The sequence below is a fragment of the Oryzias latipes genome, chromosome 6 (assembly GCF_053564925.1).
Source record: "Oryzias latipes strain Hd-rR chromosome 6, Olatipes_Hd-rR_3.1".
Lineage (NCBI taxonomy): Eukaryota > Metazoa > Chordata > Actinopteri > Beloniformes > Adrianichthyidae > Oryzias > Oryzias latipes.
Window position 1 is genome coordinate 22,566,296 of NC_136242.1, and position 61,590 is coordinate 22,627,885.

The window sequence follows — 61,590 nt, forward strand, 5'->3', positions numbered from 1 at the left end:
ATATTGAGTGGCAAAGAATGTGTAAAACAAAATGAAAAACTGATAAAAGATAAGAAACTTGACTTACAATGACAGAAAAACATGTAAAGTTGTGAGAAAACAAGTTCATCAATCTGTAATCACTCCATAAGTTTGTGCTTGATCAAAAATTGGACTGCCTTTTTAAAAACCACTGTCACTTTACAGAAAAGCATCACTACTCTTGTCTTTGCATGTGAGTGACATTAAGTTCATTTGCAGCGCTAAATTTGAGTGGATTAGGGTGAATGCAGCAACAAACATTCCCTTTTTAACAGTTTTGTGGAATACGTTTTAGGTTTCTGGGAAACCATCCTAGTGAGCTGGAAACAATGAATGTGCTCAGCAGCACATTCGTGTGCAGGTGACCCGATGCTGGACACTTCATGATTGATTAGTCGCCTCAGGCTATCCGTCTTTAAACTTCCTGGTTTTTAAGTCTTACTTCCTGCAAGACCACTGCTTTTTTTGATTTAATTACTTCACCAGAATGAGGCCATGATTCAAAGTAGGGAATTCCAACCAGTGAAGGAGACTAGAGACAGTTTTCCAGGTAACCTGACTTGGGAGTGAGGTCAGCAAGAGGGGGCTCAGGAAGCTAATATTGCACATCAAGTTAGGGCTTTGATTTGATGACAAGTCAGCTGCCTTCTCTGGTTTTCAGTGTTCATAATAAATGAACCTATATGCAACCAGGCTTTACCTTTGCAATTAATATAACCAACCAGTGTAAACACTACACCGGCTGTCTTTCTGTCCGACACAATTTAAATACACATTTGACTAATTACTGAGGACCTCTTCGACCAAAGGTCTCTAGGGTGACCAGATGTCTCTGTTTTCTGGTGATCAAGACCCAACCAACCAGCGATAGAAGTCACAGGAAATGTTTCTAGCTTTTTCATTTTCTACCACATAAATAAGCTAAAACATAAAAATATACAAATGTTTTTGAACGAAAAACAATTTTTTTTAAGTCTTAAAGTCCAAATGATCATACCAAGAAATTTAAAAGTGTGTAAAATACAGAGCACTCAATTTAAACAAAATTACAAAACGGTGGGTATAAAAGCAAGTACTGTTCATTTTCATGTGTATGATTCTGAATAAGAAGTCAACGTTTTGCCAGTTTTATAAATGGAAACATACATAGTAATACAATACTAATGTAATGGAATATGGTACTTGAACAGTAAATTCATGTATTAAGATAAATTGACAAAATCCTTTCCGTTAAACACAGATATTTATTTAAAGAGAATACAAATACAAATATATATATATATATATATATATATATATATATATATATATATATATATATATATATATATATATATATATATATATATATATATATATATATATATATATATATATATATATATATAACAGTTTCCATCTTTCTATCAATATGTAAAAAAACAATTTGGAATCCTAACATATTTTATTTCTACAAAAGGACATTATTCAGGTAAATATTGTTTCAGCTTCTATCTTTTAATTGATAATCTTTTCTGTTTTACCACTTTGACCTGGGAAAAATTAAAGAAACACCTCAAAGTCTTTCTCAATTTTAGAAGGAGTTATTCTGTTATTATACTGGGAAAATACTGGACCACATTATTTTACACGTTTTTTCATATGACTGCCACAGATGTTCCCGTCTTAGACAAAAGAAATAAAAAAATGAGAACCAAGTTCAGATTTTCTCCATAAAATTAAATTCAAATAGAAATATCTCAAAAACTTTGTGATTTTGTTTTTTGTTGGTTCTAAATGTTTGTCGAAGAGATGCTTTAGCTGAGATAATATTGTGTTTCTCTAAATAACAGAGTGCTGCTGGAGGTGTACAATTGTCAAGACACTTAACGATTTGGATAACCGTGTATGTTGATTATAACGATTTTTTGGTGTTTGTCCCATTATTGGTGAGAATAATAAGTGACTAATTATCAAAACATGACAAGGATCAGTCTACTTCATCCCAAAATACTCATGTTGTTATTTTCTCCTCTACATTTAAATGCTCAATTTGTGTGCCCTTAAATAACCCGGTTAGCTTACTAATTGAGTTTCTTCCTTTAACGGCCATATGGTATTGGTTTAAGTAGAACTACTTCAATGTAATGAGCTATCCCAAGAGGAAAAAATAAAACCTTTTAGATTTATAACCGTCTCCAAACTGAATGTGAGAGCTGACCCTGTGATTTGAAAGGTTAAAAATTTACTGCACAAGCTAGCACAAACTCAGCTAATGACTATTACTGCAGACGAAACACAGATAAAGGGTTTCCATTTCCACATTTTATCACCACTAACTCTTTTTTTCTGATCCTTTTGTTAAATATGTTCTTCCTTTCTTTTATTGGCTATTTCTGGTGTTATGGGTGTCGATGTTACAACATCTTAAATGCATGAAAATGAATCCAAAAGTTCCATTTCAAGACAATATTAATAAAAAATCAATTCATAATTAAACAAAAAAGTTAAGTTCAAGTTAAGTAAAGTTTAATATGTCGCAGTTGCAGGGCTGAGGCTTGGTCCCAACGTGTATTTTCCACGGTTTTTTCCACACTGTGCTCCCATTTGTGCTCATTCAATGAGGCGTTGGGAGATTATCACTGCATGACACAATTTGGTGTTACCAGTCTGTGACAGTGTTGGAAAGGGAGGTATGCTAGCATAGATCAATGGGCAGATTGGCACCAGCGAGAGAAATTCCACACTTGAAATGCAAGGCTGAAACTTTTATCTGTCCCATACCCGGTCACACACATAAAAAGACCCACGGGCTACGAGTTGTTTCCTGTTTCAGCACCAACACCCTGCAGGTTAATGAGCAGCACAGTTGACTGAAACTCTGCCACCTTTCATACCACTTTTCTGGCTTGTCCCGGTGGCTGTTTTCACCCCACAGTGAGTCATTGTAGCAGTCAGTCCTCATTTCCTCTCTGGTGAAGGTTTGGGCTGCCAGACTGCCGAACGCTGCTGCTTGACACAGCAGTCATTATGGCCTAATGGAGGTGTTTTAATGGCCAAGCCTGCCCCTATTCAGCTGGTCAGGTGCCAAGCAAGTCTCTCTTTTCTGTCAGACTTTTATTACAAATGCCTTTTTTCAGGCACACACACAACACACACATACCTGTAATTGCAGATTGCTGTCACTTCTCCAAGAAACTGACGTTTTTCAACTCTCAATTTCTAAGCCCAGCACATTATATGGCTCCATTTTAACCCCCCCCCCCTCCCAAAAAAAAAGTGGCCCTCAATACATTATGACTCCAAAGTGCCATAAATTGTTGCCGTTTAGTCAAAATTAGTCTCTAAAATGTTGTTTTTACAGTGTAGGTGAGTGAGTCTATAAATAACCTGGTCACACATTGATTTGAAGATGCAAGGACTGAACAGTAATCACATTACAATGGTGCATTACTGCTCCCAATTACTCTCGATTATTAAGAACAATTTAATAGAGTGATTAGTGGCTTCCAGTGATGCAGCAAACAGCAGACGTTCACACCGAGTGTCCCCGAAGTGAGACTGCGTATTGAAAACACACCTGAGCTAGACTTTTGGGATATGGAAGTCACGCTTCACCGGCATGCACATTATCATCAGTGCTATCCCCTGGGACCAAATGAAGGTCATGTAACTGCATTCTATTGTCATAATGAATTGGTGTAGAAATACAAACTAATAATAGCCTGATGAAAAGGGACTTCAACCAGGCTGTTTGAAGATAAAAAAAAAGGAATGATGCTGGCTTGCATCACTTGTTTGACATTATTGACTAGCCTCTGTCCTCTCACTGTGAGGAATTACCCGCTGGATAATAAAAAAAGAATATTTACAGTCAATTTTGAATGAAATTAGAACTTGGCAGAAAAGAAAGGAATCTGTGTATATGTTTCCCGTTAGAAGAACGTGGGAAGGAAGGTCATCAAGTTATCTTTCTCTTATTCATTGTGATCGAATGAGTACAATTACAAACAAAACAGGATGCAGAAAGGACTGAAAATGATTTATTTAGATAATGCAGAGAAGTGTCACATTCAGTGACAATGAAGGCTACTAAATCTGTGAAAACGCTGTTCACTTTTAGAAAACATAATGCATGCAATTAAGGTGTCAAAAGTTATTTGGCTTGTTTTCAAATTTCTTTCTCTCTCAGATTAGTACTTAATGTTTACTCGTTGGAACTGAGCAGACAACAATTTACTTAAGCATATCAAATTCCTACTATTTTGTGTCCATCAAAGAGTCTAAGTTTATGATTTTGGGGCCGCCTAAGGGAACAAGTTCCTTGTTTGGGGATCTATGATGTTTGATAAGCTGTGAGAACTTTGCAGTTCATTCAGTCCAGCAGGGCCACATGCATTGCTGTCTCTATATCTACAGTCCCATCCCCTCTTGGGCTTTCTTTATCGAGCCATGCCCCTCCCACTTTAAATTGCCTGTAAGTGTAGATAAGAATCAAATGGTTCCGGAATGGGGATTATAAGTAATGGAGACTGTGATTGTGGAGTATTTCGGACCAGTCTTCTTGAAAAAACTGTACTATTTCATCAAGAATTTTTGGGTTTACCCAATACAACCACACTTCTGTAGTTTAACTGCAATTTCTTCAGATATGAACATGACCTAAAGCGAACACTTAGAGAGCACAAACAAAGCTTCTAATTTTGTGGACTGGTGCAAAAGTTTTGTAATGCACCAAAAGGATCCTACATATTTTATGTGCATGGATCTATAAAAAAAGTCAAGATATGTAACAAAAAGGCAGGTCATTATGAATTCTTTGCAATGGGAGTCTTGGGTCATTAAATGTGGTTCAAGCTGAAATTTGTGTATCCTCCCTTGTTGTTTTAATGAAAAATAAAAGACGGAGGCTTTAGAGAAAACCTCCTGCTTCCACCTCAGCTGAGGAACAGCTGATGGAGGGAGGAGGTCTTCCCAATGAGTGAACACAGAAAACAGCTGCGCCGTGTCACTGAATCGCACACAAAGACGCGTGTCAAAGGTAACATAATGGATGGGGAAGAAAGGCTGTTAGATGTGTTTTGTTAAGAGACTTACAGTTAATTTGAGGCTGCATGTCTGCCTCCTTTTTCTCAGGGTCCAATTTATTCTCTATCCATCTATGTCTCGCTTAGCGTCTCCTCCTTTTCCTAAGATGCACTATTTGCTAATCAGATGAGTTCCCTTTAGTGTTTATTTCACCGAAGAGGAATGTGAAGACCTATCAAGATCTCAGGCAGACGCCAGCTCAGTTTCTAAAGACTGTAAAATATAGATGCATTTTTACACAGATTATCGCATCCAAACTTGGAGGAAAGTAAAACTTGTTTTATCCCTTAACATGATAGTAAAAAAGCAGTTTCAAATTTTTGAAGATCGTCTGACTTGTCAACAGCTCTTTCAATTATTGATATTTACATTCAGTGGTTTTTGTAAAAAGGTATTTTTTACAACAAAGTATGAGACAGCAATGTTCTGGAAATAACATATTTTGGCATTGACCTGACCTTTTTTCTGCTCATTTCTTAGTCACAACTGCCCTTTCGGGTGGATAGGCGCTGTCTGCAGGCAAAAACATGACATTGACAATTATAGGATCATAGGGCAGAAATGTTTGTCTACATCTTTTTCTATGGGCATGGTGCGGGGAAATAATTTTGTATAGAGAACACTCAATCAACTTGTGAGAGTAATGGTGTAGTAAGGGTGTAGTAAGTGAGGCTCAGGATTAGCGCAATGTGCAAGGGGCCCATCAGCGTTGTTCAAGTGATAAGTGTGTGCCCATTTGGCGCGCTATGCTTGGAGCTTGACTTTTACAAATCAGGAAATTAGACAGTTTGGTTTGTGTGGACATCCTAAGGGCACGTAGATATTGCCTGCACACCCCGTGAGTGTGGGATTTGCATGTGGTCAGTAAGAGGCCAGTACTTGCTCCTTATTGACAATTAGAACATTGTACAAGAGCATCTTATACATCATAAGTGCGCATAATTTCCATTATCCTTACAAATGCTTCATGATACACTTACCACACGCATGGCAATTGTGCATTCCATTTTCATGATGTCCCTTAAGATGACTGCGGAAGCCTCAAGGAAACTCCAAAGAACACATTTGCTCAGCTTCTTCTTTAGGAAGACTTTGTTGACAAGCTAAAATAGCTGAAAAAAATCAAGCAGAGTTCCATTTTGTTTCTTGTAACCTTTGAAAGATGTTGGGATTCCATACTTTGTCCACTTTTTACCATCCAAATGATCACACATTCCAAATATTTATGCTTTTGCACTCAGGCTTGCTGCGGCTGGCAAACTGTAAAACCACAAAGCGACATGTTTTCGTTGGATATAAATAAACAATCCACGCTCCAGCACTTTCTTTCACTAATAACTTCAGAAACAAAACAAATAAATTGCAGAAAAGGACAAAAACAAACTCATTTTGTTGGTGTTTTGACCTTATTTTGCTCCCTGCTTGTGTCTTTTTGTTGTGGTTTTCGCAGTAACAGGCTGGCGTCTTCAGTGTTTACCTTTGGCAGTGTGGTTTGTAGTATTTTGAAATGTGCTGTTTGAAGTGAAGCATGCTTGTGTGAATGCAGTTAATTGGGCCTAATATTTATTATTTATACTAGACTGTGTTGTTTGCAGCTTCAATTGTTTGTCTTGCATTTAGAGAACTGTGGATTGTGTTTTGTATTGAGCCAGTGTATGTGCGCTCTCATTTGTCTGTGTGGATGTGAGGAAACAAATCTTTTTACATAATCACTTACATTATGTGTATAAACCCCACATGGATTATATCATATCATGAATTTCATCATATTTAAGTCCTAAAATAAAGATGTTAACTAATTTGTTTAATGTTTGCTCATTTATCTTTATTATGTCCACCCACCTTACTAAAAGTAGGTAAGAGTTAACAGATCAGTCAGTGTTTACATAATTCATCTGCCATGTTTTCCCCACTCAAAAGCCTCAATTACTGACTGACGGACTTATCTCTGACTTTGATTTTGCATAACTCGACTTAAAATTCTGTTCACCTTAAATGAGACATAATTTTAAAATAGACCATTTATTGCCAATATCCCTTATAATCCAGTACACCATAGTGCAGAAAGTAAAATGACAAACATTCAACTTCTGTTGATCATTTGATGTTTTATTTTGGCAGTCTGTCACTTTGGAATTTTCCAGGAATTTTGTAACGCACTTTTTGGGATATTGATACACTGGTTGAGATCTAATTAATACTTCTTTTTCCTGATAATTGCTAGGTAACAACAAACTACAGGTTTGAAGCCCATTGAGATGACTGTTGTTGTAATATTGGGCTATATAAATAAGATTTAACAATCTTTAACAAATAGCTTTGCTCCAGTTACTTTAGAACCACCAACCGAACCACCAGCTTTAGAGCCGGGTGGTTCATGTTATCGTCTTTTGTAAATCAGTTCAGTTCTTGCGCTACGCTTGTTGGCATGTGTGTGGGTGGGTGTGCGCGTGTGTCTTAAGCAGAGCAGCCCCTTTTGGGTGACCAGGCCTGATGACTGTTCCATTGTCAAAGATCTTGATGATGGAAATTACTTGCAGATTGCTCTGCATTCTGGAGCCGAACACACACTTGACTTGACTGACTGGGCACAAGTTCATTTCCCCAGTGAATACCACAGGACCTATAAGAAAAGCTGTTTCCTGCTGTAAACAACTGAGTTCTGGAAGCTGAATAAAGATGGCAGACTTTGAATAAAATCCTCCTCTTTTTTATTATCAGAGATGATGTTTTGACAAGACTCATTTTTAATTTTAACATCTTTGTTTCTTTTCCACAGAGGAAAAAAAGGTCTGGAATATAAACTACATCCTGATTAAGTGATATACAGGTTTGGAGCATATAAAAAGAACAGAACCCCACCAAAAAACTGAGGTTTACATTGCTACATCTAAATATCTGTTCCCTCATCTTCCTATCTTCTTTAAGTTGTTTAGCATTGTGAAATTTGCATACTTACCAACCAAATAAAATGTTTTAAAAACTCACAATTGCATTCTATTGAATTAAGATGACAGTAGATCAGAATGAAAATAGAATAGAATTCAATGCTGATTACAAGATTTTTCTTTTCTTCTGTCTTTCTATGACGGCCTTCATTGCCGTATTCTCTCAGGTCTTTCTGGAGGTGCAGTCAAAGGGAAGAAAACAAGGCACCGGTGCATGTAGATGCTTTGCAAGGAAGCTTTGGCAATAACACTTTGATTTTTACACTGTGAGCTTAAAGATGAATTTTAAGCATAAGTGTCATCACACCCAAAAACAGTTCAAATGTGCTTGCTCAGCTCAGGTGTAAATCACATTTAAACATGTGGATCAAAAAGTTAATGAAGTTTAAAACAGTTTTAGAAAGACAAAACACAGGATTTATGTTATTTCAAATATGGTATGGTTGCTTATGTCTAAAATATAAAGTAATACTTCAACCTAAATAAATACCCTGACATATACAGACATGTTTTCATTGAACATAGTTATATGTATATTTTGGTTGAACAAACATTAGCATTTTCCATGCTATGGGAAATTCCATTATAGATCACCGGAAAAGGAAAGGCATAAAAGATCGATCCCTTTAGATTAATTAATCGATTTTATCGACCCAGCCCTACTAAATATTTAGGCATCATCATTGCAGGGTCTCAGAAAGACTGTCTTACAGTCAACTATGAGACAACTTAGAGCCAACAATCAACCAATAAAGCATGTTTTCGGACTGTGGGAAGAAGCCACAGAGCCCACGCTTAAGGAAAGCATGCACACAATTCTACACAGAGATGATTTGAACCTGGACTTCTTGCTGTAAAGTAACACTGCTAACCACCACACCACCATGTAGCCCAATTATGTCATTTAAAAAAAAATGTATGACCCAAAATGATTTCTATTTTTCCACAATATCGGGTTCTATGACCGATGGATGCTTCTGCTAAGTTATGACATTTTGCACTCACAAAATGTTTAATGTTACTCCCACTGGAATGGGCAGGCCTAAACTCTACTTTTCAATTTTTTTCGTCAGTGATGCTCAGTATTAAAGTTTTTGCTGTTGTGAGTTATCCTGAGGAAGTGCACACCCTGATACTTAACCTCCCTTTTCCCCACCAGAGAGGGTGGATATTGTTGTAACCTATAAACTTATAACCTAATCCTTTTAGGCAACATGGATCTAGCTGAGAATATGTTGGGACAGCAGGCAACAGGTTAATTATATCCAGGATGTTAGGATGAGCACCAATCATCTTTATTTGTTGTTATGCAAGTTGGGAAAACTGTAGACTATCTCCACATTTCTGTAAAATGTGACTTGAGCACATGCTTGGCTCCAAGAACCTCTTTAGGAAATGTGCTCTTTTATCTCTGTGTACTTTTGCTTCAATTTCCAGCTGCTTCTTTGTTCTTCTTGTGTCCAAGACATGTGGTTAGTTCAGGGTCCCACCCTGGAGGTTCTGCTGTCTGCTGTTTCTGCTCAGCAGCACTCCAGGAATCCCTGAGCATCATATCAGGTTTACAGGGATGATCCCTGCAGGGTTTGAATGAACGTGCCTGCTTACACATGAAAAACAAAAACAAAAAAACTTCACAATTATGGGATTATCACTGGGGCGTAGTGCACATTTTTAAGAGCAAAATCATGAGTCACTTCAGTAGAAAATAAGACACATCTTCACATTGTGAGTCATACATGCAGAAATCTGTGAAAGTGAGCTATCTGAGTGGAGTTTTTATGAATAAATATGTATAAAAGATCATTTAAAGCCTGAAATTATTAATAAATTAGCATGCTGGATCTTTTGTCATTAAGTTAAAAACATGTATGTCAATTTTTTTTTCAATCAATTCATGCGAACATTTTTTAATTTTCAAAGAAATTTTGGCACAGAGGAAGATGATGAGAGTATTCCGCCCTTCCCGTAAAAGCATCACAAGTGGGAGTTTGTCATCCGTCCTCAACTTCCATAGAAAAAAGAAAAACACACACGCAAACACATACAAGACACACCCACACATATCAACACCCTCAGTGGATCAGGAGTTCGCCTTGCGCTTGATTGAACACCGAGAGGGCTGGAAATGTTTGGGAAGTTTTTTTTCTCTAATTCTGCGGGTGCGCGCACAACACCGCTCATTCTGCGGTCGGATCTGAGCTGCGCATGAGTTTGATTCTTAGTTTTATTTTTTTTAAACTTTTTTTTTTTATTCTTTAGTTGAATTTTTCTAAGAGAGACGCTTCAGAGCTGCACTCGTGAAGAGAAGACGATCCAGCAGGTGTGATGAAACGCGCAATGAGCGCACAAATTTACTTCTTTGATCCGCCTTTTTGCCTTTAGCTTTCTGTAACTCGACTCAAAGCGTTAGATAAAACGACGCCTGATTTAAAGCTGTAATAGGGATTTTTGTGTGATTTGGGATGCTCATATTTTCACGAGGCATCGAGAGTTTATTGATAAACAGCTCATTTTCAAACGTAAATTAATATATTAATATCAGTAGATTTCCTCTTAAAATATTATAGTCTGTTATTATGCACCTCTTTTTGCCCCCCCCCCCCCCCCCCACTTGTTTTAGGCTTAATGTTGAATACAGTTCTATACTACCATGAGTTAATAGATATTTGGACTTATTTAAACGTATGTATCTTTTGCTGGATCTGTTTATTTGACAATAGAAAAAAATCTTGCATTCACATTCTGTTCCAGAAAGTTTAACAGGTAGAGAATGTTTCTGGAAAGAAGATGGAATTTTGAGGTGTGTGCGGTATAGATGTATTTATTCATTTCTGTCTTTACATACCCTGGCTCTGAGTTATTCTGTGACTACTGAACTTTTCAAAGTTTTTTTGTTACTTTTTCTGAGCTGTGGGTTGTTGGGTTTGTTGTGTATGAGTCAGAGAAACTGAGCAGAGGGAAAGACTTCTGATGAGCTCTGGTTTTGTCTGGCTGTTCTTCAGGGTTTGTGTTGACTGAGAATAAGTTTTTTTTTTATGTCACAAGAAGTCAACTTAGAAAATCTTGACTGATCTTTTTGTTTCAGACACCATCCCACCAATATTTTATAGAGAAGATGGTATAAAGACTGCCATCACTTTTATCACTGCTGCCAATTTCTGAGCACTGTAGAGAACTGATATCACTTCTCAGCAGGAATGAATTAGTTTCTAAATGGTGTCATTGTGTGCCAAAAAAGCGTCCAGTGTGAGGTGGTTCTTTCCTGCTCTGTGTCTAATGTCTGAACTAATCTAATGTTATCCATTTAAAACAAAATCAGAGCACTGGCGCTTTGCCTTGTTTTAAATGGCTTACAGCTCCACTCCTGCCCTCTGCAGCTCCTCGTGCGGTTTGTGTCAAGAATCTTTCCTGCGTCAAAAACCCAAAAGCTCAAGTGGTGCTTTTCTAAAACCTAACCGGTTTCAAATGAGGAGTGCTATCAAAACAATCCTCAGCCATGCTGGGCTCCTGCTTTGCCTAATATGGACCCTTTTCCACAATTCTTTTGTGCAGACATGCATGAAAGCCTGCTACCTTTACTGCAGTGATGTTCAAATGTTTGAAAAGTATACAATAACAGCTAGGTGCCAATGACTTGCAGGCAGACATCCTGGCTGGGTTTATCTATTCTGGAACTTTGTGGTCCTTAATACTTCCTCTGTAAAAATCTTACTGCGGCTTTTGTGTACATAAACAGAATAAATGCACTGCGTTGTTTGAGAAAACAAAACAAAAACATGGATTAGATAGGAGTCACGTCCTTAAGAAGAGCTGTTGCATGGCATACATGAGTGTACCAGAGCTCATCTGTATCCTCAGGCTACAGGAGGACAAGTGAGACCGCTTACATCCATCAGTCACTGTTTAATGCCCTATTGCTCCCATCTGCCGGCCTCTGGCTAGTATTAACTTACATGGACACAAATGTTCATACACATTCAGAGCAGCGTACTGGTCTCACCCCAGCAGCAGGATGCGTAGACACTTGTTTTTCATTCGATTCTCCAATAGCCCGTCAGCATGTTTTTCTGTAGCACTGTTTATTCTCTGCTTTTTGTTTTGTTTCCATTTTTGCTATTAAAGAGTCTGAGCACCAATCAAGTATCACGCCAACTTTTTCCCATAATTCTTTCGGCTCTTGTGTGTCAGTTGTCCTAAACTGGCACAGACCCAGTGAATTTAATAAACACGGTTTCAATCCCAACATTATGCGTGAAACTAGTGTTAAATAAAGGAAAGACTATCCATCTTTTCTGTATTTGGTTTCCACACCAGCAGGCTTTTGTGATATTTAGTTACAACTGTTTTTTAAGCAAAAGCAGATCAGAGATGTGCAGAAGATAGACAGGCTGAGCCTCAGGGATGGAATTTCATCCAGATGCACACTTGAATAACAGAAGGATTTCCAATGGAATGTCCTGTAAACTGGGCATTGTCTTCCTCTGATCTTATGCACGTTGATTTCCAGCAATTTTCCGCCATAACGTTGACGTAAGTATGAGAAAGCCAATACCACATTTGATGATTTATTGTATTTATTAGACAGCAGATGGTTTGAAGAAATACAGTCTTTCCTTGAGGAAAAAGTAATTCCTTAGAGGTGCTACATACCTCTAACTAGAATGTTTGGCCCACTATGATGCATTTTTTCCACAGAAGACGTCAATCTGATGCACATCTACATTTCCACATCTCCTTTTTTTTAAATCTTTGGGTGAATGGATCTAGCATGTAAGGAAAGATTTTGCTTGTTTATTTAGTGCTTGAATCAACATGTAATTTTCAAAAGATGTATACACACTGTGCCAAGAGATGCTATTTTTTACTTAAATAAGGTTCAACTCTAAGATGAGTCCCTGCTCGTGGCCTTGATGTTTACTTTATGACTTGGCTAAGCAAATGAGAGAAAATAATATCGACTCATGGAGGGAAAGTTGCCAAAAGCTTTCTGTCTAATTGCATGTGGGAGTATTTGATCTGTGTTCCAGAAATAACCTTATTCAGCCACAACGATCCCATGTTTCATATTCCGTCAAAGTTCATTTCCAGCATATGGTTATGCAGAGGCATCCCAGAGTGGTCCTAACACTGTTTTGACAGGTCTGACATAAATCCTGCACCCATCAGATTAAATCTGTGAATAGCATTTGGACACATGGGCTTATGCTGCTATTTTAGACTTTCTCTGAAGTCACTTATTGTTGAACATAACAGAAACGTCCCTTTCTTTTAAGCACACGCTAAAATAAAGTAAATAATGAGCGGTTGTGGTGCTACCTTGTTCCAACAAAGCTATGTTTGATTTTATAGCTACAATTTGTGACTAAAGTTTATGCCAAAAGCCCAACTTCCCAATTTAATGCCTTTTGCAGGCAGGCATGCACGCATAGGCTCAGTGGCCGTCTTGCATTTTTCGCAATGAGACATGAACTCACACAGACTCACAGGGGAATTACATGCTTGCCTAAACGCAAGACCAAAAAAAAAAGAAGATTGACTATTGCCAAGAAAAACAGCTAATGTCATGAGAGCTCGAAACAATTACCTGTGTTGTTGTGCCAGGTCAGTGCCTGTGGTCAGGGGATAAAGACAAATAGCCATATTAATGCACTCTGTCCTGTGGAGATGGGGGTGCTGATAATAGCTTACTCCACGGGGCAGCTGGGTGTTGCTAAATGCCTCATTAGGGGTGGTCTTTGCAAAAATGCCCACAGTGAAACATTTTTTTAACCATCTGCTCATTTCTTAAGACCAGGGCAGCTTTTGCCGGACTTCAGTCAGCCAAACTTTATAAAACATCCAGTAAATAAGGCATCTTAACCACCAGCAGGAAATGCAGTTACAATTGTTTTTGGAAAGTTGCAAATTCATAAAATACATTTATTAATGAATTACAATTTTAAGATTAGAAGAGTTTGTGTGTGTGTGTGTATGTGTATATATATATATGTGTATATATATATATATATATATACACATATATATATATATATATATATATACACATATATATATATATGTGTATATATATATATATATATATATATATATATATATATATATATATGTGTATATATATATATACACACTGTACGTACATACTGGAGAAAGCATGGAAAGTGAAGGTGACATTGGTGCTGTAGTAATTGGAGCACTTGTGGCAGTAACCCCAAAAGTTGGAGGAGTGGCTAAAGCAGATCCCTGGAAAGACCTCGGACATGTCAGTCCACTAAAGCGCAGTGCTGAGAACAGCTAAGATACTGCTCCTACCCCTCAAGCTCCCAGGGGTTTGCGCAGGTGTGTGTGTGTATGTGTGTGTATCTATATCTATATCTATATATATCTCTATATAGATATAGACATAGACATAGACATAGACATATATATATATATATATATATATATATATATATATATATATATATATATATATGAAGTTTGTTATACTTAAAAGAATCCTGTGTTTTGGCAGGTAATCAGCAGGCAGCAGCACTTTGTTTAAATCTGTCACCATCACTGTCAGAATTGTTTCCCATCACCCCCTGCACCAATTGAAGGCCTATATGCCAAAGATAACAGGGACTCAAGCTGCCAGGAAATAAGGGTGTTAGCTTAACCCTCATGGCAAAAGTGCTGTTTGTTGTCTTTCTCATCTCACTTCTTTTCTCTGTCATTTCTGCATTCTATTGTTTCTGTCCCTGCAGCAGTCATACTTATGGAGGCTTTCTGATGCAAGTCTTCTACTTTACTCCTTATTTATGGGGCATGCTTAGACGAGGTGAGACGTCTGTAAGATGTGGGCACTCAAACTGTGAGAATAGACGCAATATTTAATTGTCCTTTTTCTCACTTGGTAAAATTTTGTCTGTGCTCTCCAGAAGACACTATTGGAAGCATCAGCTCTGCAGCAGCGGTACGACTGTCACATTGCAAACACGGATTAGGTCCATCTCAGTTTCACAGTCTCTCTCAATTACTCATCCATCACACAAGGACAAGTCACGGTGTGTGTTCCTAACCCCGAAGGTGCATCATGGAGCATAACTTTCATCTTAAATAAACATCAGTCTGCTAACTAAAGCCCAAACATTTTGCTCCATGTGTCATATGCCACTGGGGCCTTGTTTTTTTTACAATAAAGCTCTAAATTGGAGTGAATTCATGATCCTGACAGGACTTAACATAAAGCCTGTGTCACTCCAAACAGCTTGGGTATATGCAGATTCAATGGTGTGTTCTTGTGTGCGACCCATCTACATATTTGGCCTGACCCTGTTTATGTTGTCACTTGACAGTTGACGGGTCCTTATCTTGGATGGGGGTAGAGGGAGAGTAATGAGGGCAGTAAAAAGGTCTTAGGACGAGGCTTTCTTTTGATGCGTTCATTACATTTTGTGTTAATTGTCTGGTTAATTAGTGGCTTGAGGGCTTTGAAAATTACAGGAATGCAAGTTGGAAAATAATATTTTAGGGAGTTTACCACCTTTTCTACCAGAAGCTATGAAAAGAGGCTGGTAAAAGGTGAACTGCTTCAGAATTTTTAAATCAATTTTTTTGGTTTCTATTTGTCTTAAAGTAATGTACCGGGTAGTTAAGAATACTTAATGGATGTTTTATGTTTTTAAACCACTGTATTTTGAACCCCACATTTATTCTGAAGTCCTTCTTTAAAAACTTGTATTACTTTTCCTGTTCCCTTAAAAGTTTACATTATTCTAAATCTATGTCTAGCTAGTTTTTTCCTGTTGAGGCAGTGCACACACTGCCGGAGTCATCAGCATATGCGTGACACAGAGGCTAATTTTTCAACGGATGTTCAGCTCGGTGCAACTCTCTTGTCAGAGGGTGGATAAATGTCTGTCCCAGAGTCCTCTTTAGTCTGCTGTGAAGTCCTGAACAGGACATGGTTCATTTTTTACAAGATATAAAAGAGTAGGTGACAGGCTCATCAGCCAAAGGGAGAAAAACAAAAGCAATGTTTTATTTAAGCAAAGAATTAGATGAAATGTTGGAGTGCATTGGTACTGAAGGGGAAAGAGGCTGAAAGAGAAGTGGCTAGTGGGAGGATAGCAGAAAGGGGCTGTTTTGTTAGTGTGACCTTTGTTTGGGGCAAACAGATTTAACCGCAATACAAAAGGAAAGCCCAGTGGCAGGCAACAGCTGAGGTAGGATGGGCAAAGGAAAGGGGACATGCCTGCAGGGTTCCATGGTGAAACAGCTGAATGGCCACAACATAGGCATGTATACACTTCCCCTGTGAGGCTAGATGAGAATGCACACACACACACCCTCATGCATGCTCACTTGTGACCGCTCCTCCCTGCCTTGACTCTTCATGCTGGTCTTTCCGCAGGTTTGTACAGAGGATTGAAAGCAGAGACGGACTTCTCACACACACCATGAAGACAGAGAGTAAGCAGAATCCAAATGCTGGGGATCAGTTCTTTTTGTCTGGCAGGAAGTGCAGCATTAAAGGAACAAGGAATTGGGTTCTGTCCCATCCAGGGGTTCCATTAGTGGGACTGATATTCCTAGTTACCTTTCCCTTTGGAGCGGGGATTAAACAGACTGTCCCCAGGGTCAAATTCAGCCACAAAGGTAAGAACTGATGCATAAGTCTATGTGCTTTATTTTGTTTGTTCCTGTTTCAGACATGACATAGAGAAGTCTCTTCCAGGTTAGGAAGTATTCATGTTAGCCAGCTAAAACATCTCCATCTGCATCTCCAATCTGTTGACTGGCACCCATTATTTCTTCATTACCATTTTTTTTTGTTCATCAAAACAAATTTTTTCCACATCCAGAAAAAAAAAATCTTAAAAGGAGCAATCTATCAAAATTTCTCCAAAAGTTAAAACTTCTTGTAAAAGGAATGTTTTTGTTTGGTTCATCCAATATTTTATAGATTTATATATTTATTTACTATGCAAGTTGCAACTTCTGTTTTGTAATGCATAGCTGTAATACCAACAATGCATTACTCAAAATATCTGTAAATGCTGCTGTAAAATTGAAGCCGTTCTGGATTTGCTGCATCAATGTTTGTTTTTGTCTATTTGGCTTTCATATTATCTGAGTCTGTTAGCTATGTTGCACCATGGAAAGAAAGATAGTTAAAAACTTGCACTCTTAAAATCCTATTGTGAACTTCAGCACAAACTTTGCTTCAAAGTCTCAATTTTTCTTGTGTTGCGTGAAACCAGACAAATGAACTTCAGTTTTGCTCCATAAAACAGAGTTCCTACTGTGACCTCAAAGTAAACTTTGAATTCAACCGCAAAAGGTTCTGGTTTGGTCAAAGCTTCCAAAGCCCCGTCTGTCTGGACAAAGATATACAGATGTGCTCCTAGAGTCCAACATAAATATAACGAAGTATCTGCAGGAATAATGATTATGAGGGAGAGTGTTTTCTCAGCAGTTATGGCATCATTTAGCTCTGCACTTTTCCTTTTTTTACATAAAGCATTTTATGTGTGATTACATTTTAATCAAGTGTCAGAGACTCAACAATAAGACCAGGGAGACGCAGGGGATTAGAAAAGAACAATTCCTGATTAATTCGCAAAAAGCAGGGTGAGCAATAATGAAATAGTCTAGGAAAATGAGTCAGCATGAATAAACTTTGCTTAAACCTAACTACCAAACTGAGACAAAGTAAAACACAGTGACGGAAACAAAAGAAAATGTCTGTATAAATATATTCTACTTATTTATTGTTCATTTAATAGATCTTTTTCATATTTTCTCATATAATGACAAATCTTTGTGTTATTTAAAGATGTTTGAATGCATGTTAGGATTGTGTTTGAAGAATAAAAAACATAAAAAATGAGGAGTTGAGCACTAAAAGGAAACAGCAAAAGTCCATCCATCCATCCATCCATCCATCCATCCATCCATCCATCCATCCATCCATCCATCCATCCATCCATCCATCCATCCATCCATCAGAATCAGAATCAGAATCCTTTTATTGTCATACGCACAGCTTTTACACTGACATACGATATTGTTCCAGTGCAACCCGAACAAGATCAGACATACAACAAATACACATACAGTTCGAGTTTTACTGAGGCAGCTGCAGCGACTGCGCACCTATTTCTTAGGATGGGTAAAGATGGTTACATCCATCCATCCATCCATCCATCCATCCATCCATCCATCCATCCATCCATCCATCCATCCATCCATTTATTTCATACTGTGCCTACACCTTACCCCCCAGTACATTGAACTATTAAATCAGTCAAATGCAGCAGACATGTTTACTTTGCCAGGTGACGCACTTCTAGCAGCACTTCTAAGATTAAAAAAAGGATTTTGTCAAATCAACAAAGTAACAAAGTTTTCCAGAAATTACAAAGAATGAGCATCCCTAAAAATAAATGTCGAAGACTGCAAATTATACTCAAATAAGGCCAAAGTGTTAAAAACATGTGTTAGTCATGTTTAAAGACACTGAAACAGTGACAATTGTAACCTTTGTTCGGTCTGTGGCTTTTTTGTCAGTCAAGGTGTGTGTTTCTTTGCTGTGAGTCAGATCTACTTTACTGTTTATTCATGCAAGCTGCCATCAGAGTATGAGCAAGTTTTCCTGGTGCACCCCTGAGCTTCATCAGCAGAGCCTTGCCCATGTTTGGCTTTATTAGTCAGGATGACTGAGGCATAAAAGAAATCCATCAAAGGCAAATCCTCAGGCCAGTGCACACGTCATGCACAGATCTTGTCATCAGCTCATCAGTGCAAACTGTTCAAAAGCAACACCACCCAGCGGGGATCACTCTTCAAACACCACATCACTCCCTCTGTGAAAGCACAGCCTCAATGAGTGAAGGGTGAGAGGATCAAAGCCAAATTGTCCCTGATTGAGTGAACACCTTCAAAAGAACTGCATGAGCCTCAATCTGTAAATCCAAGAAGTCAAATTGAATCCACAGCATGGAGACCCACTTCACAAATGAGTTTAACGATATACACTATTTTAGTGCAACAAAATGTCAACCAGTAGCTTGATAACTACTCACACTTTTCCCACATTTGTTTGTTACATTTGGTATCAGTACTTCTTGAGAGTCTGTTGTGTTTGGTTTTCATCCCCCCCCCCCATTCTATTTAAATTGATGTTAGATATTATGAATATTGAATGGTGTGTAAATTATTGTATTCTGAACCAAATCCATCCTGGAGTGAAACAAAATAAATTATAAGTTAAATTGATTTTGTAATCAATTTTGCAGCCAGATTTGACACATTTGACATGGCCCAGTTCACACTCGCAGCGGAACAAATGCCTGTTCCATGCAAATGTGGCAGCATTTTAAAAGCTGAAAAAAAGGCTATCAAACATTATAAAATGTATTGCTCAAGCCATGTTGGTATAAATACTCAGTTTTGGGCAGTTCCTTTAAGTTCGGTCTCATATTTTTGTATTTTTTTAGGGAGATTTTCATTCAAATTTCCCTTTGAAATCACCATTTTAAATATTTCATAAACATTTCAGGAGTTTTAAAAATAAAATGTTTTTTTTTTTCCTTTTTCTTTTTTTAATTAGCCGGGTGACCTTTTCTAAACAGTTGATGAAAGTTGTGACCTCAGCACTTTAGGTCCTACCATCTACATAACAAGCAGCTTGCTGCTGTGGAAATATTGTTTTTAAAATTAACACTTGACATTAATTTATGTGACGCAAACCATCAAAGATTGATTTAAACAAGACACGACAGACGACATTTGCTGATGTCATTTTACATTCCCTTCCAGCCATCTTCCACCAAAACCCAGTCCATCTAAAATACACGCTATGTTTATGACAGCTCCTTTGAGTTCCAGTTGGGGACCTAATCCAGAACTATTTAGGATAATGATTCCAGTCCTCTTTGATTACAAAACCCCCCGAAATGTTGAGCAGCAACAGACTGTTTCAATTCACTCATAGTGGTGTGTTTACAGAATAGATTACTGTTAGACAGAGGCTCGAGGGCTTAATGTCTCTATGAGGTTTAGTCTCTGAGGGCACGATAAAAGCAGGAATGAAAGAAATCAGCTCGTGGGGGGTTCTTTGCATTAGTGCTTCTGTATAGGAGGAGGTATTAAGAAGGACTCTGTGGTGTGGAGGGGTCCCAGAAGTTCAAATATTGAAGGTTGCTAACCTCTTCAATCCTTCACACCAAGAGAGTAATCACAATATCAGTCCTTTCAAAGTGACTCCCACAGGACTCCCCCTGCTCTGAGCCAGTGTTTACTCAAGGCATGTTGCTATACTGCTGCACTGAAAAGAGTCTGGTGATTGAAGAGATTTCCTAAGATCAAAAAGATCAAGGACATAACGGCGACCCAAAAAACATAGCTGCAATCTGCTTGGAAAAAAACTGGGAGACCAAAAATGTGCATCTGATACTACTAGCCTTTTTACTCCAACTCTTTTCACACCCGCTGTAATGGTTGAGCAGCAGGTATTCATCAGGCCTTTATTGTGGTCTAATCCCACATTACCCATGGCTACATTTACAGCTCGTGTTGAACGTGATGTTCGGTAATCTCCAAATAAGGTCTCCATGGGAAAGAACAGAAACAGACAGTAAGAGTAAACAAACTCCTCAGTGTCTTCTTTTAATCCTTCACTTTTCAATCTTTTCACATTTGAGAGATGTTTGAAATCTTAATGCAGAGCATTAATGGATAAATGCAATGAAAATACCCAGATGAAGACACCTGATAGTGCACTTATTCAAGGAGCATGCTCTCCAGTTGTTAAGGAATATATTTTTTTACGGTTAAGTGTAGTTGAGGTGTTTAACCAAAGAGGATTAAGTAAATTCAAGTCAAGCTGACATATTTCTTTTTTAAAACAACCAACCGTTTTCTTGACTCCCAAGAATGAGTTAACCCTAGTTTGACCGAATGTGGAGAAGGTTTTTTTGTTGATCCATCCTTCCCTGTGATTCCTTGCCAGAATTACTGCAGGCTGGTAGTATATCACTTCTTGTGGGCCCAGCCGATGGCCTCCACTCACAATCTCTGCTGCTGGATGAAGAAAGAAGTCGTCTTTTGTTGGGAGCCAGGGATCACATCTACCTGCTAGACCTTGACAATCTAGCCAAAGCCCCCAGAAAGGTAAAAACAGAAATTTGTAAAAAAAACAAAAAGTTGAAAACTAAACAGAAACCAAAGTGAGAGAAAATTATAGAATGTATGGAGTCGCAGAAAGAAAGGGTGGAAAAAAAAGTCAGCTCATTGTGAACCCCCATTAAGGAGAGTGACATAAGGTATTTCTTCCCACTATAATGTTACAAAAAGGCACTTAGGCACTCTCTGTTTCAGGGGAAGCACTCCCTACTCGGTCTAAAAACGTCTGTCTGGCAAGGTCGGGGTCATCATGTTAGGCACAGAGAACCCCTCCAGACAATTGCATGCATAAACATTTAAAGAGTCTACACTAACGCTCACACATTTGCACAAACACAGATTTGGACGCTTGCCATATGGTTCAGTTTGTGGATGCGAGTGTGTGTTTATGCAGCTGAAGTTGATCCATCAGTGGGAAGAGTGTTTATTTGATCTTTATCTAGTTGTTTTACCTCATAGTCTTGTACTCAAAGTGTTGCTTCTCTGGTCATCAATACTGATGCCAATGAGATAAAAACCTTGGTGGTGATGAGGGATACGTTTTCTGCTTTGGACATTTTATTACTTTAGAAATGTAGCTTACCTGAAATGGCACAAACAGTCTTCTTCCAGGTGTTTCTTTTTGGATTTTTAAGAGAACACCAGTGTAATAAACTTTCCAGAATCTCCTCAGACAGCTATAATTTCAACATCTGCATTGCAAAACTTGTTTAAGTCCACAGAGAGGCAGGCTGCCGTAAATCAGTACATCATGCTATGTAAGTGTTTTCTGTGTGACGTCATCTTTCATGAGGATGTTTGGCTTTAGCTCTCTATGGTAGAATTTGAAGCAGGGAAATCTAAGCACATAAACCTACATGTTTGAACCTGATGGGAGAATATCTGGCATCTCACACCAGTAACTGGAAATGTAAATCTTGTTATAAACTGACATCAGGAGTGAAATCAGTTATTTTGATAAAGACAGAGATTAGAATGCACGTATAAGGCTTGAATGCATGGCATAATTATAAAGGATGCAAGTGTGTGTTGATATTGCAGAGGCTGATTTTGTAATGCCATTTTCTTCCACATTTTTTTGAACTTTATAAAAGATAAATCTGAACTTTTTTTGTCCTTTTGTTTTTAGATCCAATGGCCTGCTTCCAGAGAAAGAGTCGAAACTTGCAATCAGGCCGGCAAAAACGCAAATGTGAGTTTGAAAAGAAAATAAAGTTTTTTTTTTTTTTCTGTTTCAAGATTTCTGAAGACTCTTGTCCACCTGGAAGCCATGTGTGTTATAAAACATAATAACAGTTCATTCTTTTTCGTTCCTCCTTATCCTAGCTGGAATGTGCAAACTTTGTCAGAGTCCTCCACAATTACAACCAAACGCATGTCTATGCCTGTGGAACCGGAGCCTTCCATCCCACCTGTGCTTTCATTGAAATCACTGGCCATAGAGAGGTACAACACACACTTCTTTCAAGGTTTGCCACACATTTAAAAGCAGAGTTGGATGTGAAAATTATAAATATGTTATTATTTATTACCTAGGATGAAGTGTTCCAACTGCTGTTGAATACGGTTGAGTCTGGCAGATCTAGATGTCCTTTTGATCCGCTGCAGCCGTTCACCTCAGTCCTTTCAGGTGAGAATACAAACTGTAGGTAATTTATTTCTGTAAGGCATAATCTTTCTGAAAATGGGTGCTTTCCTCTACTTTGATGTTCTGCAACTTTGCATTCATGCATTTCTAATGCTCACGGCAACGGAAGATACTTTTTGATCTTTGTTTCTCAGATATACAGAAATGTATTCAGCTTTGATTTATTTTTCCCTTACTGTATGTTTATTAATGTCATAACTGTCCTGCCTTCAGATAAGTACCTGTATGCTGGCACATCTTCTAACTTCCTGGGAAAGGACACGGCGTTCACACGCTCCCTCGGCCCCCCACCTGACCAGCACTACATACGCACAGACATCTCAGAAGACTACTGGATCAATGGTACATGCATGTGCTTTGAAACACAGAGCACACTTAATACTCTCTGCTGCTTTTGCACCAAACTCCCAGCTTCTCTGCTGATACAAAGAGCCTTTCTGTGGCCTGTAGATTGTTATTGGCATTCCGAAGGGAAGGAAACAGTCGACTTATTCATTTAGTTGGAACTTTTATATGAATACCATTGCAGGACAGGGACCACACCTCTGCGGGAATTTACAGTGTGCCACAAAGTTCAGGGTCTTATTTGCACGGCTACAATCATTGGCTTACACACACAGGCGTCACGAAGAGGGGAACCCTCTCCATGCCTCTCTCTGCCGTTTTACAGCCCGTGGATCAACAATTGTCTCCAGAATCTAAATACTTGCACATGGTCTCTACATTTCACAACCACCTAGTCGGTGGTGTTTTGAGTTAGATGCGTCCCTGACTCGCCGTGTGTAAACAGTGCACGCTTGGGCAAGACAGGCACGGAGAAAGAGTACACCATGTGTGAGAGCGAGTCTCTTTCTGTGGAACGCATTTCCATTACTTCATGCATAACCATGACCTAATGTTGAGGTAGTTTATCAAGCTGTTCCAGTCTTGGGGTTCATCCACAGATATTTGGCTGTTTCTTCAACTGTTTTTAAACTTATCAGATCACGATAAAATGTTTCTGTTTTTCTTCTCTTAGGGGTTATTTTTTGCTTTTCCTTCTTTTTTATTTATTTTTCTTGGTCTTTCTTATTGTTAACAATTCAAATCACCATTAACTCGTTTGGGTGAAAGCCACATTTTTAATTACAGAGGCAAATGTCAGTTTTTTTTGTTTTTTTGGAACAAGTTACATTTTTGACAGCTGTGGACCTTAATGTTTGCATTTTTACCGAAAGATCTTGCCTAAGGTCGGAAGAGCTAATTATACTTTAAATCAAACACATGAATTCTGTTTATACATTTTAGTCAACCAAAAAGAATATGATTATAAAAGAAAAAGAAAAAAATTACAAGTTAATTTTCAAGTTTTACCTTGAAATGTTGATTACATGAATAATAACAAGTAAAAAGTCCCATTAGTTGTCACGCACCTAGGTATGTGAGATCTGTGACCCATCCCCTGGGGGAGCGGTGAGCTGCAGTTCAACCATTTGGTGGTTAAACCCCCCCCATCCAACCCGTTAATGCTGAGTGTCAAGCAGGGAGGCATTGGGTCCCATTTTTAGAGTCCTTGGTAAGACTCAGCCATGATTTTAAACCCACAACCCTCTAGTTTCAGGCTGGACACTCTACCACAAGACCTTAAAAACCAACTACATACTGAAACTGCTACAACTTCCATTATGACTGCTAGTATTATTAATACTTACAAAACATGAGATGGATCATTTCATGTGTTTAAACACTGAGTGTAAATGTTTTTTTTTCGTTTTTTTTTTTTTTTTTTGGCTCAGCTTATGTCAGACTGAAAAATCACATAAAAGCAAGCTAAACTCCTTGTAAAGTAGAATAAATCCTCCTACTGTCATTACATTATCCTACCTGGGACAAGTTGAAGATTTATATCCAGCCCAGCTCTACTTTTACTAAGTAGAAAAAGAAGGAGTAATCATATACCTTTGCTGTTGAAGCAGACAATGGCTGTAAATTAACGCGAGCTTTCTGTAATGTTAATACCCCTTTGAGTCGGGGGTTACATGGAAAAATACATTACCTAACTGTACTCAAACAGCTTCCCTCCCTTTTCTCTTTTTGTGTCTTCAGATGCCAAGTTTATTTATGCTCATCCCATAGCTGACACATTCAATCCAGATGATGACAAGATATACTTTTTCTTCCGGGAGGTGTCGTGGGAGGGGAACGACAAGAGCATCGTCTCCCGAGTTGCTCGTGTGTGTAAGGTGAGATAATAAATGTGAACAGTGTAAGATATCCAGATTTACAAATAGGAATACAGCAAAAGCCACAGGACAATAAATGCGGGTGAATACCAAAGAAAAGGATTAATTTGCATTATTTGATGCAGTGAGTTCCAGTTTGTTAGATGCACCTCATTGCCTTTCAATATAGTTTGTCGTCTTCTTTGCTCTTGCAGTTTAGTCACAGAGCATTTAGTTGTGTTCTTGACCACATTTAGGTTTCAAGTGATGTGGAAACATTTTAGCCTCTGTCTAAGTTTGCCTCTGATTTTCTTCTTTTTGGATCCTCCACAATGTTTTTGTCTTTCTGTTTCATTCTGCACTGGCTCAACAAATACTATGTATGTATATACCGTCAGTGTAATTAAAAAATATGTACACCATTTGTTTCTTCAAAATATTTCTCCTTATAAAAGCGATATTTCTCCTGAAAGGCTTTTGCAGTAAAACCAAAAAACTGTCAGACGTTGTGACAGCACAACATTGCATTATATAACTATATTTAAGTGCTATATCATTTTATCTGGACCTTGTGATAGACTGGCGACCTGTCCAGGGTGTCCCCTGCCTCTGCCCATAAGTAGCCGGGATAGGCTCCGGCAGCCCCGTGACCCAGAAAGGGACAAACGGAAGAAGATAAATGAATGAATGAATAATTTTATCTGCACACATATTTTACTTGAAATAAAACATTTACATTCCATAAATACACTTTGATAACTCTCAGCCACCTATTGACTAAGATCTAAAAAGTCACCACACTGTAAAGCTGTCAGACCTCTGAAGCTGAACTTTATGAAGTGATCTCGCCCCTGCATCATGGTGCTGATCTGGGGGCTGGAATGATTTTGTTGATGAATTTGAAGTCTGTCATGTCCCTAAAATCATAGTAAAGATGTTAAGGGGGCAATTGTTGGCGCTGGTGGGGTGTATTTTAGTACTCAACAACTGTTTTCCTTTCAGTTAAGGAGTGAAAGCAAAATATACATTTTCTTTAACTGCTCTCTGATTACCAGACTTCATCCAGAAAATTATCTACTTTTTATTTTATTTTTTGTTTTGTAGTTAGGAAAAGACCTGTTTTCCGTTTTTTTCTCCTTGTCAGAAGAAAAAAACAACAAATGTAAGCATTCATGGGACCATTTATACTTCATGCTTATGCCATGAGTCACACGGACCCAATAGTCAGGCATGGCAAGCAGCTCTTAGTGTTAGGAGTTCCTAAAACAGGGCCTTCATTAAGTTCATGACGAGGGAACACACTTGGAAAGCAGATTTGAAGGAGATTCCTCCCTTGACCTCCTTTCTCCAACCACATTTCTCTTTCTTTTCTCCCACATCCACTTCATATTTATCTCTTCATTTTGCTGTTCTTACTTCCACTTTAAAGGATCAAGAGTCTTTAAAATTGGTCTTTGAAGATAGCCATCATGTGAAACCTCCTTAAGTGCCTTTCCTTTTTTTTTGTTCAGTGGCAGGGTGGGGCGTCTCTTCAGCATGAGGATGTTTTGTGTGTTTTGAACCATAACGGTCTTTTCTTCATCACTCACGTTGCACATCGGCTACGTTTAACAAGGGGTTCCTCTTAAGCCTTCCATGCATTATAAGGAGCTGCCCTTGAAAGCTCTTCACATAGCTCAATCAAAGGTTGCAACTTAAAATTGCAATTCAAATGCTAAGCTGAAGCTTGATTTGTTATGCAGAAATCCTTAATTTTTGAACTCTTCTTTTTTTTTATTGCCATCTGTTGTTTTTTTCTCTATTATTCAGTTTCTCATTTCAATTACTTTTGATTGAAAGTTTAACAAGAGGCTCTCCATTGTCATGGATAAACTCGAGGCATTCAAGTTATCTGTTTATTTCCCTAATTAAAAGGAAACCTGAGTCCGGCTGCAAACCACTGTGTTTTTGTCCCATACTAGACGGTCATTGTACAGATTACTGTTGTACAGCAGTTATGTTCAGAGGCATATATTTTCTGTGTCCTCTCAATGTTGGGGCGGCTCCATATTTCTGAAGGATTTTGTTACAAAGTGTGTGTTTGTGTTCCAGAATGATATGGGTGGGCTGAGGAGTCTGACCAATAAATGGACAACTTTTCTTAAAGCCAGGCTTGTGTGTTCCATTCCTGGACCGGATGGTGTGGACACACACTTTGATGAGCTCCGTAAGTTACTGAAATTAATAAAACGATGTGCCAAAAGATACATTATTTTATTTTGAAGGAGGACTTGATTAGGATTTAAAGAACTATTATTGGCATACCATTTCACAGTCACATATTTATGATACTATGAACTATGTTTGCTTAAAGCCACAAGAATCCACATCAGTTAAAAAAACTGAAAAAGATAAGCAAAATGAGTCAACAAAATCCAATTTGTGCTATAGTATACATAATAGGTTTGTGCTACAAACATTTTAAAACACTCCTGATCTTTATTTTAAAGAGGACATATTTTTGCTGCCTACCAGAGATGACAAAAACCCAAGAGTTTATGCAGTCTTCACAACATCCAGGTGAGCTACTTTTTCTACTGCTTGTGGGAATGTTTTTCTATAAACTAAATTCCCACTTTAAACATCTTCACTTTATTTCCAGTTCCATTTTCCGTGGCTCAGCAGTGTGCATTTACAGCATGGCAGACATAAGAGCTGCTTTTAACGGACCTTACGCACACAAGGAGGGGCCCGACCACAGATGGGTGGAATATGAGGGGAGAATCCCCTATCCTCGGCCTGGAACGGTACATGCGCTCACAATAACCCACAAACAAAAACAAAACAATGACGGACTGCCTGCCATCTTCATGGTTTTGCTTTCAAACTCCTATAAAAAAACGATATATATTTTTTATTGATAAAGTCCTAAAAACAACGTTAAATCCTAGTTTTAGAATAAAATAATTAGAAAGTTACAGGATTTGTTTTCATCTGCAGATCCATTCCCATAGGTTTTCAAAATCCTATTTAACTCTTTCTTGTAATTTGCAGACAGTGTAACTTTAACAGAAAGTTTGTTTTATTTCTCCTTGGAAACCTGAATGAGATATTTGGTACTTTGTAAACTTCAGGTGCACGGCTAACTGCTCTGTTTGAGCTCCACATTCAACACAGATGTTTCACAAAAAACGTAGTCTCCTGCACTTTTACTTTTGACCACCAGGAGGAGCCACTCACCAATAAATTGTTCAAACCGAAATCAAATAGTTGGCCATTTTAAAAAAAACAACAGAAAAAAATCTAATGATGATAAGATTCTTTTTATATTTTGCTCTCCAGTGCCCTAGTAAAACATATGACCCAAGGATCAAGACCACTAAAGAGTTTCCAGATGAGGTTGTCAGTTTCATTCGATTCCACCCTCTAATGCATCGCTCTGTGCACCCGCTGACTGGCCGGCCTGTGTTTACACATGTTCGAGTGGACTACACCCTGACTCACATTGTGGTGGACAAAGTCTTGGCCGATGATGGGCATTATGATGTTATGTTCCTGGGAACAGGTAAGACACTTTCTGGTTTCTTATATTTAACCAGCAGAGGGCAGTAGATTACTTTTCGTAGATCATCCAAAGGGAAATGTTTTGTCTTGAAAAACATTTTCAAGGGCATCTTTATTTGATACCATAAATAGATTTAATATATACATGTTTCCTTTCTGTCTCTGTGTTGCAGATGTTGGCTCAGTTCTGAAGGTGGTGAGCATCACTCAAGAGACCACAGAGGAGGTGATCCTTGAGGAGCTTCAGGTGTTCCAGGTTGGGTAAACAACATAAACACCAACACACACACATAGACAACCATTTGGCACACTTGTCTTAAAAGTGGCTGTTCTTAAGAAAGCTGTGAAATACTCATCACACCTTTATTATGTAAACTCTGTGATGCTTATGGATTTTATGTGGCGCTAATTAACACATTCTTCTAATGTTATTCTTCAAGCCACGCCATAGTAATAACTGTTTATTGTGGTGCTAAAGTTTGTTTTGCTCTTCTGCAGGTTCCATCTCCCATCCTCAGTCTGGAAATTTCATCCAAAAAGGTCTTGTTCTCCATTTGACAATATACAACCTTTGTGGTCATTCATGCCATGTACATTTAGTACAAATACCTTATTTGTTAAAAAAGAAACTGTTTCCTTTTTAATCTTTTTACCTACAAGTATTCAAATGAGCTCCCTCTTTGACACTCTCCACGTTTCCTTGTGGTGTTTCTCACCCTTACCTCTCATTAACTGAGGGTCACAAATGTCAGCAGACACTTCAACCCCAATTAAAGCCTCCATTAATCTCCAGCCAGGTTTGACCTGTAAAAACGTCAGTGTTGCTAGTATTTCCTAGCAAATGAGACTGAATTGGATTTGTAAAAAATGGTTTGAACACATGATTTGAATGCTGACAGTCTTACAGTTATGAGCAGACTGACATGAAATAACTGTATCCTTCATCTCCAGCGGTCATTTTATCACATTTGAGTACGGCATTCCCTTGTTATATCACGGTTCCCCTTTTTGCGGTTTCGCAGATTTTGGATGCTTTAATTTCTTTTTCAGTGCACTGTGTTCTGCGTCCAGATTGGCTGTTGATCTCGTCCATCAGTCTCTTCTGCACTGTTGCTCCTGTACAGAGACGTGGCACATGCAGTTCACCAGAGTTATAGAAATCTTCAATCGCAAGCAGATCTTTGTTTTCATTATTTAATACTGGACTTAAAGAAAGAAAAAAAGTGCAAACATGTTTATGTATGTCTTAGAAAGGTGTATAAAGTGAGGGGTTTTAAAAGCCTAAACATCTGTAATCCTACTTCCCGGATTTCACCCACTGCGTGTTATTTATGGAACATTTCTACTGCATTTAAAACTAACCAAAGTGCTTTTAAAGCCTTTTTTTTTTCATCGGCTTTAGCTCTGTGCATATTTTAAATGTGTTTGTTTTTTACCTCTTCCTTCTTTTAATACAGCAACATCTCTACGTGGGCTCCAGAGAGGGCCTTACACAGGTGTCTTTGAGCAGATGTCACCTGTACGGTCAGGCCTGCGCTGAATGCTGCCTGGCACGAGACCCTTACTGCGCCTGGGATGGACACTCATGCTCAAGATACATCCCTGCATCCAAGAGGTGGGACAAATGGCAGCCAATGCCAGATGTGCTTTAAAATCTCTCTCTTGTTTGGGTATGTCCACTTCCACTTGTTGACAATAAGAGGGGGGCAAGGTACTTTACCACTTGAGTCACTCACCATTTGCGATTACCCCAGAGATGTGAAATGTGTAATGCCTGATTTGTTCAGCAAAGAAATAAAAAGTCATTTTAAAAGCAAACTGATTACATTTGATGATTAGATTTTTTTTATTTGCAGATGTGGTCCCCCCGATGCGTCTGCATGTTTTCTTGTCTCCAGAGTTTAGCTAAGTTAGAGCTAAAGCGGTTGTTTTGTGTTTGAGGGTGCCTGCCCGCACATATCTCATCTCTACATAATCTATACACTGCTGTTAGGGGTCACACTGCCAGGTTATTAGCCAGCAGGGATGCTGTTATTGTTTTGGCATCAGTAGAGACTTTGCTTTTGGTCCCCAGTGGTCTTTGAAAACAGATCTCAAGTCAGTGTGGGCTGCAGATGTCCCATCAAACAGGGCTTAAAGGAAGCGGAGGAAGAAATCAATACAAACTAAAGGAGCCCAAGTGCGCAACACCAAATATGTTGTGGAGTAGCAATGTGGCACTTTAATAGATAAATTAGAGTTTTAGGGTTGTACTGTGCTGCTGGGAAATGATTTTATATGTATTTTTTGGCAAAAATCAGAAATATGTGAGGTGAAAAGTTACCTACTGAAGTTATGCAACTCCCAATTAAACAGTACAAATAGCTTTAAATACCAGGGAGTGTTCCAAAGTTAATATGATTTGGTGACTTTTGACTTTGTTGCATAAACTTAGGTCAGAAAAAACTTTAGAAGCCTAAAAGGAAAAAAAAAATCAATGTTAACCATGTTTCATGGATATTTCTCTTTCTTAAAAAGGTTTGAATTCTTCTTAGTAGCATTCCGAGAGTTTCAATGTTGTTCCCCACTGCAAAGCATGCTTGTTGAGGTTTAAAAAAAAAGGTAAAAAGTAGTTTAACAGTATTTAGATGAACCTCTGCTTTCATACGCTGTGTGAAATGAGCTGAATAAGACTATCTTTAATCTTGTGTCTATGTTTGCATTCCAGAAGAGCCAGAAGACAGGACATCAAGCATGGAGATCCTGCTATGCAGTGTTGGGACACAGAGGACAGTATGTATATGCTTTATTCACTCAGTCTGCCTATGTAATGTCTTATCATGTTTAGTTGGTAAAATGTAGACTGTTTTTCTTTTTGTCTTTTTTGTTTCAGTTATTGGTCGGGGACAAATAGAAGAGAAGGTTCTTTATGGAATTCAAAACAACTCCACTTTTCTCGAATGTAACCCCAAATCCCAGCAGGCGCAGATCCGGTGGTACATTCAGAGATCGGGATCGGAACACAGAGAGGAGGTCAGTTATCTCATAAATCAATACACATGTTCACACTGGAACCATCAATAGCAAAACCTTATCTCTTCAAAGTAGCTTCAAAAAGGACAAACACAATGCGATATGTTGAAAAGTTGGTTGTAGGCTACATGTTTGAACTAAAGAGATGTGAAAAGAGAAAAAAAATATTTTTCAAATATTTTTATTTACTCTTCCTTAGTTATATTTCACTGTTGACCTTACACAAATATAGGTTAATCCAGGTAAAATGTTAATTTTCTGGACAGAAATGAGCGATAGAAAAAAATATGTAAATGTCTTTTTTTTTATTTCCTAAGACTAAAAGGTAAAAATAGTTGACTAATATAAAACTACACAGCTTGAAAAGTAAAAAAAAAACTTTCTTTGTTTTTATTGTTATTTAAAATGGAACCTGACGTAATGTAAATTTATAAAGGAATATGGAATCCAGACTGGAACAATGCTTTCTGTGTCATTTGCTCAATAGTTATTATTAAATTAGTGCAGAAACGAGCAGCGTTACTAAAGTGTACCATGCGGCCCACGTACTTTTAAACTTCATTACAAAGCACCAACAAACACGCAGTGACCGCCCTTATTTTAAAGGCAAGATCTCCATTGACTGCACTGCTCACTATACTTTTACGAGATATTTGTAGAATACACACTGAGCTGCAACTAGTGTCACAGTTAACCTAGTATTAAGTAAAAATATGCAACAGATTAGCCTTTAATTGAATTTTTTTAATTGTTAAAAAGAAAAAAATAGTGTACTTTACTCCATAGCTGAAAATCTTTCAATTTAAATTTAACAACTCTGCTCTCTCAATTTCCTTATTGTGGATATTGTCTAAATTTTGTCTACACTTAATATTCAGTTTTCAAATATAGATTTGATGTGCTTCTATATGTTTTGTTTGATAAAGTTTCAGGTTGTATCTTAAAATAATTCTTCGGATGTAAAGTGGTGCCTGCCACAGCAAACTCCAAAGTGCAAAGAAACTGACAGCGAGGGTGCAACTAGAGGTAAAAGCTGTTCAGTCACACAGACAGCCAAGCATAACTCAAACATTGAAACCACCTTTGGTTCCAGTTACACCCTGCGTGCTTTTCCAAAGCACCTCCAATGCTGAAGTAAAGATAAAAATGCTGTTCTGTCTCGCAAACAGGGAAGTGGCTCATACAAACACGTCAAGAGTGATTTCACTGTCAGGTGGCTTTTTTGTTTTTCATGGGAAATTTTAAGTTTAATTTGTTAAACTCTGACAGGGGGGCCACTAAAGGTGCCAAAAAAACTCGCTCAGACTGACAGGCGAACAAACAAACTCCATCAAAAAGATGGATTAAGAAAACTACAGCAGAGTTTCAAGTAAAAACTTGGTTTGGATCTTTGTGGGGGGAGTCAAATTCGAATTCCAATAACAATGTTGAGAATTTCTCAAACGGTAAAAGTACTTGTTTAAATATATGTCTCTTGCAAAAATAACATTTAAACTTCAGAAGGTTTGAAGGTTTTAAGGCTTTACTTTTTTTCCACAGTTGTTTTCTTAGGGTCTATTTAGACTGGACACATTCACCCAGTGAGGGCCAATGGGCAAGACCCTTTCGATCCGACTAAGCTTCCCTAGTCGGAATACAAAGTATATTGTATTCAGCTACCTTTTAGTTCCTTAACTGAATCCTCTTAAAATAATGCCATAACACCACAACGATGAGACACAGCAACTCATTGAAATGTGGTCAGATGAATGCAGGCTCATGAAAACAACTTTTAACGTGAAACACATTATTTCTCACTGTTTTCCGGACAATCTATATGTCATAAACACATATCAGTGTACCTTCTAAGCTGTCTTCTTGACAGTAACCGCCCTGCAGCATGCCTCACCAGATCAAAAAAACAAGGAAAAAGGTTTGTACGTGATTTTGGTGTTTAAAATCAGTCAGCAAAATTTCCAAAAATTGAATAAGTGAACTATCCCGACAAGGAATGCAAAGCGCAGGACTTCCATCATTTCTGTCTTCAGTTGCTTTGCCTCGCCGTCGTAATTCCTGACCAATGATTGAACTTGTCAGAAGTCAGAACTCTGTCTCCTCCTCTGGTCATCTCCTGAGTTCTCGCCACACTTCCTGGATGCTGCACACCTGACTCTCATTCACTCAATCAACCACAGTATACTTAAGCACTGCACTGAGCTGAGCTCAATGCAAAGTATTGTTCATGCCACTCTGCCTTCATTACCGAGCGGTATATGTGGACCTGATCTTCTGTCTTCTGACCCTGACTCTTTGCCTCCCGCCTGCCCTGACCCTGACCATCCTGTCTCTTCTCTGATGAACTTATTGCCTCTTATCCACTCTGCTTTGTGGACTTTTTAGCTGAGATAATAAACGGGCTGCATTTGGATCCAGCCGTCTACCTGTTCTTGAGACAGAAGTGATCTTTATTCATGGGGATTTGTTTACTAGCTTTGGTCCGAAACAGGAAAGTCCGCTCGACGCTGTGTGAATACAGACTAAAAGCAAGGTTCAGGACTCGATCTGGATCAAATCAAGCAGAATGGGTCTTGAACAGTGGATTTTTCCAGTCTGAAAACACCTCCTAGTTTTTAAATTCACAAAAACCTTTTTTTTTTTTTTTTACCATTGTAGAAATGTTTCTGATGTTGCATTTAAAAAAAGCTATCCATTACGCATTTTAAACAAGTAAAAGATATTCCACACTGTCCTACTGAAAGCAAAGGTTTTTAAATTATTACTAAAAGTATTAACATATGGTAAAACTCTTAGACAAAAGGACACACAAGGAACACTTGAAAGGCAGGAACAAATGTCAGACTGAATGATAATGTTTCTCTTCAATGAACTAAACAGGCTTACTCAGCACTTCAGAGCTGTGCACACCCCTGTCAAAATATTTAAGACCATCCTGCACCCTCTGCGAACAGCTTTCCGGCTACACCCAAAGTTCTCAAACATCTGAAATCCCGCTTCTTTCTCCTTGGGGGGTGGGCTCGACAGGTGCAGAGGCCTCTCAGTCCTAAAGTGTTTCTTTGCGGACTCACACTTTTTCTTTCTTGTGTGTGTAGCTGTGTGTGTCTTTATATTGCTTTGATTTCCAACAGCGGACATCATTGCGGAGAGCTCAGTGGGAAGAGTGTTGTTTGAAAATGCAATGATATGTGACCTGCTGTGCTCAAGAATAAGTGGGAAGATCTTGAAGTTGGACGTTTTTCCACAAACGTGAGATCACGTGACCACTGAAAGGGTGCAACAAAATCCTTAACTAGACTTTCAGGCTGGTTAAAATGTCATTCAAATCATTGGTTTGTCAGTGATAAAGAACCACACTTTAAAAATAAAGAAAATTAACTCTGAATTCATGCTAGTTTTGCAGGGGAAGGATTAGTAGGGAAGGTTTTAAAACTTAAATTATTGTTAAATGTTATTATATGTAGGATCGTTAAATTATCTAAACACACACAGCTAAGATCCTTTTTTTTAACAAATTGTCTCAAGCTACAAACTTGCAGTGTGAGTTTTTGTGTTCATGTTGTTTCATAACCTTTCCTTTAGTTCTCATTGTCTTTTTAACTTTTATGCTCCACAATATCTTTCGTCACCATTTCCCACAGGTTTCCCTGCTGGATTTTTGGATATGGATGAAGGTATCCACGGACAGCTGTCCACAACACCTGCAGCTGGCTCTAATGTTCTCCTTCTCATGCATTTCCACTTTTAACCCTCCAGTAAAACACGTCTATAAAAGCTAGAAAACCATGCGTCTATCTGTCTCACAAACACGTTTGCACCTCCAAGAGCCTGGATTACAGATCCATGAAAAACTGACTCATTGTGTGTAATTCTTTCAATCAAAAAAGCACAATTATTGAAAAAAATATATAATTTCTATGCCTTGCTTGGCCATCATTCCTTGATGACTAAATAACACAACCAAATACACACTTAAACACACACGTAAAGAAAGACCATCTGGCTTAGTTTAACTGTCTGGCTTTGTTGTTTAGTCACAGATGCCTGGATTTTGAATGGTTGAGGGTGGCTCAAAAACCATCCCAATGAAGAGCTAAATACTAATTGAGTTTTCGGAATGGATTTTCATACGTTTAGTACAGCAGGTACTTTTTTTGCCTACAAGAATATTATGATGGAACGGTTAAAATAATGCTCTTTTAGACTAATTTATCATTGGGGATACACAAGCATTGCAACATTTACACAAACATTTGTTTTAAAAGAAAAAAAGAAACACATTTGAAACAGTACATTTTCTCATCAAATGAATCAAGGGGGGGTCGGAGCAATTGATGTGGGAGGTTTTGTGAGGAAGCCAGACTTCCAGGGTCACACATGTTGGATCCACTCTCTCCTAAGACAGCTGTGTTGCTTTAAGGCCTGAAAGCAGCCGTACCACCTGATGCATCACGACTGATGCTAAATAGAAAGACACGCTCTTCACCCTTCTGCCTTAAAGACAAGCACGCTTGGTTCCCACCAGCACCGACACTCATCCATCCAAATATCTCGCCACACCATGTTAGGTCTCTGCTCCCCTCTACCCCCCATATTCAGGGTGAACTACCACCCCCAACTCGACATGCATCCTGTTTTAGGGGCCATTAGATAAAGGAAATAGTAAACTATGTGGTGGTCTCAAGTTAGGCTCATATGGATGTTAACCCTTGTGCTATCCTAGGCACTTTAACGTTGGGAGTTGGGTCATCTAGACCCACTAGACAGTGCGCTGAACCTTTTTTCTTTAATGATTTGTGATTTTCACTGGTGTCCATGGATTACATGAAATCTTTCCACCTTTGTCATAGGGAGAACACGTCAATGTAAGGATGGGGTCATCTAAAATAGCATAATTTGTTAAAGTAATTGATTGCTTTAAAGGGCCAATATCAAGTTTTTATTAAGCGTTTCAGAGTTATCTCTATTCATATATAAGATAATATATTACCTTTGGCACACTGAGGAACGCTTTTTTATTGAAATTTGTGTTATTTCTGCAGCTATGTTACCTACCTACATGTAGGTGTATTAGATAAGCTAATAATTCTCTAAGAGTTCTGGTACATCGCCTGTTCGTCCTGGGAGAAGATCCTCCTTTATGTTCACGTCCCTGATGTTTCTTCTTTTTTTTTCTGGAATCCTATGTTTTAGGAATTTTTCCTTACTGAGAGTGGAAGGTCTAAGGGCAGTGATGCCCAGTTTAACCTAGTCTGTTTAGTTTAGCCATTACCCATTGAATTCTATAACTTTATGTTCTTTAGGATTTCATGATTATTATACAATTACCGGTATGAAGTCTAGTGGGATGACTATTGTTGTTTGTGTGTATTGTTAAATGGAATGGAATGGAACTGAATTAAAATCCTTCATGTGGGCACCCCTGAGGTTTCGTCATTTTTTCCAGAATCCGTTTTTTTCAGGAGTTTTTCCTTTCCTCCAAGGGGGGTCTAAGGGCAGGGATGTCCAGTTTAGTTTAGTCAGTTTGTTCAATTTAGTATGTTCCTATTGAATTCTATGTATTTATGATCCTTTTGATTTTATGTTTTACTTTTTCAATTACCAATACGAAGCCCATCTGTAGCCCGACTGTTGTTGTGAATTTGGGCTATACAAATAAAATTGAATTGAATGGAATGGAATGGAATTGAATTGAATACCCGGAAATTAGATGACTTGATCTCTGTGGCACCGGCTTTTGGTCCGTGTGGGTGCCACCCATTTCATGACGTCAACCTAGAGTCAGCCTCGACAGCATGCCTGCGTCTACCCCACAAAAACAAACAACATCTAAAGATAGATGTGTATACAAAAGAGAAGAGTTTTTGCCATAGAAAGTATGTGTTGCCGGGGGGCGGTGCTGGCAGCACAGACTCTTCCTGGAAGGGGGTTTCTCACTTATCTACATCACAACGTGAGAAGCCGCTTGTTTTTTGTGGGTTGGGAGGGGCTGGTGCTCAGAGCGCAGGTTTTTAGATGACAACTTAGAAATGCGTGACCGGATCAAAATAGAGCTTTGAGTTTTTTTATTGTGAGGAATGAACATCATAACAACTTAAAAGCTCAAAGAGTTGATTTTGCATGAAATAGGCCTTTTAAGAAAATGAAATAACAAATAAATGTATTTAGTTTATATATGGTGGAAGGTCATCAATTGTATTTATGGGGATATAGTAAACTTGGCTTTATGAATTGAGGAATTACTTAAATAAGTAAGTTAAACATTTTACGTTTACATTTTGATTTCATCCTTTGAGGCATTTTCTGCAAAAAAAAAAAGAAGTAAATTACAAGTTTTGAAAAGGTTTTGAAACCGTAGTTTATTTACGACATAATTAATGAGACTTGGTTAAAAGTAAAGTGAATTGACCTGACTCCACGCTTCAATTTCAGACTGCTTTGTTAAGGTTTTGCCCTTTCTTAAACTTTTTTATGAGTTAAAAATGTAGTCATGCTGTGCTCAGATAGGAAATTGGATTCACAAATAATTGCCTGTAATGGCTTGACAATTGTTTTTTAGGGCCTTGTAACTTGAATTAGACATTTATAACCCCTTCATGTCTGAATTTATGATCAATTATATAAACAAAAATTCTTTAATGCTTTTGCTGTTGAAGGTGATGATGAATTAAATGGAGTCCTTTCTCTCTTTTTTTTCTCCTTCAGGTCAGACTTGGTGATCGTGTTGTCCACACAGACAGAGGACTCTTAATTCGCTCCCTTCACGCCTCTGATGTTGGTGTGTATACATGTGTCGCTCAGGAGCACACGCACTTCACCCGTACTCTTCTCCGCGTCACGCTGCAGCTCATTGCACATGGAAAACTTGACAGAAAACCAAAGCTCAGCGAAGACTCCGGATTTGAGGCGCAGCCGGGCCCAGAGTCCCGTCTGCGTTACAAAGACTACCTGAGAGTTATGAGCTCATCTTTCCGCTCCCTGGAAGACTACTGTGACTCTCTGTGGTTGGACAAGAGGCAATCAAAAGTGCGAGGGAAAGGTTTAGGAATGGGCAAATGGAAACACATTCATGAAATGAAGAAGAGCAGGAATAGAAGACACCATAAAGAAAGGAAAGAACACAAAGGTCAGAAGGAATGAAAAACCATCAGAAATAATTAATAAAGAAGTCAAATTGATTCATTTTTTCTGTTCATACCAACAACATCTAAAATAAAAGCTCAAAAAGTCTGTGTTAGAAATTCCACCCCCCCCCACAACTTGTTATTCCCATCTTCATGTGCAGAATAAAAGTTCATCTCAGTTTTCTTTATCCTCATATATTAAAAAAGAAACAGTGTTCAATTTCCTAAAGTAAAATTCCTCATCTGCTTTGCATAAAACTGAAAAGGATCATAAGAGACTACATGGTTGAAATAAAGCATGGAGGAAAGAGGCACTTGTTTTGAAATATCTGTCAACCATTGGAAAGTATGGAATTTCAACAGCTTTTACTGTTGTGTATTTTTTTTTCTCCTCAGCTGTATAAACAATCCCTTAGGCCTTAAAGGCCCAGTATTGGATTTAAAGGAGTGGTTTAAAAAAAAAACAATTAAAAGTGCTGCAGTGCTGTTTTCTAAATTCATTTCTGCAACAATGCTGTTACACTGCTTTCCAAAATAAAAGGCTGTTTGGCAACGGTGCACATAAAAAATAGAAATGGTTACGACGTGAAACATATGGATGTTTCTGTCATCGATTGGAAAAGTTAGGGAATGAATCAGATTTTATGGGACTGGTGAAGTTCAACAAATATGGATTCAGCACAAAGTTTGCTCACATTGAGGACTGTAAATATGGATGTAACAAGTACAGCTGAAACACCAGTTATTTGGAGCATAATACCGTTCTGTACATCTATCATAATAATAATGTATTGTGTTTGGCATATTTTTGTACAATCCTTCCACTTCTGTAGGCTGAGATGATGTGGTCATTTAATAGTATGAAAGGTATTTAAATAAATGTTTCTCAGAACCGTAGTTCACTGAATTCTTGCCTCGCTTAGATTCTTTAGTGAGATTGAAGCAGTCTGCATAAGATCTGGAAATGCAGTCTCTGCCTTGCTCATGCGTCCAGTGGCAGCTAGGGTTTAACTCAGCTGAGCCTGTCCTATACACTGAATGCAAATGTCAGAATGATTCAGGACCTGCTGCTATAGGAGACTGCAAAGTCTGTGTGGAGCAGAAAGGGGGACCCATACAAAATAAATGGCCTTGTGATAAAATTTGATAAAATTAAAAGATTATGAGGGGAAGAGTTCCGTGTCGGAGATGAAAACCAAAAAATCCAAAGATTGAATCAGTGTAAACTCAGACTAATATGACATGGATCTACTTAGTGAAAGCATTGCTGCAGTCACAGGAGACCTCTTAACTCATTAGGAAATTTGGGTATAAAAGGACAGAAGATGTCAAGTAAATCAATGCATTATTTACGCGCACAACAAGAATCATTCACTAACAGTTTTCACCTCATTCTTTACGTGGGAATCACTTTGCCGTATATATGCACACACAAACTTTTACTTTATGGTCATTAGCCTTTTGTATGTTCGTATGTACAGAGACGTTTAGTGTTTCTCCAAAGTAAAATTTCATGTTTGTTTTAAGGAAGAAAATAAATATTTAAAGCTCTTCATCTTTGCCTATAGATTATTTATTAGTTGACTGCATAAAACAAAGAAAAGATACAGTAAAGAAATGCTTGGAAAGAACTGGAACAACATCCATGATCCTAGTATTATACTCAAAACCAACAAGAGAAAAAATGTGTGAATAAAAACAATTAATTTGATCTAAATTTAAAATGAAAACTGCATTGTCTCAATGGTGTTTGTGTATGCCACCAATTACCTCATGAAATTTATTTTTCTCCTAAAACAACAAGCATAATGACTAACATCACAGCTAAATAACTCTTTGGATTCAGTGGAAATGTATTGTTTTTTATAACATTTTTTCACCACACTGCATGGCCACGAGGTAGCTTGACCATAACAATTGGCTGGAGATGAGCCAATGAGTAAAGGTGACTTGCTGGGATGGGCAGGCAGACAAAAGCAGTAGGGGTCAAACAAGAAACAGCATTCAAGTAAAAAAAGCAGCTTCTTAGAGGAAGTTGTTAATTTGATGTGACTGGTGTAACGAGCGAGCGGGACTCCTCAGGAACTCCTGTGGTGGGGCTTTGATGTCAACTCACACACAGAAAATAGCACGCACACACACTCCACTTCTATTATCTCTATTTGTGAGACATTTATGGAGTCCATTGAACTAAGGACCTAGCTAACAACACTGTTACAACCATTCTGTATGAATGCTTGGTGTCACTTAACTTCATCTCCTCAGGACACTTTAACTGTCAAAATGGGATATTATGGAAATCTTAGTTCGGTTTTGGTTTATTAGACATTTTATGGCCTCAACAACAAAACCACATCAAAAAACCCTTCAGTTCTGCATTACTTAAGATAATAGTGGTGTAATTTATAAGCTTTCTTTTACTGTGTTTTCAGTTATTTGGCTCATTTTTATTAAGTAATTTATAATGATTTAATGCAATTCTTGCTATTAATGTAAAAAAAACAACTTTTTTTAAAAGAAAAGTTTTTTTTTTCTTCCCCCTAATAAATCCACAATGCCCAGTCCAAGCTCAAAATATCAAAGATCATGACAGGAAGGCTGTGGCAGAGAAGAAAAGAGCGGAATTAAGATTTCGGACTAAAGAAGTGTTCCTGTGTCTATATTAGAGGGTATTTACAGCAGTGCAGATGTGTGTTTGTCAGGTGTTGACAGGAAACTTTGGGGTGTGGGTGGGGACAGCGGGCGTGTTAGATGGTAGCTGTCGGTTTAGGTTGTATTAATGGCTGCCTTGAGGTATTTGAAAGCAGGTGGTATGTGAGTATGAGGTAAAAACAGTTGTTTCCCAGAATAATGACTACCTGTGTTCCATCTGTCTGATTTATGGACATCAGTGATGTCTCAACACTGCAGGATTAGTGGCCGGACAGGCAGGATGTTAATATTTTGAAAAGATCTCATGGCAGATCTTTTTGCTTCACAGCGACAACAAAAAAAAAAGGTTTAAAAATCTGCCAAAAAGAGACATTTGCAAAAAGATATGTATCATTTGAGCTGCTTTGTAAATGGAAATGGTTAAAACTCACTTGCTTTATGACATGCTAGTTATTGATCAGTGTTGTACATTTATACAAATTCTGTAAAAAAAAATTGTCAGGGTTTGGACCACCCACAGATTTCCTTGGAATCGATGTTCAAGAACTCTGTGAATGCTTTTAGGTTCCAACACAACTGTAAGGAAGTTACCAAAAGTCAAATTGATATCAAATGCATGGCCAAATGCATAGTCAGTCTTGTTGACACTTAAACGCTGCTTGGCTCTGTGGTATTCCCAGTTGACTAATTCTGGACCGACATGCCATTTTTGTTCATTGAATCCAAGTCTTGCAAAATGTCTTTGATATTTTTGTTCTTGAGAAAAAAGCTATATAAATCCTTTTGATAGACATTTTTTGTTCAACACACTTACAAAATTACTGCATCATTAAATTATTCAAATAAAAACCCTATTTGGCAAAGAAATACCGACATCCTTTTAACGTTTATTTAAATCATGCTAAACTGCAAAGAGTTCATTTTATGACATTAAAATTGTGCTAAATCTCTTTTAGTAACATCCTAGCATTAGCCAACAGTATTTGGACTAAACAGTAATGTTCAGCTCCCATCAGTAGCAAGCAAGTGAAGACTGCTACATTTTAATACAGGATTCTATACATATTTTATAAAAAATAGCTTCTAGAAAGACAGTATTCATCTGTAATCTGTCATTTTTACTACCAAACTTGGAACACTGAGTTTACACTTTTTCAAGATTACGGTTTTTGTTGTTAAAGAGGCAAAGATATGTGATTCTGACAAGAACAGCTTTCAGATGGTCCTCAGTGAATCTAAAAGTCCCACTTTGATCCTCTTTTGATCTATTGTAAAAGCGTGCTCAGTGGTCTTTGAATTATTTTGCCATTTTTAGCCAAAATGGCAAAAAAAAACGAAACAAAAAGAAACCTAGTTGTTTTCTAGGACATAGTTTCTGCAGAGAAGCAGGACTTTTTTTGAAAATTCACCTCTGAGTTGTGGGCGGGACTGTTGGTGAGGAGTTAGCCTGCATACTTCCCATTATCCTTCTGTTAACATGCTCTCCCACTAGCTAACAGTCCCTCACAAACCCAAAAAATGGCAAGCTATATACTAGCTCAGATGAGGAAAACGAAGATGTTTATGGATCCAGTCATCTAGAAGTGGATGCATCAGAATAGAGCGGAGCAGGGAGCCTGTCGCCCGCCGTTATAGCTTCTACATCACACTTATAAGATTTTTCAAGCAACATTTTTTTGTCTGCTCCTAATTCATGATGAGTTGAACACAGAAATAATTAGAAAAAAATAAATAAAATAAAAATAATTGTAAGCTCAATTTTTCTTTATATATGTCCTACATCTTTAGAAAAATGCCACAAGATCATGTTATTAACACTAAAAACATGTTTTTTTTGGAGTGGGTTTTTAACAGAGAGCTATTGTTCAAAAGAGACACTATTGCCATGTGGAGTAAAATGTAATCATGCTCTTACTATAATTTTATTAAATCAAAAAATAAAATGTTGCCTAATAAAACAAATCATACAATCAAGAAGTTTTAAATATCTTAACTGTCATAGCAATTTATTCATTGTCCTTTTTTAGGACACACATTTGGAAAAAAGGACAACATGTTCATGATTAGCATTTACTCACGTGGCCTGGCTGTCTTGTGTCTGTCCTGCACTGCAGAAACCCAAAACCACTTGGGAGTACAATGGGACGTGAAGGTTAATGAGCTCCCTAAACATAAAAATCCTCCAGAACAGTCTGGTCAAGGGATATTTTGAACTGTGTGGTTGAGGGAGAATCAAGTACTCCTGTTTCAAGCCTGATCTCGAAATACAATACACACAGTTTCTATCTTGTTTTCTTTAAATATCTGTTTCAGACAGTTTCCAAGTTCAATTTTCCTGCAGCCTGTCAGTTCAATAAATTCAGTTTGGTAAAAAATATACACATTCAAAATGTGAGCATGTGATTATTTGTATGTTTTTGTGGGACATCAGTTTTATAAAACACACAATGTTGGAATCCAGTTTTGTTTGTTATAGGATTCCAAAATCCTGTATTGTGCCAACGTTAACATACAGGTTTTGTCAAGGAGCATGGAACTGCAGCATTCCAGTACACTAAAAGATATTGTATTTTGTGAAAAAACCACTTACAGTTCTGTAACCAGAGTGCATAAGGATATGCACTTCAGAGTTTAAATGACTCAAGCAATAATTTAATCTAAAATTGGATCAAGAAACAAAATACAATTATTTTCTATTTTAATTTTACCTGCTGAATTGCTCCTAACTGTGAGATGAGGAAAGTTGCCTCTGCAAAAATTATGCAAGATTTATTTTTTATTTTTTAACAGATGGGACAGTTCTGCTGCCCTGAGACAGGACAGTTGAGGTGTTTGGTCTTCCAGTTAGGATGCCTCCCGCATGCCTTCCTGGTGAGCATGTCCTGCTGAGAGGAGGCTCTGTAGCAGACCCAGGACATGCTGGGAGACATTAAATCTCTCTGCTGGCCTGGAAATGTCTGGGCACCCTGTAGCTAGAAGAGGTGGCTGCGTAGAGGGAGGTCTGGGACCCCCTTCTGCTCAAGTGGCTGGCCCTGCAACCCGAACTCTGATAAGTGGAAGTTAATGGATTGATGGATGGATAGATATGTAAAGCCATATGTAGTCTGAGAGAGTAGTTTATTTGTCATGGGCTGTGCATACAACAGAAACACTGCGCACATTCCTGACTGTATAAGTTTCAGTATGAAAATATGGAGTTTGCATACCTGCCCGAGACTGTCTCATATTGCTGCTGCCATCTGCAGATGTCAGTGTGCATGAAATGGATACAGCTGTCAGTGGAGCCTGATGCTGACCTTTAGCCTTTTATTCTGGTTTTCCATTCAGTGTGACTACCTTTAGTCTACTTTCAGTTTACATTGCAAAAGGCTCTTTTAATCTTGTTTGAAGATATATTATATATATATCTATGTATATATGTTTTTGCTTTAAATATAGCTTTTCTAAACTTGAAGTCAAATCCCTGAAGAACAGTGTTAGATTATTCTAAAGGATCACCATACTAAGTTAAGCAAATAATAATAAAACATCACAAAACAAGTATAATCAAAGTACAATCTAACTTTTTTAAAGTTTTATAAAGCTATGAAAGACCCAGCTGACATTTAAAGGATCTGTACTTTATATGGATCCCTCGGTAATTGACAGTGTGTGCTCTAGATCACACTAAATGAGTTTATTGAAAGCCTGTGATTTTTAGAAGAGGACTCTTTGTTATCTTAATTAAAAATTAGTTGTTGTTTTGTACAAGGATACTTAAAGGGGTGTGCCTTATATTTCAAGACCCTCTAATATATATTATAAAGTAAGGAAGTTTGGATATCCAGGGGTTTTGGGCCTAAATGTTCTGTTCTTTAACCGCTGTTGTTTTCTATTGATGAATGTGGGAAAAACATTTACTAAATTGAAGCCAATGTGAAGAAAAATATTGTCTGTAGCCAACCTTTGCTGGCCACGATGCATTGCCCTGTTTGACACATTATCAAACCACTTATGTGTGTAACCCTGTATATGCATGCTCGGTATGTTCTAAGTGTTTTTCAGAGGTGCAGATGGTGATGAGTTGCCGGCATTGGGAGATCAAATGCTTAAATGAAATGTTTGACGCTCTTACAGCAGCAGGATTTTGGATTTCCACTTGACACTGTTAAGTGGAGTCAAGAGCTTAGGTACTAACGTCTCTGTTGAACTAAAATAAGTTTTTGGTTTTATTTTACTTACATTTAATGAAAGTGTTTTGTACTCTCAAAATGTAAATCCTTATTGTTGCATCAGTTATTGATGGGTTAATGCAAAACTTTTGTAGGGAAATCTACAAAGACATTTTTGTCGCTTTTTTGAGGCCTTAACATCCGTCCTATGAAAAAGGAGTTGGTCTTTTGCAAAAGCACTCACAATGTTCTTCTCTGTCTCACAGTGGATACTTTCCAAAAAAAACTATTTTATTGACGCCAAGGGATGTTTGATTTAAGGTGGTGAGTCAAATTCACAAAAACCATTACATAAGACAAAATCTGGGCAAAGTTTACCCTGTAAAGAGGCAATAAAATTAAAAACACCAGAATGAATAAAAACAGACATGTGACTATCCAGCTTTGTTGTGCTTTCCAGAGCCAATTTACTGTGCGATATAAAAGATATGTCCAAATATCTGCTCGATGATTAGCATTACTCTTCGCCATTCTGTCAAAACACTTGACAAAGGTTGTTGGACTTGATCTTCTAATCAGTTTGGGAGAAAATCCACATTCAGATTGTTCAATATAGGAGAACTGGTGCAGTTAGCAGAGGCTTGTTGTCCAGAGCTGTATCAGTAAAATCACTGCACTCCCGGTTCTTTCTTCCACATTACCTCATCGTTCATTCTACCAATGCCAGAGCCTGGTAATTACAGCAGGCCATCTCATTGCTTTCTGTTTTTTTAAACAGATTTGTGTGACAGATGATTCAGTGCTTTTATGGGGGACAAGCTGCCAGTGCCTCCCTGACTGCGATAAGCTGTGTCTCATAGCATCCGTCTTGACAAGCTCATTCTACATTCACTGCTGGCTAATTGCTTTCCTTAATCATCAGCAGACACACGGTGGCCTGTTATGAAGTTATTTCTATTAACATGAAAAATTGTGATTTTTTTTTTTTATTTCCAGTTTTTCCTTCATTCCTGTGGTTTTAGGAAATCTTTGTGCATGGATTTTTCTTTGATGTGTTAGTGTTCTTGTTGTTTCATAGTACATTCCTGTCAGCCAACAGTAGAACTTCTCAATTCAAGGATATTTTTTGTGTGACCTAGGTTCTGCTAAAGGTATTTTAGGATCATAATGCTCATAAGAGCATCAAACATCGTGTTTGTTATCATCAATGAGAGTGAGCCCAAGGCCAACTTGTATTAATGCCCAAATAAAAACTTCCTTAAACTGTACAGTGTTTACGTTTGCTGCATACTTAATGATCTCCCCGTGCAAGTCTTGGCGCGCGTGAAGGGCACGTCTTTCATCAGAGACGAGGATGCGGAGTGGCCTTCTGGAAGTGACAGATGACTGCACACTCTGCCATTTTATTACTCAATCAGCCATGCTTATAGATGAAATATATGAAAAAAATGAACAGGAATTGCATTTCTTTGCAGAAGTGGAGGTCACATTTAACCTGCAATGAATTTTATGTCAGTTCAGGTTCTAACTCACATGATATTTTGAGTGCACACCGTTGTGAATGCGTAATCGTAACTGAGAAAGAAGGTTACATAAAAGTCACCATTAACTTGATAAATACCACTACCTAACAGAGGAAATTGTCACTACCTGTAAATCATCACTCTCTACTGGAAGGACTTTTGTCGAGGTTTCTGACTCGATTTAAGACTCTTCTGAGTCTTTTTCCTACATCAATTTTGTTTTTTATTTTATTCTTTTGCAATTTCTTTTCTTAGTTCCATGACAATGGACCCAACATAATAAAGCCAGAGAAAGCAAACATTGTACAGATTTTTTTTTTCTTTACAGATAAAAATCTTCCATAATCTTCATAGTTAAATTTTGCTCCCGGACTATGAGACCCAATTCGGCACTAACAATTTTATTTCAAGGAAAGGTTATTAAATGAAATTCTTTTTATGAAAAATCTTTTTTTTTCCATTGTCTCTTGTTAATTTCATGCATTTATGCAAAGAATAATGATGCTGGCAATTTCTTCTAGTACATGACTCTATAAGAGAGGTAGATCACAGACAGTTATTGCTCCTCTGTTGGTGTCGTGAGGTCAGTACTATTATGCAGATGAGTGGGTAAATGCAGCTGGACACCAAACAGCATGTCATTAAACCTATAATAGCAGTGGGACCTTAATATTATGCTGCTGCCTTAATGTTCTGTGTGTACCCTGAAAAACCCTGAGCACCCATTAACCACCTGGTACAACATCTTCTGTTTAATATGTTAATGCTGTGATCATTGTCCAATTTACATTTTTTTCTTTATTAAATTTGTTCAAATATGTAACGTATTCTATCTTTTTTACTTCTTAAATAAATAAATAAATAAACTGAGAGCAGAGCTTAATGCAAATTACTTCAGGCTTATTCTTTAGGGTCACTGGGCAGAAAACATAAATATATAGGCTCATACTTCTTTGTGACCAAAAGCAAAAGCCATTATTCCAATTATCCAATTATGATAAATGACAGGTATTATCACCAATACTGAATGTAGTACCACGTCCACAGTGATGGTTCTCAATGAAACCTTTCATGTTTCTATTTTCTTTCCTGTCAACACAGAGCTATTTTCAAATCTGCACAAACAGACATCCATTCCCGCTTGCTGTGATAAAAAGGTAATTCAGTTCCTGTTAAAAAAAAAAAAATAGATCATGGTAAAGTTGTCTTACTTTGACAAGAAGGAAATAGAGCAGTTAGCTCAGGGTCATGACCTCCTACCTGACATGTGAGACGACTGAGGGAGTCTGTGTGTGGGTGGGTGTCACATGTGTGAAGCACAAATCACACTGTTAGGAGTTCACTGAAACTTTATTATTGCTCTTGTGTTCCACATTTAGATTTCTCAAAATCATGGTAAATGTGACATTAAGCGTGTTGTGGAATTTAAAAAAAATGCAATTTTTATTACAGCGTATATTGCTGCCTCTCCTTAACCTAAATGAAACCTATTGACCAATGGCTGTATAAAGCCAGAAAGATATAAAAAGTTCTGCAGCTGTACCTCTTGCCCACCCCTCCTAGATCCTGCCTTTATTTTCCCCCTAGCAGCCAGGACTATACTTAGCTTCAGAGTTGAGTCTGTCTCTGGAGACCGTTCAGGTGGTCACATTTCACACACTCATGCAAACACACAGGATGTGTAACACAGGTAGCAATAGATTGTAGTAAATGTTATATCTGCATTACTTTTTAGGATCCAGCAATGTTGCCTTCTGAGAACTCCCAGTGTTCAGTGTTCTAACAAGCATAAAGGTTTTAAGTTTGAATCTAGCCCAAGTGTATGTGCACTGAAATGGATTGTTCCATCAAAAGTGGATTGGCATGCGTCTCTTCATATCAAACATATAGCCTGACAGACCACACTCTAATTTGGCACCCAGCGCATGTTTTAGAGACTGCAAAAATTCTGTCAAGGTATCTCACATGAAAGTCAAGCAGACTAAAGTGAGGCTCAGTTCTTAGCACAGCTGATGTTAGTTCACGCATTTAAAAAGCACATGGTGTGGTGAGTATGCTTTTTATTATTCATTAATGGCCTTATCTGCAACATGTGTCAGTTGTCATGCATGGCAATGGACATCACTGGAACATATTTAGTTGAGGGATAGACATTAAGAGACCAGCACTGATTGATTAAGACACTTTTATCAGAGGTCGAGCAAAGCGAGAAGAGAATTTTGATCTTCAATTAGAGAAAGTATGACTTTTCCTTAAAATTGTTTGTTAAATACATTTTGTTGTCATTTTATTGTGTCAAAAAGCGGAGCTGTGAACTTTTAATGAAGCTGCAGCCTTAATCAAGAGTATTTTGACCTGCAAATGTTTATCTTGCAAAATAATGTTGTTTTAAAGGGACAAAAATGATTTTTCTGAGTCACATATCGTCTAAACACATGTAAATGCTGGAAAAGAGGTTGTTGAAAAAAGCCTGGAAGAGGCAGTTGACAGTTACAGGATGTGTGGACTATGTCACAAAAGCCTTGCAATTAGGTGGGGACCCCCAGAGCGCAGTGAGTGTTTTCTCCATGCTGGTAAGAAAGTGGTGAGAGGTCAATGCAGAACAGACACTGTGAGTCACTGTCCTGAAACGGCTGACTGCTCATGTCCTCTTATGAGCATTGTGCACGATCACGAGTGAGTGTGTGAGTGTACTGATGTGAAAAATATTGGTCTCCAGTAAATAAATAAAAGAAGCAAATAAAGTGCAGTCGATGCCACAAAAACCTCTATCAGATTTAAAAAACAGTCCGGTTTCCAACCACTCCAAATTTGGGGGTTGTGTTTGTGTTGTAAAAACTAAATACCTAAAAATTCTATCAATACATTTTTATGTTACTGTAAAGCAACACGTTTAATGCTTTTTGCAAATCTTTAATACACTGGGCATGTCTTCAACATTGCACAATGCATGACAAAGCCAACAGTCTAGATTTATGAGTCTTAGCTTTAACATTCTTAGAGAGAGAGAAAAAAAATACACGGCCTAAATGCATAACCCTCCTACTTTTTCTTGTTTTCTCAAGTTAAACAAGGTTTGCTTTTATTTTCTGATGGATCTGGTTACCATCTGCTTCTCCTGTTGTGGTAGCAATCATCAGGCACACTCCACAGACAGTTATATCAAAATGCAACAATTAAACTGCCTGTCCCAGTAAAAACAGAAACCAATCAAAATAGAACAAAAACTTGGAAGGGTTCTGTTTGTCACTCATTACTACCCAGAAAAGAATAACAATCCACCCAGAGACACAAACATGCATGTCTGTGGTTTCATCCATTCTGACACTAGGAATGTGTCAAAGCATTTAGCAGAAATGGAAAATAGAAGAAGCCAGGAAATGCAAAATATACTGAGTTGCAGGAAATGTATAGGTGCACTTCTACTGTAATAATCTGAGTTCTGATGGTAAAGGCTTCCACAGACTATGGTCATGGTTTCAGTATGAATTTGTATGTTAATAGTTTGTTCACATTCTAGTACAGATACACAAGTGTTAGCTTGTTTGATGTGATGCAACAAACATAGAAGCGGACACAGTAAGTAGTGAACTGAACTTCTTATTGCATGAGATCACTGCTCGACAGACTGCCAAAGTCTCACTATTTGACTGCCAACTTGGTAATGCGATGGGAATTTTCAGGCTAGAAAAAAGATAATACTGAGGAGAATCAGAATCTCAGGTTTAATGTTTGGTGTGACATAAGAACAGCGAAAGCGGGTTAATTTAATAAAATGGCCACATGTCCTTCGTGATCCACATAAGGGTTGTCATGAGAATGGAATGTACCATTGTCATGCATGTGATAAGTGTATCATTAAGTATTTGTAAGGATAATGTCAGTTACACGCACTTATGACATATAGGTTACGCTGTTATACGGTGACTTTACACTGCTCTGACTCCTTACTGAATGCACACAAATGCTGCATCCACGCGGTGTGCAGGTGACACATAGGACACCTCTAAGATGCCCACACAAACTACACTCTGATTATATTATTTCCTAAATTCTAACAGTCAGGTTGCGAGCACGGACCGTGCAATGTGTGCGTGCACTTGTCACTTGAACAGCACTAAAGAGAACCTTGCGCAGTCCGTACCAATCAGTATGACGTGCCTGTGTCTCACCAACTTCACCCTTACGTACTCTTGCCCGTTGTTGGAGTGTTTGCCACGACCTGTTGCTCGCAGTTTGGCCTTGGGAAAAATATTTGGGTCGATGAGTCCAGCGAGTCGTCTGCCCTGTAGATGTTTGCCCTTTTTTCACCCATAACCAGCCCATGTCCACCTATAGAGACAGTTGTGACTAAGGTTTAAACTTGTGTTAAGCAGCACTAATAAATAACATTAGCAATTTGCATTTTTGCTAGGGTTATTGGACCTTTATTTTGTTTTGATGGTTTGGCCAAACCACGAGATATTGATAAAGCCTTTACTTGCTCCCAAGAAGAGATGTGGTAATCTTTTCTTGATTTGCGCTCCTTTGCTGGTGATTTTTTTTCTTTTCATTTTTCCTTCAATTTCACTCGTTTCTGAGACTTGCTTCCAGGTGGACCAGGGTTTGCTTGAGCGGTGCTCACCAGAGTTACAGGGAGCTATTACATTTGTCAAACCAAGAAGACTATTCAAGTAAAACAAAGTCTTTTGCGAACCAGAAGTAGTGTGAAAGGATCCCTGCTCTCTTTGCTTTTCTTCCACTCCTCAGTCCTCCAGTTGTCCTTGTGCTTTTACACTCTTTCTGAACTGCACAGAGAACAAGATCCTTGTTAAATTGTTTACTTCTTAAGGCTTTTTCGTCACAATTTTATTAATTCATTATTCCTGCCTGGGCAAGTTTATTTCTCTCTTCACTTTTGCATTACCATAGTTACAGAGGAGGTCAAAGCAATGCCACCTAACAGAGAGTGCTGAAGGAAAAGGGCTTGGCTGCTGGTGAAAGGTCTGTAATGTTCCGCAACACTTTAAATGTTTAAAAAATGCATCTTCACTTTGTAACAGTGTTCTTTAATAGATGACTACCTTCATTCACTCCAAGCTGCCAAATGGACATGTCATAAATCAGAAACCTCACAGGCTGTGGCTGTAAAACGCAAGCAATTTCTGGTGCAAATTCAGCCAGTAACTTCAATTTTAGGTTTCCTAAAACTGAAACACCGTTTTCTTCAAGTTTAGATAATGCATTGATCACACGGAATCTTATAACGCTGTTTACAAAGATTGTCAATATATAGTAGGACAATTGTCAAAGATTGTCCCACTATGTAGATCTGTAAAATCACGCAATTATCTCAACTGACATCTTAAAGTCTCCTGGCTGCTTGTTCCATCAATTTAGTCAAGCTGCAAACCTTTTTTTTGTCCTGCTAAACTGTCCTTTCATGAGGACAAATTTGATTTTAGATTAGATTTTTCCAACAGATTGGGTCATGCCTTGCTTCCTCCATTCATAGTGTATTTTCTGTTGTAATAAAAAAAATGCTGCTGCAGTACAAACATCAATTATCTTTGGTGGTTTTTGGAACACTGGTGGACTGGAACAGTCTGACTGTGTTCCTGTTGAAAAGCAGAAAAGACAGCATCCGTAATACAGAGGGGCTTTGTACGAGAAATGCAGAACACACACAAAGTGAACATCCATGTGCATAGACACAATTGTAGGCAGCACATCAGCAGCCAGCAGTTCTCTACATGGGGTAAAAGCACAGAAATTAAATGCTGCGTGATTGTGGGTTTTGATTTAGAGTGCTGACAGTCATCCAAAAGCTCTGTGGTGACCCTGGATAACTTCATGACCCTGGTTAGTGCTGCCTGGGACAGAGACCAGGGCTAACACATTTTTTAGACCCATGTTCCTTTGCATACTCTCTTTATTTGATTTTTCATTTGCAAGAGCTGAGTAAATTCAACAGCCAGTGTTTAATTAGTCTTTTTTTTGTTTGCTTTTTATTAGGAAATGTAGACGCTTTTGATAATGTTGAGGAAATTCTTCTGTGGTCAAATAATTATAGCATCAGTAAAAGTAAACACTAACCCAGGCTCTTACAATGTGGTAACTGTGGTTTGATTGCTTAGGTTTGGGTAATGCCCCATGTTAAGATAAAATGCAAACTTTTTATAGAAAATATAAATTCTGGCTTAATAATGTAGGATTTTATTATGTTCTCATGGCAGCATTATTAGATTTATTTTAAATGGGAACTCAATGAGTTGTCAGCTTTCAAAATGTGATTAGAATCCTTGCAATCAAAGTTTCCTTTGTCAACTTTCATTTCCAGATAGACTCAGAGACAGATCTCACTTTAACTTTATTTGTTGAAGCCAAGCATTTCGAGTATTTTAAATTGACAGACCATTTCACTACACTTTGATTTTGAAAAAAAAAGCTGGAAAAATGTTTGACCATCTAGATTGCACTGATATATTTTTTTTGTAATCCCACCCAAGGATTTGTGGATTTTGATCGCCCCACAAAACCTGACGTACTATGTAAGTCAGTTGATCTATATTTTTCTTTTTGCTTTATTGTTTTAAAGTCAGATAGTGCAAACCGCGGTTACCATATTTGGCCCCTCTCTGTTTCACTTCTGGAAATAAACATTTTTTTCTTTTTTTTGCTGCTTGATTTTCTCCCAAATTTGACTTTAAAATGTGACTTCAGGAGCAAAAAAAGTTCATATTTGTTGAGACTGGTCAAAGTTACTTCCCAACATTTTCCTAGAGATTTCCAAAATATTGTGCTAGACATTCTATAATTTAAATGGTGACTTTGTGGTTTGTCAAAAATGTCCCCAAAATAGTAAAGATGCACTTTCCAATATGTGGAAGTAAACAAGAAAACAAGCAGAAGGTCTGCTTCACAGGAGGCCCTTCTAGAAGTGTTACCTAATGTTACTGCATTCTGTGTGTTGGGTATGTGGTTTTGTCTTCCATGTGGTGTCAGTAAAAGTATGTGGTGATAAAAACCTCTTGCAATGTTCAGGCTTTTTCATTCCATCGATTTCTGTATTCACTGCCAACATTGTGTGCATTTTAAGAGGATTTAATGTATATTTATTGTGGGTCCAGGTGCCACAGTTTCACAAATGTCCTCCTCAGCATTGAAATTTGAATTCACATGTGTTCTGGAGGTGAAGACTGAGGAAAGAGATTACATGAAGTCATGTGTTGGACTGCTGAAAAGGAAAGATTTGCTTCTTTGCTCTAACACTGAATGGTTACAGTGCAAGGTTTTTCTGTGGTCAGCACTTTCGAAAGTTGTAAATCTTGTTCATTTGGGAATCACATGGTGTACCAGCAAAGCACTTTTAATGCGTTTGTAAAATCTGGAGCACACAGTCGGTCGCACAGACTGCATGAATGATTCAGGGATGTGTTTGTCTTTGCTGGCTGGATCTCTGTGGTACCAAGCTTGCATTGTCTCTCTGGTGGGAGCCATCTATGGCTTTTCATCAACACCCTTCTTTTAAACTCTTCATGTCTCCCAGTCTCACTTTAGTGTGCTCACTCTTACCGATAATTGTGGATTAGATGGATCCCCAGAGAGGTTAGAGGAAGGCAGACATGCCCAGTAGCAACTCTGCTCTCCTGAGAGCAGCTGACGCAAGTGCTTGCATGTGATTCTGTAAAGAACGTCAACATTTCTAAAGCCCATTTATTTGTTTTCACATCTGCCATGTTTAGAGGAACTGTAGACGTACAGGCATCCGCATAAGCTCAGAGAACAGCTGCAGATTTACATGTGAAGGACAAAGAAATGAGGTGGAAGCAAACATTTCAACGACCAGATATTGACAGATGGAGCAAAACAACAAGTACTGACAGTACTGTCAAACTCATCTGTTGTCACTGCAATCCTGAACTCAAGATTGGACTCATGCACCCTTCAGCAATAGTTCTCACAGTCTGTAAGGTGTGCGAACACACACAGGCACAAACACATATACGGAAAAAGGACAAAAGTATTTTTAATGTTTATTCAAAACTTAACAGAAGATGTTTTATTGTTAACATTGGAAAAGTCATAGCAGTTGGACCAGTTAATAATTGGTTACATGAAAGACAGGTCTTAACATCTTTCTGTGGGTTTTATTAGGATAAGTGGCAGACATAAATACTAAGCTAAACAATGTAAGCAAAAAATAAAGTAAACGTATGATCTCACTGTAAAATGTAATTCACTGGTAAATGTATAATTGACAGTAGAGTATTGACTTTAATGTCCCACTCCAATCATCTTTTGATCTATTTTAAAAGTGTTCCCAGTACTCTTTTAGTTATGGCCATAAAAACAGCATGACCACCAGCTTACAGTCCCTTACAATCCCAAGCTAACGTTAGTGATACAACACAGTTTAGATCCAGATTCCAGCTCAGATGAGGAAAACAAAGTCCTACATTGGTCTGTTTGCCTGCATGGGAATTCATCAGAATGGAGCTGAGCAGGGTGACTTTAGCCCACTTACTTTAGTTGCTGCAGCAATTGAGAGCTTTTAGTTTTTTTTTCTGACAACCCCTTCATTCACCACAATTTGAATAAAGAAAATACTCAGAAAACGAGTTCTAAGCTTAGATTCTTGTATATATGTTCTCCATCATGAAAAAAACATATAATTCTCATTGAAGTGGCTCTTTAATATATTGATCAAATTGCAATCCTGATTAGTGCTTTCTTTTTGTTTTTATCATCTGGCTTGATAAAGCCGGTTCCATGATATTACACATCCTGTTTTTTATTTCTTTATTTTGCATTTTCTTGTTGTTTCTGCAATAAGTTTCTCTAGTTGGATTTTGACCTGTTCAGTTGTGTTCCTCATCACTCCACACCTCCTTACACCTGGTTTGTCTTTGACACACCTGTGCCTTGTTTTGTCATCACCTCAGTGCCTATATCATCACCTGGGTTTACCTTAGTTCTTAACAGACTTCTGTGTCATCATTGTGTCTGTCTTGCTTCTCTGCTGCTTTCCCTGATAATTTTCTCTTTGAGCCTATAATGTCATGTTGTAGTTCATTGCATTTTTTTCTTTCATCCTATCAGTAATTTTTTTTAACAAATATAGTTAATTTCCCGATGAAACTCTTATTTCGGATTAGTTTTCTGCACTAATCATTGTGACACGTGTAGTCTATTTCCAGAAATACATTAAGATTTTTTTTTTTTAACTACTGGCATAGAACTCAGTGGTTACCAGCCACTAGCAACTGTTCTTTACTCAAGTCACCTGGCTGACCTGGTAAATGATAATTCTCTTTTGTACGATCTTTGTCAGACATCCTTTATTTTATTTTGTCTGCTGATTCACAACGATTTGACTAAAGAAAAATTCAGACGTTTCAAGCCTAATTTTCTTAATATAGGACTCTCCATCAGAAAAAACCACATGAACATGTTAAAAAAATAAATTAAAAAAATTCCATTTTCCTTGTAGGGGAAAATAAATTAAATAAATTTGGAAAGCAGCATATTTCCCCTGATCTACGTGATCCCTATGTTGCAGTGGTGTGTGTGATTCAGTGTCACACAACTTGAACTGAGTTTTTCTTTGTCTCCTGGCATTTTCTTGAATCTGTTTTCCTCACATGGTCAGCTGTTGCACATGGTTATGTCGCAATGGACACTTCACAGAACAGCCCCATTAAGTGAAGCAGACCATGGACAGATGAATGAGATAAGATTAATTCACATAAGTGTACCACGAAACAGATCCTGTAAACTTTGCGGGTTTTGTGGAAAAAATGTGAACATGGGGTATTTATCTTGAAAAGTAAATGCAAACAGACTTGTTTTGGCAAGTCCAAGTGCAAACATCAGTTAAACGTCTCCCATTTAGAAAGGAAGGTTTGAGAATGGAGTCATTTATGCTAATTCCTATCATTACACCTTCATGCAGTGTTTGGGTCAGTGAGCAGAAAGATACAAAAGTAAAACACAAAAGTAAAACAGTAAATGAAAATGGCTACCAGTTTATTGTCCTTCGAGGATGTCATTTGTGGCATGTCTTCAGTGACATTGCAGCACAGCTGGTGGGAAAATCATTGGTGGATATGATGTTTGCATCTAAATTCTGTGGACACGTCAGAAATTTTGCTATGCCTTAGAATGCGACTCCTGTTTTTCCCCTCAGAACACCCTCTTTTCCCTCTTTGTTTTCTGTTGTTTGGTCTTTGTGTTGGATGTGGGCTAACCACAACATATCTGTCTGGTCTGTCCTCCAGTTATCATCAAAGTGTTTCAACTACCTTGGTGGTATTTGACGTTGTAGGCTCATCTGTTATCTTAGATTTTCCCTGCACATTCAGGCTTGTTTCTTTCTTCATTGTATCACAGGAAAAACTGCCACCCAGTCTCCCACCTTGGTTATATTCCAGACACACATTTGCCAGCTCTCTGCATTCCCTAAATGTTACAGCCACTTTTGTCATCCAAAAGAAATCTACTACCTAATAGCATTAATGAGTCAATGAATTGTGTTTTTTGATTAACAACCATTTAACCCTGCAGAGCCAGGCTCATTATAATAAATATACTGCTTAGCAGTATGCTTAATCAGTTACTCAATCCTGACAACAGAAACCATAGCCGACCAAACTGTTGTATGCTATTCATTTGACTTAATTAGGGACAGAATTCAAGTGTAACAATGTTTCTGTAAAGAGTTTCTGTGTGATATCTGCAAACGATTAAAGGCTAAAAGTTGATCTTAAGATCAGCAGTGAAACTTCCTAAATTAAAACAGTTAACTTTAATTACAGTTTAGGGTAAAACACATTGAAAACGCTATTAAACACTTAGCAGGCATTGCTGGAGTTAATTCTGACAGTTCTGGAGAAACACCCAGTCATGCAGAGCACTGTGTAAAACCCATCTAGATAATGTATGCCTATGTCACTCAAAACTTTTGAGGTCCATGAAGGCTGGCCAACAGAAACATTTTCCTACTTGCAGCCACAGAGATACAGTTGAGCCATGAAAATTGATGAGTTTCTGAAGAATTTATTGGCTCTGCGAGCTATTCTGAAACTTACAATGCTCCTTTGAGCCCCCATCAATTCTTAAATGAACAAAAGTCCCATTAAGACAAAAAAAGTATTTTTAATTTGTCCAAGTCTTGCACCCAATGTCAATTAGCATTCTTAAGGTTATCTTTTCCAGCCATTCACCACCTCACATTTACTGGAAGTTGTTCCCCAGCTTAATAAATCTGCCTGACACTGTGGGCATTAGCTCCCCTAATTAAACTGTACTTTTTCTGAGAAATTACTAAAAAATGAGTCCAAACACAGCTATAGATCATACATATTAAACTAATATACTCAGTTAATAAAAAATCTAAATTGAACAACCTACTTTATTTCTACTTATTTAAGCCTTGACACCATCTGGTCTCTTAAATTTGTTTTTATCTATCTCCATCTGCTATTCAAACACACACATGTGTTTATGCAAAGAATCAAAGAAAACATCTCTTTTCTAAATTAATATCAGCCATGACACTGTAGAACAAATCTTAATTTAATTAGCTGAAAGTAGTCCATAACTTATTGCTCTAACGCCTAGTGTTAACATGCAGTCAGTTTGGGTCACACAGGTGGTAAATCATATTTGTATAAATTAATTAATAGTTCTAGTGTTATTAAGGTAAGCCTAATAAAGAGAAAATTAATTAAAAGATACTACTAAAACTGGCATGAGAGTTGTGTCCATCATCAGAAAATCTGCTCTTTCATAAGTTTTAACCAATGTGTACCATTCTCTATTCTCTAATAACTCAAGCTTGCAAACTGTAGATGTCAGCTGTTAGAAAAAAAAATACATAAAAAATAAATAAAAGAGTTTTGGGAAATACATTTTTTCTTATTTTTATAGAACTTCAGCGTCAAATAGGTCCTGGGTTCTCTCTGATATACATTTTGTTTAAAGATAATCCCCAAATCACACTCAATCCATCCCTTTGCACTGGACTCAGAATTGAATTTAGCTGTGTAATGTGTTAATGTCTAATGTAGAAAAAAGCGAAGTATGCTCTAAAAAAGATGAAGTCGGAATTGGAGATGTCAGCTGGCTCTTTCATGGCTTTATAAAACTTTGAAAATGTTAGATTGTACTTTGATTACACTTGTTTTGTAATTTTTTATTATTATTTACTTAATTTATTATGGTGATCCTTAAGAATAATCTAACATTGCTCTTCAGGGATTTGACTTCAAGTTTAGAGAAGCTATGTTTAAAGCAAAAAAATATATATATACATATGTATATATGTATATATATATATATATATATATATATATATATATATATATATATATATATATATATATATATATATATGCATTATTCTTATTTTCTTTGGGAACCTTGCAAGTTTCTAAAACAAGCTGATGCTTGCATGTAAGCATGAAAAAACAAATCTTTGGGTTTGTAATAAGATATTGCTCAGTATCCCTCTTAATTAAAACTTGTAGTCCAGCTACCTTTGTTAACCACACTGCTACAATGTTAAATAGTGGACATTAAGAATGGTTTTGATTAAGCTGAGTCCAAATTTGAATCTGCTGTTTTTCATCAGTTAACATTGATAAGTTTCTCCTCTCTCACCTCACTTTTCATTTTCTTCCTCAAATAGCACAGGGTAAAATGAAATGACAAATTAGCCTAAATGATAAATTAACTGCAAGTGGTCTAATAATGGTTAGATAATTGAGCGGAGACTGTTAAGGAACAACATTTCTACATAAATGGTGAAGTCAAAGCCAAGTCCAAAGTCACTGCTTGAGATCAGAGGTTTCTTCATGTGAAGGATCAGGTCCCTTTGTCCTGGACACACAAGCTCTGGCTGTCCAGCTGAAAATGTGTTTAAATGTGACATATGTACTCAGTGGTGGGTCTTCAGACATTTTATGCTGAAGTGGTTACACAAGACTAAGTAGAGCTGGGTCTCTGAAAATGGAGGGGTCAGGTTGGCTGTGGAGAAAGCTGGTGGTAATGGGAGGTAAAGCCTTAGTCACATGCACCATACTGGGTTGTCCGGGCCCCTGGAGGGTCTTAGAGCATGTATTAAACATGCCTGTGTTTATAGCTGACTGTTATGTGTTCTTTGTTGTGTTTGCTAAAAATGTACATGAACATGTACATGAACATTTTTTCTCATCGAGTGGTCTATGACGTTGTTTTTTTTTGTGTGCAGACCTGTGAAGATTTGACCTTTTTTTTTTGCCTGCAGATCTACCCGTAGGGGCAGTTATGACTAAGGCATAAAATGAGTTGGGGAGCCGAAGGTAAAATGAAGGGAGAAAGGTTGGTGGGAGGAATGAGGATCAGAGAAAAGAAAGTGTTATGGTGGCAGGTCTGGAGGTGGGACCTGAAAAGAGGAGTAAGTGTTGAGGGAGGGGAGCCGAGAGGGTGGCAGTGGTGAAAGGGGAAGTTTTTGCATTTGTGTTTTTAGTCACCCAGGGTTTATTGCTGGGAATAACGTGGTTAACCAGTTTACAGAACCAGTTTACAGACAGTTGTTCCAGTAATCATTGGGCTAACTCATGCCTAAAGCTTTTTTAGAATCTCCACTGAGTCCTGTCATGATCCTCATGGGGGAACACAAATTTCCTTAGAGTTTTGCTTAAATGGAGGGATTTCAGATGGACCAGGCTTTGTTACATGATCATGACATGAATATGGACAGAAATGTGTATATCTTCTTGCCTCCTGAGTTCTCATTATATCCAATCCAACCATTAACATACCGGTATGTCTTAAACCTTCTTTTAAAAACTAAAAGTGGATGCATTAAGGTAATCAGTTTTATGGAACAGAAATGTTGAGATAACTTTTGTTGTCAACTTTATCAACAGTATTACATGAGTTGGAACTCTCACTATCACACTGGCTCTCTTCTTTGCTCACCCATGCATCACTAAAAGCTTTTTCTATCTGTGAACCATGAAGGGGCACCCCAGCAGAACAACACGAAAGCTGAAAGAGGAGGAGATATAGGAATTAGGGAAAGGAAGAGTGGGTAAATGAGATTTTAGTTGTGATGAGTAGCGGCTGTGTTGTGTTTGAAGCCTTGGCAGAGACTGGTGCCGTTTAATGTGGAGGGATTCATTGAGTGGGGCCAAGGGTTCCTTCTTTGGCATGTGTTTAATTAGACAGCTGGAACCTTCTCCTTGCATATTTTCATGAAAAGGAAAAGTACAAGCTTCCTTTTCCTTCCTTTTTCTTATTTTCCATCCTTGCTAAAAGATGTCTTTTGAAATTACAACAAGTAGTGAATTTCCTGGAGTGTAAATACTTGTAATCTGTGCTGTAACGGAGATGGAAAGATGGATGTGTGACTTCTTTGTTTCCCACTCGACTGTGACAAGCTCAGTAGTTAGGGATACTTAGGCAAAGGGGGGGTCATTCAATAATGTCCTACTCTCTTTCTCCTTAGGGTTCTTAGTATACAATGTAAAGCAGAAACCACAGTGATTTGGTCTCTCATCTTTAGCTGCATCCT

At 37.9% G+C, this 61,590-nt stretch overlaps 1 protein-coding gene across 7 annotated transcripts; it reads left to right on the forward strand.

Moving 5' to 3' along the window:
* Positions 1-10,077: 10,077 nt before the first annotated feature.
* On the forward strand, positions 10,078-39,622 carry sema3d (sema domain, immunoglobulin domain (Ig), short basic domain, secreted, (semaphorin) 3D). 7 transcript variants are annotated; one of them, XM_078949368.1, is made up of 21 exons: positions 10,109-10,356; positions 14,780-14,853; positions 14,954-15,079; positions 16,429-16,487; positions 16,581-16,673; positions 21,031-21,191; positions 22,333-22,395; positions 22,530-22,649; positions 22,740-22,833; positions 23,065-23,193; positions 24,937-25,073; positions 27,144-27,258; positions 27,542-27,611; positions 27,694-27,838; positions 28,374-28,596; positions 28,769-28,851; positions 29,094-29,135; positions 30,053-30,210; positions 31,303-31,367; positions 31,468-31,607; positions 38,307-39,622. In XM_078949368.1, exons 4-21 carry the CDS (start codon positions 16,475-16,477, stop codon positions 38,739-38,741), a joined length of 2,286 nt encoding a protein of 761 aa, XP_078805494.1. In that variant the 5' UTR covers positions 10,109-10,356; positions 14,780-14,853; positions 14,954-15,079; positions 16,429-16,474; the 3' UTR covers positions 38,742-39,622. The 7 variants fall into 7 exon arrangements, with proteins under 7 accessions (XP_078805493.1, XP_011474493.1, XP_078805495.1 ...); XM_020704116.3 differs by having other exon boundaries at positions 14,954-14,988; XM_078949367.1 differs by having other exon boundaries at positions 10,078-10,356; positions 16,429-16,673.
* The last annotated feature ends 21,968 nt before the right edge of the window (positions 39,623-61,590 follow it).

Excerpts from the sequence above, each read along its gene's own strand:
- sema3d (XM_078949367.1), top strand. The coding sequence starts at position 16,475 with ATGAAGACAGAGAGTAAGCAGAATCCAAATGCTGGGGATCAGTTCTTT. Across the intron at positions 21,192-22,332 it reads TAGCCAAAGCCCCCAGAAAG|ATCCAATGGCCTGCTTCCAG; the intron begins GTAAAAACAGAA and ends TTTTGTTTTTAG. Across the intron at positions 30,211-31,302 it reads TACATCCCTGCATCCAAGAG|AAGAGCCAGAAGACAGGACA; the intron begins GTGGGACAAATG and ends TTTGCATTCCAG.